Source organism: Gastrolobium bilobum, unplaced genomic scaffold (assembly GCF_033153095.1).
Source record: "Gastrolobium bilobum isolate Gb01-03AN ecotype WA unplaced genomic scaffold, APGP_CSIRO_Gbil_v1 utg81619, whole genome shotgun sequence".
NCBI lineage: Eukaryota > Viridiplantae > Streptophyta > Magnoliopsida > Fabales > Fabaceae > Gastrolobium > Gastrolobium bilobum.
Genome location: NW_026898886.1, coordinates 1,440 through 63,415, shown reverse-complemented (window position 1 = coordinate 63,415; position 61,976 = coordinate 1,440). Strand labels below are relative to the sequence as shown.

At 34.2% G+C, this 61,976-nt stretch overlaps 4 protein-coding genes across 4 annotated transcripts; 1 reads left to right on the top strand and 3 right to left on the bottom strand.

Moving 5' to 3' along the window:
* Positions 1–11,503: 11,503 nt before the first annotated feature.
* LOC133285089 (RING-H2 finger protein ATL29-like) lies at positions 11,504–12,370 on the bottom strand. Its single transcript, XM_061482249.1, has one exon. The coding sequence runs from the start codon at positions 12,368–12,370 to the stop codon at positions 11,504–11,506; it is 867 nt and encodes a 288-aa protein (XP_061338233.1).
* A 913-nt stretch (positions 12,371–13,283) lies between these two features.
* On the bottom strand, positions 13,284–16,734 carry LOC133285085 (zinc finger CCCH domain-containing protein 12-like). The gene is made up of 2 exons (XM_061482246.1): positions 15,478–16,734; positions 13,284–13,818 (listed from the first exon to the last, which is right to left on the bottom strand). The coding sequence occupies exons 1-2, from the start codon at positions 16,250–16,252 to the stop codon at positions 13,544–13,546; spliced, it is 1,050 nt and encodes a 349-aa protein (XP_061338230.1). The 5' UTR covers positions 16,253–16,734; the 3' UTR covers positions 13,284–13,543.
* Positions 16,735–24,371: 7,637 nt separating this feature from the next.
* Positions 24,372–27,258, bottom strand: LOC133285087 (cinnamoyl-CoA reductase-like SNL6). Its single transcript, XM_061482247.1, has 5 exons — positions 26,968–27,258; positions 26,727–26,884; positions 25,258–25,449; positions 24,724–25,061; positions 24,372–24,619 (listed from the first exon to the last, which is right to left on the bottom strand). The coding sequence occupies exons 1-5, from the start codon at positions 27,095–27,097 to the stop codon at positions 24,538–24,540; spliced, it is 900 nt and encodes a 299-aa protein (XP_061338231.1). The 5' UTR covers positions 27,098–27,258; the 3' UTR covers positions 24,372–24,537.
* Positions 27,259–56,132: 28,874 nt separating this feature from the next.
* On the top strand, positions 56,133–57,425 carry LOC133285088 (uncharacterized). Its single transcript, XM_061482248.1, has 3 exons — positions 56,133–56,631; positions 56,724–56,896; positions 56,988–57,425. The coding sequence occupies exons 1-3, from the start codon at positions 56,155–56,157 to the stop codon at positions 57,112–57,114; spliced, it is 777 nt and encodes a 258-aa protein (XP_061338232.1). The 5' UTR covers positions 56,133–56,154; the 3' UTR covers positions 57,115–57,425.
* The last annotated feature ends 4,551 nt before the right edge of the window (positions 57,426–61,976 follow it).

The window sequence follows — 61,976 nt, the reverse complement described above, 5'->3', positions numbered from 1 at the left end:
TATTCAGGCCACTCCGGCTCCTATTGTGGTTGAGGAACCATCTCTACCTCTCCCACCTCCAGTTGCCCGAGTATATGCAGTGACTCAGCAAGAGGCTGAGAGGTCAGCTAGTTTGGTGCGAGGTATGATTTCTATTCGTGATGAAATGCTTAGTGTTTTGTTTGATTCTGGTGCCACGCATTCTTTTATTGCTGATTATGTAGCTGAAGCATTTGGTCTGCATGTGAAAAAAATGAAATGTGAAATTCAAGTATGAAGGCAGGGAATATTCTGCCGACTTTATTGTCTTGCACCTTGCTTCTGTGAATTTAATTCTGGGGATGGATTGGTTGTCCAAGTACTGTGTGAAGATTGACTGCTGCAGTAAAACCATTTCTGTCTCATCTCATGATGAAGAAAGGGAGTCTCCTTATTTGTCTGTACTTCAGGTGGTAAAGGCCTTGAAGGAAGGAGATTCCGGGTATGTTTTATTGGGAGGTCTGGTTGGCGTCAACAAGGAGCCAATTTCTGTTATTCCGATTGTCTCTGAGTTTGAGGATGTCTTTCCGGATGAAATTCCGCACTTTCCTCCAGAGAGGGAAATTGAATTTGCAATTGACTTATTGCCTGGTGTGGGACCTATCTCTCTTGCCCCATACCGGATGTCACCTCTAGAATTATCTGAATTGAAGAAGCAGATTGAAGACTTGTCCAGTAAGAATTTTATCAGACCGAGTGTGTCTCCGTGGGGAGCACCGGTGATCTTTGTTAAGAAGAAGGATGGGTCTATGAGATTATGTACAGACTACCGGCAGTTGAACAAGGTTACTGTTAAGAATAAGTATCCTTTGCCGCGGATAGATGATTTGTTGGATCAGTTGCGGGGTGCGACTGTATTTTCTAAGATTGATCTCCGGTCCGGGTATCATCAGATCCGTGTAAAGCCGGATGACGTTCCGAAGACAGCTTTCAGGTCCCGATATGGACACTATGAGTATCTGGTTATTCCATTTGGGCTTACAAATGCACCAGCCGTTTTCATGAGTTATATGAATCGGATCTTTAAAGCCTATCTGGATCAGTTTGTGGTTGTCTTTATTGATGACATACTGATATATTCGAAGAGTAAAGAAGAGCATTCTGAGCATCTAAAGGTTGTTTTGCAGATTCTGAGAGAGCATCAGTTGTATGCTAAACCGTAAAAGTGTGAATTCTGGCTTTCTGAGATACAATTTCTGGGCCATGTCATCTCATCTGAAGGAGTGGCAGTGGACCCGAGTAAGATTGAAACAGTGTTAGAATGGGAACGTCCTAAAAATATTACAGAGATCAGGAGTTTTCTTGGTTTGGCTGGGTATTATAGGCGTTTTATTGAGGGATTCTCACGGATGGTGTTACCTTTGACACGGTTAACCCGTAAAGGGAACCCATTTGTGTGGACCCAAGAATGTGAAGTGAGCTTTCAAGAGTTGAAAAGGAAGTTGACTACAGCTCCGGTATTGATATTATCGGATCCTACCAGTAAATTTGTGGTGTATTGTGATGCTTCTAAGTTTGGGTTAGGCTGTGTTTTAATGCAATTCCGCCAGGTGGTTGCTTATGCTTCTTGGCAGTTAAAACCGCATGAGGAGAACTATCCGACACACGATCTTGAGTTGGCAGCCGTAGTGTTCGCATTGAAAATCTGGAGACACTTTCTATACGGGGCCGATTTCATTGTCTACAGTGACCACAAAAGTTTGAAATATCTGTTTGATCAGAAAGAGCTGAATATGAGGCAACGCCGATGGGTGAAATTCCTGAAGGATTATGATTTTGAATTGCAATATCACCCCGGTAAGGCCAATGTAGTAGCAGATGCTTTAAGCAGAAAGGCGTTTGGCATGGCCAATTTGATGATTTCTGAGTATAATTTGATTGAGAAATTCAGGGATCTCCACATTCCTGTGAATACAGAGGATGGTCCGCATTTATTGACTACTACGGTAGTCCTGAACTCATTAGTTGAGCGGATTAAAGAAGCTCAATTGCTTGATGAAGAGATTCAGTCTATGAAAGAGCAGGACTTTGTGTCCACAGATAGGTTCGATTTTAAGTTTTACAAAGATCGGATCATTGTTCCGAAGGGTCAAATGGTAGATGAGGTATTGGCTGAGGGCCATATGGGTAAGTACACTATCCATCCTGGTGCTACCAAGATGTACCAAGACTTGAAACGAAATTTCTGGTGGTCGGGAATGAAGAAAGACATTGCTCTGTTTGTGAGTAAGTGTTTGACATGTCAGAAGGTTAAGATTGAGCATCAGAGACCTTCTGGATTACTACAGCCCTTGGATATTCCGGAATGGAAATGGGTCAGTATTTATATGGATTTTGTGGTGGCATTACCGAGAACTCAGGCTGGTTTTGATTCTATCTGGGTAGTTGTTGACAGATTGACAAAGTCTGCACATTTCATACCAGTTAAAACGAGTTTCTCCACAGAGCAGTTGGCTCGGATATATGTAAGAGAGATTGTGAAACTTCATGGTGTTCCTGAAAGTATCATTAGTGATCGGGACCCTAAATTTACTTCTAGACTCTGGGATGCAGTGCAACAGGCCTTCGGTACACAGTTGAGGCTGAGCACGGCTTATCATCCCCAGACTGATGGTCAGACTGAGAGGACTATTCAGACCCTGGAGGACATGTTGAGGGCTTGTGCCTTAGAGCAGGGAAATGCATGGGATAAGTATCTTCCTCTGGTGGAATTTTCCTATAATAATAGTTATCATGCCAGTTTGGGCATGGCTCCCTATGAAGCTTTGTATGGCCGTAGGTGCAGGGCGCCTACGTGTTGGTCAGAAATTGGTGAGAGGCAGTTATTTGGGCCTGATATGGTCCAAGAGACTACCGATCAAATTATGATGATTAAGGATCGATTGAAGAAAGCACAGAGCCGCCAAAAGAGTTATTATGATGCAAAACACTGACCCCTTGAATTTTCTGAAGGGGATCATGTATTTATCCGTTTGTCTCCGACTACGGGTGTTGGGCGTGCTCTAGGAGTGAGGAAGTTGAGTCCTAGGTTCATTGGGCCCTACCAGATTATAAAGAGGGTCGGACCTGTGGCATACCAGCTTGCCTTACCTCCACATTTGTCAAATCTGCATAGTGTTTTTCACATCAGTCAGCTTCGCAAATATGTACCTGATGCATCCCACATTGTACAGCAGGACAATATCGAAGTAAGAAAGGACTTGAAATTTGTTGTGGGACCGTTTAAGGTTCTAGCACGTGATGAAAAAGTGTTGAGAAACAGGACTATTCCCATGATCAAGGTACAATGGGAAGGATTGACTCCTGAGGACGCCACTTGGGAGCGGGAGAATGAAATTCTCCAGCGATATCCTGAGTTTGATGTCAGGTATATGTATATTTGATATTTGATTTTGTGGGCAAAATCCTTAAAAGGTGGGGTGAATATAATGACCCTAACTGGTAAATCTTAGTTAGAGATTTAATTTAAGGATTTAAATGCCATAATTAGATTCAGTGAGCGATTTCGAGTATTTTGACTGTAATCATGACTATGTTATGAACAGTGCGTTCTGCCGGAGAATTTACAGTTTTGTGAATTAACCGGTAGAGCTTAAAATGAGCAAAATAATTTTAGGAACATAATTTGAAAATTCTGATGACAAATATGAGTTCAGAACGAAAAATTGTATAGTCTGGCACTTTCCGTGAAAATCTCGTGAATAGTGTTTCTACCGGGTATTTTGTACTGCTGTTTAAGCAACCGGTAGAGTCCAGAAATAAATAATTGATGAAATAAGAATAAGAAAGTCCAATATATGCCAAGCAAGTCAATATAGGCCCAAGAAAATGATAAGTTTATAAGTTTTAAGTTTCGTAAGTAAATGAAGTACAATTAGTGATGCACAGTGCATTTCGTCAAAAACGGTGCAAAAACCATACTGTGAATTATGAATATTGTTCCTTAGGAAATAAAAATTAATGTAAATGATTTTAGGAAATAAAAATATGTTTGTAGCTTTGAGTTAGTTCCGGGTCAGTCTAAGTGAAAATACGCGAAAGAAAAATATCTGTTAAAAAGTCACATGTGTTATAAAGCCTTGTCACTTTAAAGATCACTATTCACATAAGCTTTCCATTCTTCTCTTTCTTCCAAAACCGATCTGCACTTGGACAAGGGGGGGGCTTAGGGTTTGGTTTTCTTTCTTTGATTTCTACATCATCCATCCACCAAATCCAATGATCCACCACATGAAATTGATTGGAAACCACTCAATGAATCCATCCCACCCATTTATTTGAGCTATCATTGGTTGTGTGAGGAGATATTTTCTTCCCCAAATTCGTGCACTATTCATCAAGAGGGCAAAATGAAGTTTTTGATGGAGATTCTCTTGGTGTAGGTCTTCTAGGCTTTGGGTAGTTGATTTGAGGTAACAAACCTCTATTTACATGATGTTGTTTTGATAATTTAAGTTATAAAATTGTGTATATGCCTTGGGTGGGAAAGCATGATGTGTTAGAATATGCATTGATGAGGAATAATTGATATTTTGATGTATGAAATGAAAAGAAGCTTTGTAAGTATGTAAAAAAATTAGAGAAAAATCATGTATTTCCTCTCTATGTTCGGCCTTTGATAGAGTTAATAGGATTTATTGTGCCAATTTAGTTGATGCTTTAAGAGGGGTTTTATTTGTTCAAGTAAGTAGAATTTGGATGAATTAGTAAGAATATTACATTGGAAAGAAAATCCTTGGAAACATACCTTGATGTTTCGGCCTTGATGTGTTGTGAAGGACTTGGTGTCTAAACTCAAAATAGGAACCTAGTGGATGCATGCCTAGGTGTTTGCAAGTTGTAAGGAAGTAAAGAAAATGTATTGTAAAAGAGATGGATCTTTGGAAATCCCCCTTATAGGATTCGACCTATAGGGTATTTAGGGATATATTTGTACATTTTATTTTAAATAAAATGTGTAGTAATAAATTGTATAAAAGTGATGAGTTTTGAAGAAAAGTAGCATGATTTATGTTGAAAATTCCTAAGGGAATGGTTGATTAAATTAAAGAACACCAACGGTTATAAAGGGGTCTAGACTTGTGTATTGGCATAGGATTGGCAAAAATGCAAAGAAAGGAAAATAAGCGATAAAATGTATGCTTATGAAATAATTATGGTATTGCATCATTTTATTGATGCATTGTAAATTATTCTCTAGGTGTGCCTAGGGATTGAGAAGGATCGGAAATCTCTTGAAGTGATAAAAGTAACTTGTTCCACAAGTAAGCGTATTGGTAAAGCTTCAAGAGGTAAGCTCTATGTTTAAGGAGTCTTTTCCTGCTTGAGTGCTCCACCATGGTTAGTGAACTATGGTTGGACTGTATGACTGTGATTTAGATGCTTTGTATAGATGCATTCATATAGAGTTATTTGATAACATGATATGTTTGCTCTGATATGACTTCTGTAATATGATTTCTGTAACAATCTCTGGCCATTGATTGTATAGTACCCGGATGTCCGCTTTGGGGTCCTCCCTCGGGACTGATGGTGTACGCCTCTGATATGTCTGGTTCCGCTTTGGGGTCCTCCCTCGGGAACACGTGCGTTGATTTCCGCTTGGGGTCCTCCCTTGGGAATGACGGCGCACATCTCTGATATGATATGGATATATGCTCTGTTCTGTTATGATATCTGTTATATGTTGAATTTGTATACTCTGTATCTGACTTTCATGCAGGAGTGAGCCAGGGGTATGGAGAATTCTCTATAAACCTGGAGCTTATTGAGATTTGTAATCTCACCCCTCTTTGGGGACATATTTTCAGGTGCCCAGATTCCCGGTGAGTCCTCACTAGGCAGGGACACGACACGTGGCTGAGGCAGTTGACAGATTGGATTTTGAGTGGTTGTAGGCTACTACCTTTTTGGAGTGTTTGATGTATTTTAGTATTTTCGCATTTGATGGATCATGATATTGATCCTTTATTGTGTATATGGCCTGTATATGTTTTGTACATGTCTGTCGCTTTGATGCATGTACATTTGGGTATTCAGGCACGTTATATGATGAGGTAGTATTCAGATATGTTTACGTGTTGGATTGCATGCTGTTAGATATAGTGGCACTGAGCCAAGTTATGCATGCGCCCATGGATGGGCATTTGATTATATTGTATAAACTGTTTATCAGGAAATGCTTCTGTGAGGGATTGGAAAATCCCCAGTTGTCCGATTTATAGAGGAAACTCTGCCCGATTTTCGTTTACGACGAATGAGAATTTAAAAAGAAAAAGAAAAAGTTAGCTCGTATTTTCAGAAGTTAAGTCTTCCGCTGTTTCTGTTTATATCATGTGTATGTTAATTGAACCGGCTCGAGACGGGGATGTTACACAGAGCAAGCCCAGAACCTCATCCTAACCCATCTGCCACTTCTATTATGCAGAGCAATGGCTTCCAAATATAAAATCAATTCCCAATTGAACATCAAGATGTTACAAAGTCAGTATCCTGATAACTAAATAAAATTATTTGACTAAACTATAGAAATCAGAAGTAAAATGATTAGAAATAGTTTCTAGTGAAATTACAGCCTCAACAAGGTTGAACAATAAAGGGGATAATTCTTACCAAATTTGCTAAAAATTTGTTCCTTATTTTGATTGATGATATCCATTCCTCTTTGATTAAAAATCAGGTAACGATAAAGTCATGCATCAAGCAGAAGTGGTGCCACTGAAAACATGAAATTCAATTATACAGATTTCAGAAAACAAGAAACAAGGATAAGACTGAAAAAAAAGTATAACTACTAGGAAAGGCAAACAACACCAGAATATTGTGGGGGAGGGGGGATATTAATAAAGGAAGAAAGGATTGACACAAGCACACAGTAGCAAGTGGTAAGAAAAATTTCCAACCCATACCAGTAATACCACATTCAGTAATTCAACCACATGTACCTATAAAGGAAAATAATATTGGCTTCCATAAGAATGTCTTGAGCTAAGAAATAAGACAATTAAACCTCACAATTCCATAAATAGGCAAAAATCCATGGCAGTGATGATATTCATTAAAATAACCATAACTTCTTCCTTAGCAATTTTTTTTTCTCTTACTACTTCGGTTATTTGGAGCTGATTCGTTTAAATAACTCTATAAAAAGCTTATAAGCCTTCCAGTTTCCACCAATACCTAGAGGAGTTTTAAAGAAATGTTCAAACTTGCACAGAATAATCAAGATAAAATTTTGCTTAAATGCCAACCAAATAAATTTTTCACAAAATAAGCGTCTAACTCCATAATGCATTGTATCAGAAATTTAAGGCTTATACATATCATCGGGGTTGACATAAGATATACATTCATTAAAAGATTATTCTCTTAAGATAATAAGTAGCAGAATCTAAGTCACATTACTTTCAAGTTTCGACATTAATAGATGAGCACTGAGCAGCCTTGTGAAAACTTACTAGTTAATAAGATGTAGCGTTTGAAATGCATGTTGAGCATAACATCATTTCTGTTACCACAGAGTGATTTTCAAAGGATCCCAATGAAAATAACCCAACCTGGTGGTCAATGCAGTTATTCTGAAAAGACAAACAAACCCTTAAACAAACAGTGGACTAATTGACAGCAGTGAAGTCTTCCAATTTTTGAAGCAATAAATATGATATCATCATATGAATGCAAAATGCTGTATATCGAATTAGAAACCTGAAATATGTTTAGATTTAAGCTCCTTTAACAAAGAACTAAAATCTTCCTTCAAGCTACCTTGTGAAGAATTAGAAACCTGAAGAATCTGTTGTATTAAGTGCCGCCATTCCGAGAAGAGAGAGTTTTCTTTTTGATTCTTCATATTGCAAGTGGAGATTCCCCTTTCAATTTTCAAGTCGCTCCTTTGCTTGGGGGCAATTAAACCCAAATATTATTTTTGATTTAAAAAGTAATTAATTTCCCGAAGATATACTATTAGACCATATAACATTTAATTAATATTATTGAGCTGTAATTATTGTTGTCAAAGTTTTTATGTTTTTATTTACTGAAGTGATGCGTAAAAATTCTCCTTAATAAAAATTCCATGTAAAAGGAGTAAAATGGCAAGTTTATACGTTTTTACTTAAACAAAAAAACTTAACCAGTCTTATACCAAAAAAAAAAAACTGAATCCGGTCAATTTTTTAACTCAAGCCACAAGTTTTTTTTAAAAAAAATCTATTTCTATTTCCTCAAAATCAAAATGCATAGTATCTTTTTCTAGCTATCTTAAAAAAAAAAAAAAAAAAACCTAATGCGAGGTTGTTGTTGCAGAGAAACAAGAGGGTGAAGTCACTGGTGAAAAGTTTGAGTATCAAGTTGGGGTGAATTTTGAATCAATCTATTACGTTTTATTGTAAATGAACTTGATATAGGAGTAAGAGAAAAGGACATTGAGAACATACAAAATGATTTGTTTGATTTGAATCAATTGATATAATTTAGAAGTTATTAAACTTTATTCTTTTAATGTTTTGAAATTTGATTGTAGGAGTTGTTAAACTCTTTTTTATATTTTTGGATTTATGTCTTATATAGTTATATGATTTATATTTTTTTTTTTTGGTAAACATATGATTTATATCTTTTAAATATAAAGTTGTTCATTGAATTTTGAGTAATAATTTATATGATATTTTTATATATATATTATATGTATAATTTTATATCTTAATCATAAGTAATAGAAACTTTATATTTCATGTCATTTTTATGATTTATATTTTATCATCCCTTTTCGTTTTTACATAAAAACTCGATTTTGACACATAGCACGGAGAGACTGTAACATAGAGAGAAACACACACAAATAGTGAAGGCAACACTTTAACAAGGGTTTAAACTCATGTCTGTAAAAATATCCTCGTTAAATAAAGAAAGAAAAAAAACAACAGATTGCATATATTATGTATATGCGTGTGAATTAGAGGTTAAATAATAGGAGTGGGTGATCCAGTGATCCTAATATTATTTGATTTTTACTTTTATACGATAGAGAGTACCAAAATGCTCAACTAGTAAAGTATTTTTTGAAGAGTCGACAATAGTATAGTAGAAAATGATGTTGGCACACATTTCTCTTACACTACTTATCATATTTTTATTGGGGATTACTTTTTTTATGTAGCATACGAGAAGTTCTCTCAAAATAAAGTGGGTCCCATCAAATTTAAAAAAAAAAAAGCATATTTTTCGAAGTGAGAGTAACATGAGAGATCAATCTCATGCAACATAAGAGTATGATTTTCCATTTTTATAATGGGTAATGGAAAAATTATTTGTGCTTAAAAGAATATAAGTGATGTACTTTTAATTTGTTTACTCTATGTACTTCCGGTAATATATAGTTATAATATAAAAAGTTTTTTTTTCTCCTCAGTTACATCATCTCACATGAAAAGTGAAAAAAAAAATCATGTTATAACTATGTACTACTTGAAGTACATAGAGTAAAAAATTAAAAGAACACAACTTATATCCTTTAAAAAAATACACATTAAACTCATAATTTTATATACTGAAAGTGTTATATCATCTTTATCCTTTATATATATATATATATATATATATATATATATATATATATATAAAAGAGTGTATTAAAATGTATATTTTTTAGTTTGTTATTTAAAAAAAAAATATGCAAAAATAATATCACATAGCAGCTTAGCTTATTATGTGAGAAACTTGATCCTAAGATATGTGAGAAACATATCTTCACAGTAATGTTCAAAAGTTAGTTTATTGACACGTTTTAAAGTTCTTAGTTCATAATAATAAGTTATTTTCTACCATTTAATGTGTAAAAGTAGTATGATCCTAACATAATTGGGAGTAAAGGATATGACTCATGATTATCTTTGTTGCTTAACTTTGTGTTATTTTGAAGTTTTTAACAAGTGTGTGTGATTCTTAATTTCCATCACCGAGCTACAACTAATTAGTTTCAAATTATATGGATTATTCTAATTCATCCTTATATATTAAATTAGAGTATTTTCTTAGAATATTTAAATAACATAGTATATTCTCCCATAAAAAATAATCCATGTCCTTTTTTCATTCTCTTTTTTAATTTTTCAATTTAATTTCTTTTAAATTAATTATGTATATGTTTTATAATTTTAAATGTTTTTCTTATCTTATTCTCTTATTTATCATATTCTATATAAATATAAAATTGTTTATGTAATGGATGGGATATTTGCTAGTTGAACCTAATATCTTACAAATCAAATTATCGTTAGAATGATCTAATAATTCTTGTGAGTTATAATCAAATGGTAGTTTTTCTTGATTAAAAAAAGGGTTACATCATTATTCATATGGATTGCATTATATAAGCCCACTAATTTAAGTGATAATTTATGTATCCAAAAAAAAAAAATTAAGTGATCATTTTGTTTGTATTTGGATATATGAGACACTCATTAATGTGGATAATAGTATAATTATATGTCTAACCCATAAGCATATGATGAAAATTAACTAAATCCCCTCACATTCACACAACATATACATAATTAGCTCCATGATTTTCCCCATTGAAAATTGTGAAGAAAAAAAATATGAAGTGCATTGGAAGCCTGAGTAATCTTTCAAATCGAGTGGGATTTTCAGATAAGCACGACAATTTCTATCAGTATCAATCCAATATCATATCTTCGGAAAGTAAACCAATATCTTCATATAATTCTATAATATATATTTTTTCTACCAACTGCATGTCCCATTTTCTTGTCTCCATCTTTGTTCTTCAAATTAAAAATGACACTATCAAACAAAAAATTAGCAACTAAAAGAGAAAGTTTATCATTTAAAAAAAGAATTGCTAAAGTCTCATCTTTTAATTAGAGGAATGAGTTAGATAAAGGAAATAGGTAATTATTTGAATACAATGTATTACATTACTCTAAGCGTGGTATTAAAGCTTACTTGCTACTGTTTAGTTCTGAGGTGAGTAAACAAGAAATGTGACTCCATTGCTTCCTTCAAACCTTTTCTGATGATAAGCAAATAGAAAGCTATCATTTCAACTAATTTTATTTATCAGCTTATAAAAGAAAGAATAATCAGAAAGAGATGTCTAATTTTAAGAAACATCAGGTTCCTAACTTGGTGAAGAAGCAAGTTTCTAACTACATACCACAATTAAAAAGAACCAAGCCTTCTACCTATACACTACTTTTGGAAAGACAAGTGGTTGCAGGGGTGTAAAGACCTTAGAGTTCATGCAATAACGTTTAGGGAGTAACAATTACATACGAAGATTGCTGCTGATTTGGTTACTGAAATAACAAAAATTCTTGTATTTTGTTAAACATCCATTTATTTTTCAATTTATTTTTATTTTTTTTGAAGCATAGTTATTAAGTATTTATGTTATCAAGAAGCACAAGGGGAAATTTTAAACAGAAAAAGATAACTAGAATACAGAACGAAGAACGAAGTTAAATTAAATATTTTGTGTACCGCTACGTGAAGAGGAACCAATTACAGTTTGAACATAACCACAATTACTACAAGGTGCAACAGGCCTTGTCATCTCATTGTAACTTGAACAACTCTTGGTGTAGTTATGACCTCTTCTTACAATTTTCACCGCTACATGTTCCGGCAATCTCAACGTATATTTATCATCACTTTTTCCTCCATTATTATCTCCTCCTCTAATCATAACTATGGAATGCCCCGTTGAGTGTGCCCGTTGCAAGTTCATCATACTCATTGAAACATGCTCATCATCGTGTCTTTGATCATCTTCCCCTTCTTTTACATCAATACACACATCATTCCTTCTCTCTTCCTCTGCATGAAGATAGTCCTCGCCGAGTTCATGAGATTTTCGCGTTTCGTTGGTTGGTGAATCAAGATCCGTACGACAAACAGGGCATGTCTTGTGTGAACTAAGCCAGAGATCAATGCATTCTTGATGGAAGACATGGCAACAAACGGTCAACAACCGCATCATGCTATCTTCTTCGAACTCCAACAAGCAAATGGCGCATTCGAGGCTATACTTCTCTTTGCGAAGATCCTTAACGGAGGCATAGAGAAAGGTTGGGAAGGCTTGTAGCAGAGAAGGATCGAGGCCTCTATAAGGAGATACATTGGGAGAAATATTAACAAGGGTGCCTGAGGTTGATCGTTGAAATGCCCAATTTTGAAAAATGCCAACAAAACAACACCTGCAGAAATATACAATGGTGAAACATATAAAGCAAACAACAACCACAGCGAGTGTAAAGGCTATAAGGGCTGGTGGGGTGCTGTATGTTATAGGTGGTGGGGTTTCAGGAGTATCTGGTTCTGGTGAAGACATGAATGCAAAAGATGATTGCTTCACTAGGTTTGTGGCCAGAGAAGGACTTATTCTGTAATTTTCATCATTGGTTTTTTGCGTGTGGATGAGAGAAGTTTAAGCACAAACTATGTGGGGGCAAATGCAGCAAAGGAAACGATGAGGTAAAGCGGTGAGGATTTTTTTATTTTTATTTTTTTTCCTTTCTTTTTTTCGGTTTTTTGAAGGTGGGATTCGTAGGCATGAGATATGGACAGTCAAGGATTTATGGGTCAATGTGTTCGGCGAGCACTAGATGACAGCACTAGATGTTCCCTTGGTTGCGGGGAGGCATTGGTATTGAGCGAGTCCTTATGAGAAGAACAAGGGCTTATGTCCGAACACTATCTAGGATAAATCTGAATCAATGAAGTGTAGAATATTGTGCGTATATTAAGCTCTTAAATTGTGTATTAATATGTGATTAAAAAAAGATTGTTGTAAGATTTGTGTAAGTCAAAAAGCGTGTGGGAATGGATAGACTCCACTATTTATTACCCCTTTTAGTTTCTTGTTACGCACCCGAGCCGGAGAAAAGGATATGCTTCTTGGAACTTCCCAAGTTCCCATTTTGTTAATTTAAAGTGATCAAAATTTGATCAAGTCCGACCTAGAAAAATCTTTTGGCGTGAGATTAATTTGGAAATCTTTAAGGTATCACAGGGATTTTTCTTGTATAAACACTTCTTAAGATAGGCAGTGCCTTTGAAATTGCTGCACTACAATGAGACTCACTGGAAGTAAGGGGAACAAAAACATAATCTGTCGCAAAACAAGGAATTCAGCAGCTTAAAAGGAACAAAATTTTGTTATTTATGTATCATTATTGTACATTAGAATGTGTTTATCATGTATTAGAATGTAAGAATGGCACAATGCAGAGGAAGAGGCATTTATCTCTAAACCAAACAAAGTGCAACCTTAAAGATCATCAGATAGTTAGCTTTTTCGAGGAAAGAAAAAAGGAGAATGGAATCCTTAAATTAAAAAATAAAAAAAATATCGGCTCTTCTCTTTCTCTTCCAGTAAGAAACATAGATACATTACATTACAACATCCCACCCAAAGATTACATATTAAGTTCCATGGTAATACATGGGAGAATAAAAAGTCCTAATCAGTTATTTCCCCCTTACCAACGCAGGGATTGCAACTCTATTCGATGTCATCAATCCAATCACCATATATCCTACTGATTTTATCTGGACCTTTCCACTTCTGATGAGTTCTCTGTCCTGGCCTCTGAATCACAATGGAAGGCCTTTGTAAAGGAACTCCAATATGATAAACATCAGAATGAGCAACTGGCGTAACTGATGCAACCACATTATCAGCAGGAGTTTTTGAAGGCATTCCTCCCTGTATCGTGTCAGCAGCGGCAGTGTCTCTATTTTCTCCCTCCATTAGCCCACCTCCATATCGGTGCAATTCTGTGGTCATGATATCAGTGCCAAATTTTTTAAGAAAACGGCTTACTAGGTACTATTTTGACAGATAAGCAGAATAAGCCAAAAAATTATTGGTATGGGCCAACAACAGAGAAAATGTTCTCAAATGTAAAACAAGGGGACAAACACCGACACATAGAAAGTGTGAAATAGCATTACAATCACTAATCATGCAGACATTCAAATGATGTAAATGAGCATTTAGAAGTAACAATAAGTATTGCATTCATTGGTTGAATTGTGCATAAAAGACAAAAGTAACATTCAGAAACCCTGGCCTCAACTGACAGTATCTATAACACAACTATGCTGGGTGACAAAAATACCTTAATGAGCTTGACACAGCCTTAGGGAAAGACTTAGAATAATAGAAAAATAGAAAGGGGCAAAAAAGAGCAAATATTCCGACTACTCACACAGATTTTCATTTTCCATGAAACTTTCCTAATTACTTTTAGCATAATCTTGGCTTTTGATTGAGATTGTTACTGTCAGGTTATTTTTTGTTGATTTAAAATAAGAAAGCAACAAAATCAAAATCTTTTGTGCCATGGATTGATGTACCTTGTGAAAGTGACCCCTTTCCAGCATCATGTAAAACCTCTATTACTTTAGTTTTGGGAGTTAATGATAAATTTTTATACAAAATTTTGTTGTTCGGTATCCTTATATTGTTGTTAAGTAAGGTCGAAAATAGGTTGCTAAAAAGAGTTGATTATCAATTGTCATCATTTCTTGTTCCTCAACTAGGTTGTTGATATGCATCGTGAAAGATGCAATTGTTTTAGTTGGAGAGAACCTAATGCTTTAAGGTTTAATCAGCTTCTTATTATATAGGTCTGGCTTTATTTGCAAGTACCTTAAAGAACATATTGTCAGCAGGTGTACGTTCTAACGAAGTTTCATTTCCTTCAATGTTGCTTCTACTGTGTGTAAGCAGTTGCCAAAAAGCACATCAGTGTAAGCTTTGATTAATTCCCTCTAATGATATCTATCTGAGAGCTATAAGGATGTGAGATACCCTCTTTTCATTCCAAGCCCTCTACTTAGGAAGCTAAGCATTTTCTCCTCTCTTTCTCAGACTTGAAGCTGGAGTTTTTCTAAGAAGCAACGAATCAGATAAGGGAACCTAGGATATTGAAGAATACAAGGCATAGGAAAAGTAACATTAAATTCAAAGAAAGAAACAATATGTCAATTTAGGAATACTTAGAAAAGAATGAAATAAGAATTTCCCCTAATTAGACCTTAAAAAGCTTCTCTGCCATATCTATGTTTCATTGGTATGATCTAATGAAACATTGCAAGGATTGCTTAACTGGTCAAGTTGCGATTAGAAAATGAGAAAACAACACGCTTAACGAAACACATACATATCATATGATTATGCCTCTTAGTATCAGACACAGCCCACAACAAACAGACATTTCTAGTGGAGCCCTAATGTTTAAAAACACAAATTCTGGAAATCATAGCTGTAGTAATGAACATAGAAAACAAGAAACCCGATGGATATGCATTACATAAACCAAAGCAATCTATCAGAAATGGTAAGAAAAAAATCTACTGAGAAGTGACTGGCACAACACAAAGTCATTATTATTATACAAGATACAATAACAAACCCCTTCATTATCATACCTGCAGCACCATGAGCAAAATGACACTTGCTCCCGAATGGACAATACCCTGTCATCTCCCACTTATTGCAAATCCTCGTCTTCCAATTCGAAGGCTTGGAATTGGGTCCACTCCCAACAGCAGAACCACCACTACCACCTCCAACTGCACCACCACCACCACCACCTCCTCCATACCCACCAGGGCCTAAGCTTATAGCGACGCTCTCTCGATTCTTGGATTGTTCATCATGAAGAAACGTGCAACTATCCCCATAGGGGCACCCTTCCTCAGTGTAAAACTTCTTGCAATGTCGACCCTTATACGACCTCTGCGTCTCCGCGGAAAACCCCACAGACGGAATCTGAAATTCCTCCATGGGCGGTGGCTGTTCCTCCTCGTTCGCCGCCACGATTTCCTGCCAATTGGGTGGCGGCCGCCGCAGCTCGTCGATGCTATGGGCGAAGTTGCAGTTGGTGACGTAAGGGCACGTGCCCGCACGGAACTTGCAACATAGCTTCGTCTTGAAGAACATCTTCCCAATAGTCTTCGACTTGTTGTTGGACGAAGAAGACAACGTCGTTGCGTCCTGCGAGGTCCTCGATTTCTTCGATTGCCTCTGATCGTAGCTGTTGTTTGAGTTCGAGGGAGCGCCGTCGCCGTCGCCGCCGTTGTTGTTCCAGAATCTGTAATCGTCTTCCGTCGCCCAGACCAATTGGTCGCCGGCGCCGGAAGATGACCAGTTCTCGCCGGCGATTATCTGAACAACGTTTCCGTCTCGGCTATAATCCATCATCGCCCCGAATGCACACAAAATTATGGGGTTGAATGGAATATTGGAAAACCCTAACGACTTCGCACCGAAAGTGAAGATCTTTGGAAAATCTGACAAGTGGGTGGTTTAGTTAGCTGAGAGAGAGAGGGAGAGAGAGAGAGAGAGAGAGAGAGAGAGACACCCACATAGGAGTATCCGAACGCAGAGAGACAAAATCATAAGACGAACAAGAGAGTGAAGAATAAAATAAACAAAACCGAACTTTGAAACAAGGATAAAATTCTAACAGTGCTGGCAGTTTATGCTAGGTAAGTGAAAGTGTGAATGAGGAGCAAGATCTATAACGTATGCTACAGTTTTTTGAGGATCAGACAACGGAATTGGCAAGTGAGTGTGGTTTTAAATTCTAAGGAAGAAGATATCTGAAATCTGATTTGCTTCCATCAAAGGGTACCACAATTATTGCCATTTTAAAATGAGTTCCGAGATTCTCATTCAGCGGATAGATTTTCCCGTGGATGGAATTACTATCTCGAGGGGACACGGACACGACATAATATCCCACATTAATTTTAAAATATATTAGATTTTAACATGTTAAAATATGTTTTGATATTATATAATATTTTAAATTTATGTTGTATATATTATATTTAATATTCAATAATATAACAAAAAAATAAAGCTAAATTTATAATATCCATTAATTTTGCAAAAAATCATAAAATATCCTAAATATTTATAGGGAAAAGTGTTTATCCTTTTAAATGACACAACTTATATCCTTTCACTTTCACAAAGAGGTGAGACCTACACATTTATTTATTTTTTGTCAACTCTCTCCTCATTTATCTATCTCTTTCTCTCTCTTAAAATGACTCAACTTTACGTCCTTTAAAATGATACACACTTTACCCATATTTATATTAAACTCAATAAAATGGTAATCGTAATCCAACGAATATAATAGTTGAAACTCAAAATGCAACGCAATATAATATTTAAATCTTTTTTGAGTCTTTGTAACGAGTATTAGAGTGTTGGGCAGTGTCAGAGTGTCGGTGAGTGTCCGGAAGTGTCGGACACGACACGTCAAAGTTTTTGAAGTGTCGGTGCTTCATAAGATAAGTAACTTCACTCTTTACATTAACCTGTCAATTTGGTAACTAATAATTTAGGGGGACAGTGTATGTAAACTTAAATAAGATATAAAATTGTGTTATTTTAAGTGAGAGAAAGAAATAGATAATGAGAAAGATAGAACAGACAAAAATAAAATAAAAGTATAAGTCTCACCTCTTTATGAGAATAAAATAACACAATTTGAATTATTTAAAAGGACAATTTTTTTCCATAATTTAGTTTAAGGGAATTATGAATATGACTGTTGGGACTTGGGAACTAGGGTTGGCAAAACGGGTCAACCCGGCTCCATCCGGCCCAACCCGCATGCAACCCGAAAAAAACGAGTCGAGTTAGGGTTGACTCGAAAAAAAAACGAGGCAGAAAACCCAACCTAACCCGACCCGAGTCGGGTTAGGGTTGCCTAAAAAATATGGCTAGTGGGTTGACTTGAAAAAATAGCTCCCAAGTTGGCTCGAAAATTGGCTCCCGGGTTGGCTCGAAAATTGCTCACGGGTTGGCTCTTTTTCAGCCTATTTAAATGAACTTGTAGTATAAATGCATTAGCTATGTGTAGGGGTGTTAACGGGTCGAGCCGAACCGAGCTTTGATCTTAACGGGCCAAGCCCGTATTTAAACGTGTCTGACTGGCCTTAGCCTGTTACCTGTTACGAATATAATATTGGCCTGTGGCCTGGTTTATTTACAAAAATAAAAGTCTGTGTGAAGCCTGTCTTAGCCTGTTAGCATGTTAAAGAATAAAAATAAGAGAACAGAATTCCACAAAAAATCAATTTCCAGAAAGAAACCTTAGCTTCCAATTTGCAGCAATAATTTACAAAGTCTACAATAAATAAAAAAAATTAAAGTGAGGGAAGGTAGATAACAGGTTATATTATCTTAGCCCATTATAAAAAAAGTGCCACAAAAATAAAAATAAAATAAAAAATAAATTGACACAAACGAGCAGTGCACAATGGAACGAATGAGTTTTTGTGGGTTTGTTTGTGTGAAGGAAGATGAAGGATAATATAGAACAGCACTAGTAATTTCATAAATATACATAAATTCAATATATATCCAAATAGCATAATATAGAACAAAATCATTCAAAAAGTCTGTTAAACCAATAAAATGGGGTGAAATAAATTGATGAGAGAGAGTTATTACAAGTAGTATAAAAAGTATAAATAAATATTTATATACTAGGCTAGCCTGGGAGGCTCTAAGGCCGAGCTTCTGAATTAGAGCCTGAGGCCTTTTTATTAAACGAGCTTTTATACAAGTCCAAGCCTGGTTCCAACACGAGCTTTTATTAAACGAGCTCAGGCCTTTACGAGCCAAGCCAAAGGCCCCTGGCTCGTTTACCACCCCCAGCTATGTGGCTTCCATCAGCTTAAACAAAGGGTTACAAAATGAGAAATAAAAGCAAAATATTTTAGTTTCGAATTTTCTTCACAACAAATTTGCACCAACATCAAGAAACAATCAGAACCACTTGCTACCAAGTGGGTAAGATATTTGAACCAAACAGAGACAACACAGCCTAATAATATAAAAATGGCAGGGATGTGAGAAGATTAGGGACTTAGGTTTAGAAAAGGAAGAAAAACAATGACAGCATGTGTTGATTTTGTCCATTTTTATATATTATATTTTGTATTTTTTATAAATAAATAAAAAAACTCAACCCGCGAGCTGGCTCATTTTTTTTCGAGCTGGCTCGGGTCTGGTTGGTTCGGGTTGGCAGTTCAATTTTGCCAACCCAACCCGACTTATTTTTTACGGGTTACGAGCTAACCCGACGGGTTGGCTCGTTTTTGCCACCCCTATTGGGAACATATAGGGGCATCATGCAACACATTTTTCAAAAGTTAGATATTTTTTAAAAGGGAAAAGTATTTGTTATTTTAAATAACATAATTTTGTGTTATTTTTAGTAAAATTATATTATTTTGATGTTTTTTATTTTTATATTTTCTCTTTTTATAAATTTAGGAAAAAAATATAATGGAGAAAATAAAATGTAAAAACATACCAAAATAACATAATTTCATTTAAATATTATAAAAACACACAAAATTATATCATTTAAAATGCCAAACATTTTTCTCTTTTTCAAAATTTGTTAACATAGATTTAGCCCGCTTAAAAACAACTACATGATTGATCATGATATATTATATGATGAATTATGCAAGGAATGAAATCCTCTTAATATATGTGTAAGCTATATAAAATGTAAATAAATCAAACATGAAAAAAATCTCAATTTCTTAAAATGATACATATCGATATTTGTAGAATTTTTTATGTAAATGTTTTCAATAAAAAAAAAATTATCATTTTTATTAATGATTATTCAAGTTATGATTGTACGCATTATGATTATGTATGTTTGCTAAAGAGATAGAGAGGCAAACTACACAAAAATGGAAATTATGATGAAAATGGGTAATATCTTAAATTCCATGAAAAGCATGACATATGTTTTCAATACACCATGTCATGCATGTCACAATAAAATGGTGTATTGGAAAGGCATAATAAAATATTGGAGAGATTTAAAATGAAAAGTGTTCATTATTTCATGCTTAAAATCATAAAAGAGACAAATTTAGAATCATATAAGAATTATTTGGAAGAAAAATTTGGTACATATATATTTATTGTTGAGGGTCTAATGTATATTCAAACTTGTTCTCAACCACGTATTAATTATGAAAATGGAATACGGAAGATACAAGATTAATCATAATTTAGATAATTAGAAATTACATTAATTTAGTACAATTCGTCGACAACTAAGGGTAATGTTATTAAAACCGGCCCGGTCATTGACCCGGTCGATGTATTGCGTCAGTGAATCATTGATTCAACCAGTGAGTCACTGATTCAACCGCAAGACCTGATAATTATATGCAATTTTATAATTTATATTAAAAAATTATAATATACTCAAATATCTAAAAAAATAATAAATATTTCAAATATTTTAATATAAAAAAAAATCACATACTATTATCCAATAAAGGATCAAATAAAAATACAATGATCGTGATACAAGGCTTTAAATTCAAAAAATGACATCTCTAACTATAAATCAAATCAAAATTTTCTGCATAATGCACACTTAAAATAATATTAGTGTTGTAGGTACATAACTTATGTAAGTCAATAAGCAAAAAAATATTCAAATATGCCCATTATGTTTTTTTTTTTTGAAAAACAAATTTGGAATTTTTTTTTAGGACCGAGCCAGGTCATTGGTTAACCAATCGGGTCACCGGTTTTCATGAAAACCGGCCGAGTCGGACCAGGTCACACCGGTTCTGATGCATGGTCGGTCTGTTGCTTCAACCGGACCGGTTATATGACCGATTTATCTATTTCCGGATCGACGCGACCGGGTCGGTCCGATTTTAATAACTATGATTAAGGGCGTTTATTAGATGGATAAATTATTTTGGGAAAACATTTTCTCCTTTTAAATGAGAAATTTTTTCCCCTTTAAAATAAGAAAATATTTTCTCATTTTAGAATCTCATAAAAGATAAAACTCACATTGGGAACTGTGGTTAGGATTTCAAAAACATTTATGAAAAAATAAGATTTCCAAGAATTGAATTTGTTAAGGACAATCTCATCCAAGAATACCATTAAGCTTGATAGGTTAGTAAATGAAACACGGTTTTTATGACATAATTAACCGTCCAGATTTTTATGACATAATTCACATGATTTTAGCACAACAATCGATCAAGATTTTGCTAAGGTTTTTGGGATGTATTGAATTGAGATTTTTGGTTATCCGGGTTAAAATTTTTACAGGGAATACATCACAGCCATCAAACCCTGTAAGAGATGGCATTTTTCAAATTGACGTGGCATTTCAAATTCAAGTCAATTCTATAAAATAGTATTGAGCATAATTTTTATAACAATTTTTTTTCAAATTTTTTATATTATAGTATATTATATTATATGTTTATAACTGTTTTTATTTACAATATTATTTTATATTCAAACTTGATTATATAATTTTTTATTTAATGAATTTTTTTAAAATAAATATAATTTAACACATAATCACAAAAATTTCCTGACTAATTATTTTGTGGGATCAAAAATCAAACAACAAGAAGAAGCTGCACCAGTCAAAGTTAATCGTGGCATTGGAATTATAAGGTGGCGCTTTCCTCTGTATTCAATCTCACTATATGTTGTGGGCCTAGGCCTTTTCGGCTAATGTAACCATGCTCTTTGCTCGGTCTTCTATGGACATCGGATTTGGCTAATTTTCTTCAATATTCAAACGCACACGAGCGTATGCTTTTGTACCAAGACAGACGAGTTTCCTGCTTTTCCATATTATTCAGCTTAGATACGTTAAATGTCTACGGTCCATATTGCTTTATTTCTACGGCCCAGAGTTCTATCTACGGACAAGTGTCATTCCAACAAAGAGCCGTGTAAAGTTTCAACATATTAATTACATGTTTGAATTAATTTGTTTTTTTTAAAAATAATTTTATAACATTATTAAAGAATATATATATAAAAAAATCCCCATTGTTTAAATGTTTCCGAACAAGTACAACCATTGATTCATTGTTACAAATTTGAAGTGAGCACAAGAAGGATCGCGATTCATCAGTTTTCAGAGCTTTTAGTCTCTTTCTTGTAAAATATTAGTTGCACTTCCTTATCTCTCACATCTTTTACATTTGGAAGTGCGTGATAGAATTAGAATGTATGTACACAACAAGATAGAATCAACTAACCAGACAATAAAAACTATAGAAATATAATATAAGTGTGTATGATTAACATTATTCTTCCTATTAGGAGCATAATAACAATACACCCTTCTTCTTCTTTCAATTTTAGGATAGAGGCATCCTAATCATAGCATGCTCGGATCAGTTTAATTAAAAAAAAAAAAAAATACTTTTTTCTAATAAAAAGATTTTGATCATCAACTATTTTGTACATAAAATACTTTTTTACCTCAATCTATTTTAACAATTCTATTTTTTTAGGTTGAGCTTCCGATCAAAATATTCATGCTTCCCTCATTCTAATATCCACAATAAACATGTTTATGTTTGTATTATTTTCCTTGAGTTAATAATCAATCAATATTTAACAATTCGTTTTGAGTATATTACGGTACGATATAACAACTCTCGAGTGGAATATCGTATTTTATGGGTACGATACTTTTGAAAACTCTTCGCATCCAAAGAAATTGCTCCAAAAAGTACTTGGTTTCTTATTCTCATTCTTTATGTTTTCCTGATCTAGTCATTTTGGTATGATTCTATTCCAAATATAATTGTATGAAATCAAATTGGAAATGCACAAATCATTCAAAGCACTTGATGATAGACTAGCATTGTTGATAGGTTAAAGGGGGGAAGAACCGAAAGATAAAATAGTTAGAGAATCATTCGAAACGTGGGCTTTCTTTAAAGATAAGTGAAGTGTCAAGTCTGATTTCTTTTCAAAACACGACTGAAAAAGAAAATTAAGCTCATTCATTTGTATTCTGTACGTTCCCCCCACAAAATCAAGATCACAATCTTACATGTTTTCTGTTAATTCTCCATAACCAAGTAAAGAATAATGATTCAAATCAGAAGTATTAGGATTTAACAAGATGTGCTGGGGGGAAATTACAATCCACAATATTATCGTCAAGGAATATGCATCATATAGGCCGATTGATGATAAGTATAACTACTAATTGATTTGTACACTAAAGGAATGACCGAAAGCAGCAACGTTAGACCTATTCAATCATGAAGAGCCATCACAGCCATAGTTCAATTGAGCTTTTTTCTTATATTCTAACATTAATTTTAAAGAAGAGAAAGCATATTATTCAACATTGAACAAATCAGGTTAAAAAGAAACGTCCACTGTTTCAAGAAAATACTTGTTAAATTAATTTTATTTTATTTTTGTAAATAAAAGTTTAAGTGGGGTAGACACCGGTATCCCATTAGGGTCAGGGAAGACCCCCCAACTTCTTTGAGGATTTCTGGGAGGGATTACATATCACCCACCAACAAAGTCCTCACATCGGCCAGCGGGGTTTGAACCCACGCCCTTGAGGGATATGGACCAAACCCTTTGCCAACTGTGCCCACCTTTGTTGGCTGTTAAATTAATTTTGAATGGTTGAAGTTGGCATCAAATTCTAATAGAATAAATGGTATGGGCAGCCTATCAACATCGAGAGCGGTTGAGGCCGACCATAATTCAATGAGAGGACAAATGGCACTTGCACAACTCAGTGTGTAGAAGTACTATACCGCTATTTTTCTTAATCAATGGGTCCTTTAATAAAGCCATTTCTTTATCATGCTCAAAACCGAAAAATAGTTGCAAGTCTTAAGGCATGTCATTCAATAAAGGTGAAGACTTGCTAGTTTTTATTGCCTCTTTATTACATTACATTTATGCAATAATGTAACCACAGGCTTAGCTTTCATAATTGATTCGTATCTTTAAACTATTAAACTCGTTTCGCTATCGCCACTCCTCCCCCTACCTCTGCCCACCGACCTGAATTTATAATCCAGCCAAGCTACTTTTGTTGGTCCACTCCATAGTCTCCAGTTAGCAGTTACTTTCAGTCTATCCATTTTGGGTCCTTCACACATGCTCATGCACATTTGCACTATCAAGAGTTTCCGGATGCAATGCCATCAATTATTTTTGTATATGTTACCCGTAAATAAAAATAAATGTTGTTATTGATTTATTTTGCAAAAAAATAATAACAAAATAAGCATCCTGTGTGCACCACCACCATTCATCATATTCTTTTCGTTGACAAAAGATGGGGAAAAGGGGGGGCTAATTCTTTTAGTCGCGAATACAAACTAGTAAAGCTACCTGCACTTTTTTTTTTGGTTTAGCTACTTAAACTTTATTCCATTTATGAAAAAAAAATAAAAATAAAAATTTAAAAGATGGATAGTTATTTCGTATTGTCTAATTTGGAAATAAATAAAGAAATGATTATTTCATTTAAAATAAATACATTAATTTGTTATATATAATATAGGGGCATACATACAAATTTTTCTTTCATTGAACGCACAAATACTTTCCGGCGAAAGAACAATTAAGGTGATTGCTCTAATCACCGTCCAAAAATATCACCATTTAAGTCAAGCCTCAAAGTCCACCATCAATTTGTTCAACTTCTTGTTGCTTATTCTCTGTTCGATAAAACTTTTACCATGGTCACCGCTGCAGAGGATAGAAAGAATTTCAGTTGAACATTTCAAAAGTCAAGACTATATAATTAAAAGAAAAAACAAAAGTCAAATGACCAAAAACACCCTTCCGCTGACCTTTGAGGCAAGGAAGAAGAAGCAGCAGGCGTCAACTTGCGGGCGAGCTGAACGGCGTCGTCGTGGGTATTGATAATGTGATTGAAGCACAAATAACGACCGTAGGATGAGACATCCTCGTAGACACAGATGTGGGCATCCACCAAGAAACCCAAATCAACGGTCACGAACACCCCGTCCTCGTACATCTCAGCAGCTCCTCTCAAGTAAGGGTTCTGGATGGAGAGATCATGACCCATCAACAAGCCTGCGTTGATTGAAATCATATTCACTCCTCTGTCCATTGCCAAGGCCCACGCTGTCTTTTCTGCCATTGCTTTTGACATCCCATGCCATAACTGTTTATACAGTGCAACAATTATTCACTCTGGACTTTTTGTGTGCCATCATAATTGCACTTTTGTTTGATTCCAAAGTAGTCAATTACTAACCATCTATGTAGTTTAATTTATTATTTATCAATTTTTGATAAAACCCCAGATGTAAAAAATGAAAATTTGATAGATAATGGTGTATATTGTATGTGTTATATACCTTGAATTTACGACATAAATTAACATCACTCCAATGTCTCTCATCTAAACCCAATTCCATGGTCTTGCGATCCTCCCTCCAAACCACTGCGGTTGCTGAGGATGTGAAAACCACTTTATCTAATGTTTCTGTCTGAGCACAAGCTTCGAGCACGTTGTGTGCAGCTCTCACCTCCACGTCATCCATGTATTCCTGTATGGTACAAAGACAAGTGATCAGTTTTAAACACAAATTTTCGACCACTTGTTTTCAGTACTGAAAATTACTTCGAATGTATCTTTGGTGAAAAATAAACCGTACTATAACTTTTCCACCAAACTTTTGCTTTTGGTCGGAAAGTCTGTTCAAGGTTCAAGAATGCTTGGTATGAATTAAATATAAGGTTATCTTTATCTCATTTTAGATGAGATAAATAATTCTCTTACACACGCAAAAAGAGATTGGATTCTATTACTTTTTTTCTCTGTTCTCTTACATGTATGTCCCATTTATACTTTTATTTTTACACCATAAAATAATTTTTTTCTTACAACATAAGAAAAATATATTCCTTAAATACATGGAACAAACAACTTGGAACTGAAAATTCAAGTTTAGAACAGAGAAAACGAAAATCCTACAAAAAATATATACGTACCTTCTACTTATATAACTACATACAGAAAAGATTCTGATTGGTAAATAATATATTCTTTAGAAAATAATCAGATAAAAAAAAAATCTCTGCATAAATATTTTGCATATTTTGATTACCATTTACTAAATTAATAATAAAGCTGCCATAAGTGACATAAAATTATATTTATACTATCATATTGTTGTAGTAAAGTTTGAATTGTTGCATGTGTTCCCCATTGCGTATAAATCCCTCAAAATTTTCATAATGATTGCTAATATTATAGTGACAAAATATTGATATGATCGTACACTAATTACTAAAATCTGAAATAAGCAGATAAGCACATGGGTGGGAAATTAACCAGCTCAAATGACTATGACATAATACAACTGTATCATTTGCTTCGTTGTCAAGATCATCGCAGATGTGAAGGGTGTTGAGCCCACACAGAAGTTGGGAAATTGGAGTGATCAAGGTAAAAGTAAGTGAGAAACTCAGGCAAATTGTGCCTACCCCCATATACCAATAAATTCAATTACTTTAAAGACTAAAAGCAAACAAACTCAGCTATATTTCACCCAACAACCATCCCCAACAAAAAGCTCACAAATCAAATCTTCAATTTTTATTTTATTTTATTTTTATTGCCAGGCAGGTGTCCAAGAAGAAGAATATTTTCAAATCAGGTTCCATATGCTTTGTTTAAATTATTTTTTTAATGTTGATTTTATAAATTTTTTATCATAGGTGAACCATGTTTAAGATAATAATATAAAAATGACTTCCCTGAAATTCCAAAACCTAGTATGAGAAATAGAAAGCAAGAAAGAAAAGAAGAAAGGGTGCTTACATCATAATTGGGTTGGTCAAGGGGAGGCTCAAATGTGTAAAACAAGCCAGAGCAGCCTCTGAGTGCATCAATAATGCTATGGTAATCAAATGGGTCTGATCGAAAAACCTTAAGCTTATCGGTCTCAGCAGAAATCCCATTGAATAAATCTTCTTCACCTGAGAAAGCCAAAAAATTTCAAGGAAAGGAACAAAGAGTATAGCAGAAAGAGGCAACAAATAATCTTAGTTAGTAATTTTACCATATTTTTGAACGGAGGCGTGGACGGTGTAGCCCCTTTGGAGGAGTCTCTGTACCAAGTTAAAGCCCAATTGGCCCGAAGCGTCCATGACACATACCGTGTGAGTACTTATGTCGAATGAAGGTGCCATGTTCCTGGTTATGTTGTGTGTTTCGAGATATGAAAATTGTTGAGAGTCTTTTGATTGTGTGTTCCTGGTTATGTTGTGTGTTGTAATGGTTAGACGTAGAGAAAGAAAGAAAGAAAGACAAAATGTGAATGGTTATTTCAGTTAAATTTATATAAAAAAAAAAAAAAGAAGAAGGGCGGCTAGCATTCAAAGAGCGTGGGGGGTAGATAGGTAGGAAGGAGGTAGTTGACAACTACGAGCTGTCGTTTGATAGATGGACACGCGCAAACGCCCGATACAAAGAGAAACATATAGAAAAAGTCAATAGTCTCAACATGAAAATTGGGCCATTTAAATAAATAAATAAAAGGAAATTTTTTAATGCATCAATTGCTCTCTTCTTGATGAAGTACTTATTATATTTTTTTTATTAAGTCTTATGCTTTAATTTCAACTTTCAGCTATGATAAATATAGTTTGGTGGGAATGTGCGTGCCTGGGCACGAATCTAGCTACCCTTTCCATGACTCAAATACGGAATAATATAGGGGATTTAAATTGTACCCACAATGTTGGATCTGGATCCTCTAATGTGAAAAATCACATGACCATGTCATGTGGGAGATCATAACCATACAAAGGTAGATCAATGGTAATAAAGGAGGAGAGAGAAAATATATTAAAATAGGTAGTTACAAAATCATAACTTTTGATTTACCTTTGTATGGTTGTGATCCTCTCACATGACCATGTCATGTTTTTTTCCACATTAGAGGATCCATTTCCCACAATGTTATCATTTCCAAGACTGAAAAACAATTTTGTACACAAACACTAGATTATCGATTTATCGTTAGCCTCCCTATCATTAATTAGTAAATAATGGATTTGTCAATGAAGATAACTGACCTAAAATGATACGATTTTGAGTTTGGAAAAAATATATTTTTGTAAGTTTAATTTATTCTGAGATTATATTAATTTTTATTATAATAATTTTTTTAACCGTAAAATAATATTGTTATTTTAAGAGTAACAGAAAATAACTTTATTTTCAATTAACAGAGAAATATTGAACATTAAACAACTGATACAAATATGCTTTCAAACAGTTGATTTTTTCACCGCTACAGTGCTTTTCTAGGATCACTGAACCTTTTTTTTTTAAAAAAAATTTGACAATTATTAAATACTTCAGCGTCAAAGCTCGAGTATTTGATAGAATATCCCTGGCGGATATTTGTTAGAGGATAATTTTTTTTTGTTTAAAAATTATGTTTTTTATGAATATAGTGAAAAAGTGAATTTTTCAGAAATACTATCAAAAAATTATTTAATAGAAAAAATATTATCCAGATAATTTGCTCAAATTTACTAAGTTTATATTTGATTGATTGTTAAATATTACTTGAAATATGAGGTAATTTTATAAAAATAACTCCACCTTCACTCTTTTCTTCAAACACCATTTGTGTTCGTTGGGTTTTCTTCAAACAAGCTTGTGTTTTCAAAATTAAAATTCAAACTAGTTACAAAAAGAAAAGTGGTCCCATTCCAAATTAGTGATCAGATCAGACATGAATATAATCACTCGTTGATTGCACATAACCATATAGTAACAGAATCCATCGTTTTCTTTTCGTAATAAATAATAAAACTATTTTCTTTCTTTCGTTGTTCTTCTTCTTCCTCACTAGGAAATGTCAATTATTATGTTAATATTAAGCATTATCTTCACACTCTCTTCAACAGTCACCTCTCACTACTCCTCTTATACTTCTCAACCTCCATTTTCTTCTTCTTCATCCTCCCTCTTCGAATGACAATATGCACACACCACTTACTACGTCGTGGCGGATCCTCGTGACTCGGTGGGCGACGCGTGCAGCTACAGCGACGTATTGAAGGCGAGTTAAAGGATGCTTTGAGAGTTTGATAACATGCTATCGTATTAAGGAAGTGAGGTGAATCTAAGAACTCGTACCGCTAATTAAGGAAGTTAATTAATTAATTATGAGAAATTAGAAAATAATTTTATAATTGACCCTAATAATTATGAGAAGGCTTAAATAATTATGGTAGGTGATTAATAATGCTGAAAGTTGTTTTTCTAACGAAAAGTGCAGATACCGGTTCTGCTACTCGGTATAAATGCGTACTGATGAAGTATCCCGGAAAATTATGAAAAGTGTGTATATGCCACTAGAATATTATATAGGACTTGTAAAACAAGTTTCAAGTTAAAATAATGAGAACTGGTGCCAGAACTGATACTGGCTATGTAAAAGTGCGTACCAGAAAGGTGCTGCGAAAAATATAATAAAAATATGATAAATCTTGTAAAATTAAGTAGGTTCAGAATTCTAAGTTTGGGATTAAAATGCTAAGCGTAGCATTTAGTGCTAATACAGTGCGATTAAGACTTAAGTGACTATATATACCTAGTGGCACATGATCCTAGGTCTATTTTGTGCCTCCATCGTTGGAATTTATGAAGCCTTGTGACCAGCCACCTTGTCACTCTCTTCATTCTTCATTTTCTCACCAAAGACACCACCTTTGATCATTGTTCTTTCTCTTGATCAACATATCTTGGTATGAGCTACCTTGTGTGAGTGAGAGGACCTTGTAATGAGTTTGTGCCACTCTTGGGAAGAGTTTGAGGGCTGAGTTTCTTTGTGTGAGTGTTGAGAGCCTTTTCCTTGGATGTGGGAGCTTCAAGGTGTGATCTTTGAAGAGAAAGGTTCTTGCTTGGGTGTCATTTTTGTGCACCCCTAAAGTCAGTACCTTGGAGCTGACTTGTGAGCTTCAAGAGCACCTTTGGTCTGCTGTTTTGAGCCTTGGGTAAGTTCACCTAACTTGATCATGAGTTTTCTTGGTTCAAAGGTTGAGTCTTGACATGTTAATGAGTTAAACAAGTAACCAACTTGTATATGAACTTAAAAAGGATTAAAAATGCATGCTTGGACGTTTTAATGAAGTAAAAACCGAACCTTTGGAGTGATATCTCGTGAAATGCAGAAACTGCATTCTGTCGCGAAATATCCGGATATGGTATCCGGATATTGATATCCGGATATTGATATTCAGATATGGGGTTCTGTGATATCCGAATATGGATATCCGGATATGCCCCGACAAATATCTGGATATTCTGGGTTTTCGAGAACAGTAACGGTATTGTTCATACAGAACTAAGTTATGGGTTTGTGGACCCTAGATTGATGAAGTTGGACTTCTGCAATGACTTGTTAAGTCAGAATCTAAGTGATTAAGGGCTTGTGGCTTTGTGAGAAGCCTTAAGACATGAAAAGTAAGGAAAGGCGTTGTGTTTATGTCGTATAATTGTTAAGGATGATTATTGATATGATGATTAGTCCAAAACAGATTGTGATTCTGCTGTGTTTGGACTTTGAACTTGTGTGGACTCTTGGCTTGGATAGCTAGCTTGCAAGGTAAGTTTTCGTGTCCTCGGTTTAGCCATTGTATGTTCCACCATGTCCCATGGGGGGCTGGTTATATGCATGATGTGTTTTCATGTACTGTTTTATTGAAATGCTATGGAGCTGTTAAGTGCAAAATGCTTATTATATGTATGTGGTGTTTCGCCTAGCCAGGAAGCCATGGGGTGGTCCTGGGGGCGGGTACAGCATGGGCTGGTACTATGTGGGTAATAGACGTATTCCTGCACTTCTCTCATCAGTAGAATAGTTATAACACACATGACATGATTATCTGCTGTATTGCACTGAATTTAGAACTGATATTGAATTACTGCTTTTGGAACTTATATTGCACATGTAAGTGAGCTTGGGGTGGAAGATCCTTGAGGACCCCTTGTCTTACTGAGATTTCTGTTTAGAGATCTCACCTCACGTTTGGGGCACATATTTCAGGTTCAGGTAATGCGGGGGTTGAGACCTCTAGCGCCAAGAGGCCGGAGCTTAGCTGATTGCATGTTATTATGATGATTTGCTGGATGCTGACTTTGCTTTATCTTTGCTGTTATGTTATTTGATTGAGACTGTTGTTGGGCGTTGTTGCCTTATTTGGTGAGCGTGAGAGTTGTCCATGCCACATTGACTTGACCTTATGTTTTTAGATGTTTCAAGTTGCATAATTGTATCAGGATTATGTCCGGACTAGGTGTTGTAGATACGTGACTTAGATACTCACTTGTTTATTTATGAAATATTTCAGTTAGTTGTCTATTTGCAATTTACATATAGACAATGTTTTAGAAATGAATTAAGTAATTATCCTTAGTAACGATAATAACGTCATAATTGAATAGAAAAAGATATTCCGCAAATTTTAATTAAGTGTGGCTTAATACGATGACATGTTAATAAACCGGGTTAACACGGGGTGTTACATTTTAGTGAATATTAAGTGAGACACTGTTCGAGCGGGGCCAGATCTATTTTCACAAAGCAAAGCTAAGGCTGTTTTTGTAAAAAAAAAAATAGTGAATATTTTTTCAACGTGTGAGATTTTCAGAAGGGATGATATTCTTGGACGATATTTTCAATCACAATTTACTCACAAAAAGAAATTCTGAAAAAAAATTCTCCAATGTGCTACGATGCTACCAAACTTGAGATTTTTGGAAACCCACTCTTACTTTTCCAGACATTTGAGAAAAGTCCTCTTATCAAATACCCCTTAAATAATATATATAATATCATGTTCATGTTCATATTTTATTAAGTCTGAAAATGTGACTCACGAATTAAATATTAAGTATTTTTTTAATATTTTGAAGGTATTAAATAACTTTTTACTTCATACTTTATCTTTTAAGTATTTTATTGTCTTTTTTTATCTTTCGGTTAAGATAAAGCACCATAATTAAAAAATAAATGATCTTGATTATAAATAAATAAAATATATTAAATTGAGATAGCCAAAATGATTTTAATTCAACTTGTATCAATCCAACACATTGATTTAGTATCATATTTTGATTTTATTTTTTAAAATTTGAGTCAAATCTTGATCCCTGTATCATATATGTCTTTTTTCTTTTTCTGAATTTCGTGGAATTTTTTAAGGAAAAAACAAGTTATAAACCTAATCACTCAGTCATAATCAAATTGGGTGAGTTTGAATTTATGGAAAAATTCTCTCAATCTAGTCAAGTTTAAAGTTATTAAATTGAATTTATATTTTAATGACTCGACCTTTTTCATAATCACTTTAAAAAAACTAATATTTAATGGCAGTTAAAAAGTTAATTGGTGATGGTTAAGAACTCTCACTAATGTAATATTTTTTACGATCACACTAATCCCTGGCACAACACATTTTATAACACATTTTTATAACCATATCATGACTGCTATCTGTCATCACGAGCCGTCACTGAAATGGAAAGGTTGTATTAAAATATGGGTTTTATTAATCTCATGTTAAAGGAGATAAGTTATCTCATGTCATATAGACAAACTTGTGGGCTTTATCACCTGCAAAATAAAAATAAAAGAAAAAGGTGGCACAATTATCGAAGGTGTGTAGGAAGAAAAACTTATCTCATGTAGCATGAGAATAGTTTTTTCCTTAAAATATTTAAGGGTTATACTTATATTATGTTGGGTTTTATTAATCTCATGTTAAAGGAGATAAGTTATCTCATGGCATAGAGACAAACTTGTGAGCTCCATCACCTGAAAAAAAAAAAGTGGTACAGTTATCGAAGAGTGAGTAGGAGGAAAGACTTATCTCATGTAACATGAGAGTAATTTTTCCCTATTATGTTATAGGAAAAATAATGTTTGATCCTACAAAGACATAAAAGAAAAGAGAAAGAATGAGTTGAGGAATGAAAAAGGAAAAAACTGTGGACCCCGCATTTTTTTTGTACGTAGGAAAACAAGTTTTCTTCGTGGTACATAATAGATATTTTTTTGTCTTAGAGACAAGGATATATAATGCAACAGACTAGTATGTTGCTATTGGATCTAAGTGCCTCTCCAGTGTATCTATGGATGAGATACCATTGAGTCTAGCAGATCATTGTGCACAGAAGAACTATAAACGGCTTCGCCAAAGGAGGGGTGTGTGCGCACAGTGACAGCATAACAGTAAGAAAGAGAGCGTAACGTACCTGTAAGTTTTACCTCTTATTTATAGAGTTTACCTGTAGGTAGTGGATTCTAGACCTTTAGTGCCTCTGATGACGACTCAAGCCCATATGTCATGTTGTCTGTAACACCCCGTATATATCCGGTAATGTTATTATATCATCGTATTAAGCTGTGCTTAGTTAAGAATGCAGAATATCTTTTTCTTTTCAATTATGACGTCATTAATAATTACCAACTTGCTTACTTAATCAATTAATAAAACATTGCCTGTATGTAAATTGCAAAAGACAGCTAACTGAAATACCTCATTAATTAAACAACATAAATATGTCTCTAGTCGCGGAACTACAACACGTAGACCGGACAAACTAACAGTTTATACAACTCAACCCAAAAGTACTAACAGCAAGTGGCATGGACAAACCTCATGTTCACACAAATAAGGCAACAAGCCCAACATAGTCTCAACAACAGCATCATAATAAAATAAAGCTAAAAGCATAACATCAGTAGAGAGATCCAGCATCCAACATGTCAACATATAAACAGCAATATCTAACTCAGCTCTGGCCTCCTGCCACTAGAGGTCTCAACCCCTGGGTTACCTGAGCCTGAAATAAGCGTCCCCAAACGTGGGGTGAGATCTCTAAACGAGAAATCTCAGTAAGACAATGGGTCCTCAAGGATCTTCCACCCCAAGCTCACTTACATGTGCAATATAAGTTCAAAAGCAATAATTCCAATATATGTTCCAAAACTATGCAGTGCAACAGATATTCATGCCATGTGTGTCAATACTATTCTACTGGCTAGAGAAATGCAGGAATACGTCTATTACCTGCAGTTAGTACAGGGAACATCGCTTGCACCTCACCCACAACCACACCCTATTGTATGTACCACATACTCAGGCTTACCGTATAGGTGGAACACCACATGTATATCATAAAGGCACTGGCATATAACAGCTCAACAGCATTTCACAAATCAATATATCATGAAAACAACATCATGCATATAACCATACCCCCAAGGGACATAGTGGAACCAACAATGGCTAAACCGAGGACACAAAAGCTTACCTCTCAAGCTAATTATCCAAGCCAAGAGTCCGCACAAACTCAAAGTCCAAACACAACAGAATCACAATTTGTTTTAGACCAACAATTATATCAATATTCATATTCTAATATTTAAAATGTTAAACTAGACATCTTGAGGTTTCCAACGATATACTTTATGTCTCAATCGGAGTTGTATAACTCCGGTTATGTTTTACGCAAGGTGACTGCTCCAAACGGAATTTCCAGCAACCAAAACGCTACTTAAAATTGACACTGCGATCAAACCACTGACCCAATGGCTACTAAATTTTACAGAGTTGTATCCCTATGTGTTAGCTTCACATAGGTCCAAAACTCACTCAATTTGAAGCTCTGTAGCTCGAGATATCACAATTTTACTAAACTAGGTCGTTGCTGTCACATTTGCACTAGGTAATCGATTACCATACAGGGGGTAATCAATTACCCTTCATGGGAATCGATTACCACTCAAAGGTACTCGATTGCCACCTGTGCAGAAACGCAAAAATGCAGATTTTTTTGCATAATTCGAGACCCCAAAGCTTCCCCAAGCTCCCAAGTCCGATTTTTCCTCAAAACAGATATTCCAAAGTATTAAACATGCATAGATTAACCATTTTCGACTTGATTAATCAAAGTTCCCTCTTTTAGTGACTTAAACAAGCTATTTTCATGAAATTTCAAAGGGAATGTTCAAGGTATACCTATGGAGGTTCAAACTCAGCAGAAAAGTAGGCTCTTGGAGCTCTCCAAACTGACCCAAAACTCAGGTTCAACAAAGCCACGAAAATGTATCACAAGGTTGGACCTTTCTCCATTAAAATGGCATCATGAAGCTCAAAAGTGCCAAGAAGATGATCCCTCACACCACACTCAGAAATAAAACCCTAAAACCACACCAAGACAGAACCAAAACTCAGCAAACAGGGACCTTTCACTCACACAAGTCTTGCTCTCACTCACCTAAACCATTTTCATGAAGGAACTATGAACAAAGGTGGTCCCTTTGGTGGAGTTTGTGAAGAAGAAGGCTATGGAATGGGAGGAAAAGGGTGGCAGCTGATGAGTGATCAGTTTTCTTCACGTAGGCAGCCAAAATTATGGCCTAGGGTTTAGTGCTAAGCCTATTTATAGGCTCACTTAAGCTTAATCGCACAGTATTAGCATTAATAGCTACGCTTATCGTTTTAATCTCAAACTTCATATTCTGAACCTAGCCATTTTTATAGGATTTGTCATATTTTTATTTTTATTTTTTGCAACACTTTTCCGGTACGCGTTTTGACACTGACAATATTAGTTCAGGCATCAATTCTCATTATTTTGACCTGAAACTTGTTTTACAAGTCCTATATAATATTCTATAAATATTCATGCACTTATTATAATTTTTCGGGATACTTCTTCGGTACGCATTTATACCGAGTAGCACAATCGGTATCTGAACTTTTCGTCAGAAAAGCGACTTTCAGCATTATTAATCACTTACCATAATTATTTAAGCCTCATAATAATTATTAGGGTCAATTATGGAATTATTTCCTAATTTCACATAATTAATTAATTAATTTCCTTAATTAACGGTGCGGGTTCTTACACTGCCGTATTAGGATTGATATCTTTGATGAATATCCTTTCATAGTTATATCTGATTAATATCTTGGATTTCTCCTTGTTGGGCTTATCAATTAATGAGCCTCATACATGGGTCCATAACAAATACATTTCCCAATATTTAAACATCAATCTTCGATATTTGATATAATTCTTTATTAAAATTTTCATTCATGGTGTTAAATTGAAATGAATAAATAGACTAAATTATTAAGAATTTTGAACTCTGAAGAATTAAAATAAAAACAAACGTATCTTTTAATAATTTAAATGATTAAACTATGGGATAGGATATTGTAACAACCAATGTTACTACCAACCAATCTCACAGTTAGATTGGTAATAGCGATCCGACGGTCCTCGTTTAATCCGTAAATAGCCCCATGTCTTCATTTCTCTCTCTCTTCCCTTTTCTCTCTCTCACTATACACTCTGCCGCCGCCGCCCATAGCCTCTGTCCCGACCGCGCTGCTGCCTCCGTCGCGCCGCCACCGCTGCATCTTGCGGAGAGCTTCACCGAGCTTCGCCTATACACTCTGTCGTCGTCGCCGCCTCCCATAGCCAGCGTCGCGATGGCGCCGCTACCATATCCTTCTTCTCGTTGCTGCCGCTGCACTTTACTGCCGCTGCCATTTATCCCTTATCCGGTCCCAATTGTCTTTCTCCTCTCTTATAGATGGTGGTGTTTTACCAAGGATACGAATCCAACGGTGTACTTGCGTATGTGTTTGTATCTTCTTTATCAAATTCGAATTTTTGATTCGATATTTTGTCATCTATCTTCGCATCTAATCTTAGATGATATGAATTTCACTTAGAAAGTAAAAACTTGTGTGGCTATGTTAATTGTATTCATTTTATTGATCTTCTTAGTACCATGGTTTTTTTATCCTTGAAATTTTGGTGGTTAATGTTGAAATATAATTCTGGCTAATATGAGTGGGTAATGGGTGTAGCATATTGATGTTTAGAATATTTCTGACTCGCATGTTCTCAGCTCCCATTCTAACAATTACTGTGATTCTTCCAGGCTTGTTTTTAGGGTTCAGAATATCTAGCAGCTTAACAAGTTCACCCGGGTCCATCTTGTCACTCACCTATAAACCAAGTAGCCTCTTAGTAGCTGCAAATTCTTTGTCAGCAATGCATTATTTATTGCCAACAAGACTAAGGCCCTTCAGAAAAAGATAATTATGACTAATTAACTGAGTCGAGCATATGCATAAGTAATTTTGGCAATCAAAGCAAAAGTAAATTCATACATAACAAATAAATAATATCAAATCTTGATGGTGCTCACGTTGAATTCTTGAGAGGAGTTGGTAATCAAATTATAATAAAGCCAAGTATCTACTACTGGTGAGCTGAGCAATCATAAAAAGATAAATAATAACAAATAAACAATTTTATGCTTTATTATGAATTTTGACCAAGTATCTACTACATGCCTTTATCTACTACTCGGCCTTATCTAGATACTTGGTGAAATGAGCATGGAAGGATAGTAGTTGTACTTGAAGAAGCTTTGTCTTCCGTGCCACTTAATATAGTTGGTCATGGTGATAAATGATAATAGTAGTTAACATCCTCTGTAGTGAAAATCCTCTTCCAAGGGGTTGCTGACAGTGGCTCAGTTTCATGTGTATGTGATTTGGTGTGCATAAACTTTACATGCTTATATAAAATATGGTTGTTTCAAATACTAGATTGCTTCAGAAGGACTCATAATTTTTTTCTCTAAGTTCTAAGATGTAGTTTTTGTTACTTGTATCACTAGCCATGTATATAAATGACTCTACTAGTTTGTCTTCCCAACTGTAACAGTAAGATTATTTTTTTCCCACCTCCTGGATGCTGCATGTATATAAATGATCGAATGGATATCTATAGAGATGAATTGGTTGTTTTATTTGATATTGTAGTGATTTCTTGTTGTTTGGTTTATATTGTCATGACATAAAGCATAAAGTTGTTTTTATCTTTCATTCATGTAGTTGTTGCGAATCAATTTGAGGTATCTTATGCTCTCAAAGCAAACAAAATCTGCTTATCATCCTGAAGAGTCATCTATGATGAGATTGAATGATCCCAACATTTCACAAACAAAAGGTCGAAAAAGGAAGTCACACAATATCTCACAGGGACATAGAATTCATAGTGGAATTGAAGAAGCATCAAAGAATACTAATATTTATAGAAATTGCAAGAAACGAGGACATAATAAGCGTACATGTAGAGAGAAAAAAATACATTGACTATATTTTTTTTTGTTATTTTGGGTTATATTCCATTTGTTACATGGTTATGATTTAATTTATTATTTCTTTTAGTTGGTATAAGACATATTGTATTATTGTATGTAATTAGAAGTCCTATATAAACTAGTTCACGAGCATCAACGAGTTAAAGTGCTTATAAAGTAAGTTTGATGCATGGTACAATTGTTAATAAATGGACAATCAACTTTCATTGCATATTTGTCATATGCCATAAGGTGAAAGGTGCTAATCTACATAATGTCTTAGACCAGTGCATTTCATAAAGTGTTGTTATGTAATAGTTGTTAAAATTTTGAGTACGCTAATCCATGTAATTTTTTATAATACACCACGTGAATTAATACTTTGTATAATGACATAGCATATGGATAATTTATCCCATATTGATAATTTATATCAACATGATCAATGAATGAAAATTTGAAGATTTTTTTGTTTTTTTCAAGTATGTCTAATAAGGAAAATGGTAGCTGTCTTGATGCTGCTAAATATTGTCCATGTTCTCGCCAATTATTCACTTTTGACACATAAATAGCCATTCTTCTCCCCATACCATTAAACAAAGTCCCTCTTAGCAACAACATCGTTAGATGGCATCATGTGAATGACTTTCAGCCAAACATCATGCAGAAGGAATTCCCCATTAAAAATCTAATGGTCACTTGTGTCATCAATGTTCTATTACATTAGCTTCCATACAAGACACAAATTCAAAGTTCTGATCTCTCCAACTTGTTAAAGGAGATATTTAGATTCAAAACCTGTCCAACGAAAAACATCTTACATATATACAAAAAGAAGTTACTAATACATTGTAGGGTAACTAAAAAAATACATGTGATTTCAGAATTCTATTAACTTCGGCTTTGAAGAGACTTGCTTGCTTCTGAGGCTAAGACCATTGCCTTGGCTCTTGTGCTCATCAACATTAAATCTTGCACTGCACGACGCTGATGTTTCCTAACCTTTTCCAGTGAGCAAGCATAACTGCAGCGACTTGGAGGAACAACTCGGTAAACACCAGTGCTTGCAAGGATATAAATATCTTTCTGGTTGTTTTCACCAAATGAAAAGATATAGCCTAAAGCTGGAAGGGAGCTTCCAGGTATGGTGTGACATTTTACAGGAGAATCATTTGCACAACTGAAGGGAATTCTGTTAGTGCTAAAATTCCCATTATTTTCTTGTTCTTCAGTGGCTGTCCATATTGCACCCGCAAATAGATCTCCATACAAATTCCTGAAATCCAGTGATTAAGAATAAGTAACATAACAGCTGATACTATATTGCATAGATAGAGGTCATTATTTGTTCTTATAGAGTCAAAAGTATGCACATCATGATGAGGATGTTTAGTGAAAAATTTTAAATAAAATATTTTGTTCCATTCTTAATCAAACTGTAAAAAGCTTGTTTACTTTCCATATGTGCAAGGTAAACAAAAAGAAAATTATGTTAGAACGATTCAGCAACATTATAAAATCTATAGATACATATCTATAATTGGATAACATACATTGATGCTTAAAAAAAAAATACATGCACACTCACCAAAAGCATCCAAATCCAAATTTCATATAGTAAATATCAATTTCAACACTTCCAAGTGCAAGCTAGTTCATCCAGAATTCATGAACCACCTTAAGAAAAAGGAGAACAATATCTTTGTTGTAAGCTAGTTCATCCAGAATTATGTCCATCGAAGGCGTTCTGTACCAAATGCACCAAAATATAATATTGCATCCATTCAATCAGAAGAATGACATATAAAGAAACAAAATAATCAAGTGAAGAACAACACTGTAATGAAACAAAAATTTGACAAACTACCTTGACCATCTGCTCTTGAAGTATGACCATCAATATCTGCTTTCTTCCTTGACATATCAAGGTCCATAATCTAAAATCATCCATAATGCAAGCAGACACAGAAGAGTTGTTTGAAGTTTACATATATACAACAAATAAAATTATTCAGGAATATATACTACCTATAGTGCTGCTAGTGCGGCAGCTGAAGAATGAGATTGTTTGAATCTATCTATGTATATCAATCAATCTATATTCTGACGGAAAGAGAATTAACCCATTTGTACATAAAGAAGAGACAGAAACATATGCAAGTGCTCGAAAGTTGTCGCAGATTTCACCGTGGATATGCACTCATTTGCAAGTTGGTTGCCGCCGATTATGTTTCCCCCTACAAAACCCCGGTGAGAATTGATCTTCCGGCAGAAACCCTAGCTCGTGTATTCGGTGAAGCTCTCCGCGGGATGCAGCGGCGCGACGGAGGCAGGCGGCGCGGTCGGTAAAGAGGCTATGGGCAGCGGCGGCGGTGGCAGAGTGTATAGTGAGAGAGAGAAAAAGGAAGTGAGAGAGAAGGGGAGAGAGAGAAGCGAAGGCAGGGGCTATTTAGGGATTAAACGAGGACCGTCGGATTGCTACTACCAATCTAACGGTGAGATTGGTTGGTAGTAACATTGGTTGTAACATTACTTGGTTGTTACAATATCTTATCCCTTAAACTATTTAAAACTATCACATCATTAAGGTTGGATTAATTGATATATATATATATATATATATATATATATATATATATATATATGGAAAAATATTTTTTCGACAACTTGAGATAAGTTTATCTCCGGCCACTCTAAAACTACGTCGTTTTGTTTATTTATTTTCTTATATTAATTGATTCTCCCCTGAATGGTTATGATTCAATTTTTTCTCTCTCTTCCTTTATCACCATTGATCCATCTTTGTACGGTTATGATTTAGTAGCCGGAGATAAGATTATCTCAAGCAGCTTGAGAAATGATAAGTCCATATAGGGCTTATCGTTTCTCAAGCTGCTTGAGATAATTTTATCTCCGGTTACTAAATCATAACCGTACAAAGATGGATCTATGGTGATAAAAGAATAGAGAGAGAAAAGGGAATCATAACCATTCAAAGGTGAATCAATTGATATAAATAAATAAATAAATAAAATGATGTAATTTTGGGGTAGCCGGAGATAAAATAATCTCAAGCTGCTTGAGAAATGTTTTTCCTATATATATATATATATATATATATATATATATATATCTTACACCGGTGTAAGAATAATAAATCTTACACCAAATCTTAACCATTGATTTCCGTGCATCTAACGGTTGAGATTTATTGAGAATTAAAAATTAATTAATGAGTGAGACCTAATAAATCTTAACCGTTAGATGCAAAAAATCAATGGTTAAGATCTAGTGTAAGACTTATTATTCTTACGCCATTGTAAGATGATCCTGTCTCTATATGTGTATATATATATATATATATATATATATATATATATATATATATATATATGGGGCAGATTATATTTACAAATATTTTTGTTTACAAACTACACTAAGTACGACCGGTATATTTACAAATATTTTTGTTTACAAACTACACTAAGTACAACCGGTCATACTTTAATCATGCAGTGTACGACCGGTCGTACTTAGTGTAATTTGAAAAAAAGTTTGTAAACGGATCTTATCCCTATATATATGTATATATATATATATATATATATATATATATATATATATATATATATATAAGTAAGGAATGAACATATAACCTAATACAAACTACCTAAGTCCCTCACCACTAGATCAAAATTAATTGCTTGATTAGTTGATATTTAAGGCTTAAGATTGATTATCAATAATTATGATAAATTATTGTTGAGATATGTGTCATGCTAGATTAATGTGATCATAGTTAAGGGAGTAAATGAGCTAGGTCGGCCTATAGGGGCCTATGGCCTAGCCTATATTGAGTCAGACTTTGCCTATTACAAGTAGTAAAATAGAACAGGCCTAGGCTTTTAAAAAAATTTATTTAGAAAATAGCCATAGGCTTTTTTGTGCATGTCAAGCCTATAAGCCTAGAGGGTGACCTATATAATATTATTTATTTTAAATAAAATTATTATTTTAATAATTTTGAATAGTAAAGTAGTATTATTTTAATTATTCTTTTAATTATTGAATATTTAATAGGTTTAAACAGGCTAACAAGCCTAGGTCAAAGCTTTTATTTTTTAAATATATGTCAGGTCAGACTTGTAATTTGGGGCCTACACAGGCTAGAAGGCCAGGTCAAACATAATGTTTGTTACACAGGCCTGAACTATTTAAGTCAAAGCCTAACCTAGCCTATTTACACCCCTAATCATAGTCTCTGATCCCTTTAACTTTTTTTTAAGTTAAAATTTTAACTTCTAAAAAAAATATAAGTCAAAAGTCAAATATTTTTTTTAAAATTTAAATAACTTTAATTTTTGTAAAAAATACTTCTAAAATAAATAAGACATAAAATTTTTTTTTACAAGTCCATCCAAACTGGTGTTACAGTCAATCACCATACATTATTGTTTATTTCTAAAAGAGAATATTCTTTCACGTCAGAACAAATTTCTTTGTGAAGTATGATAACTCCTTCAAAATTTGAATATGCCCTTTGTGTACACTGTTGGTAATTAAGAAACTGTATCTAAAGATAGTCACGTTACTTTAATTACATGTTTCAAAATCTAATAATAAAAACATCATTTGAAAAAAAAAAAAAAAAAAAAGGCCGAGCATTATTTTCTAACATGTGACCTGATTGAAAATTTTATAATTTTATAGAGATTGATCCTTGTACATATAATAATATTAAGCAAGTAGGATTAAATCAAAACTAATTAACTTAAATACTCAAATTTGTATACATTAATGCAATAATTATTGTGTAAAAATAAAAGGAAACACTCAAATTCAAATTAAACTAGATATTACGTAGCTATTTATTTTTCAATATTTGACAGATCATAACTCTTACAAAATAAGTTTACTGATGAGACAATGTCACCACTAACCAATATTTTTAGAAATGAAGTTGAAAATTAAATTGACGCGACCTTTATATTACAAGTTAATAGTTAAAAATCACTGTAACCAAAAAAAAAAGTTAAAAAACAAAATTAAAGTTATAATGTCAGACAATGGACCCTCGTAAAAACTTAAGTAGTTAGGAGGAGGTATATAAATAATTTTATTATATTTCTTAAAACTTAATTTTTGGGTTCAAAATATGAATAATGTACAGGTCTATTTTTTATTTTCGGTTACCTTGCTCATAAATTTAACTTTTTTAACTGAAAAGGCAATGATTAGTTACTAAAAAACAAAAAAAAAAGGCAATGCTTGAACTCTAAATCACTTTACGCAACTAGTTCTTTCAAAAATTTAAAAATTAGAAAAACACATATAATAATTTTATTATATTCCTTAAGACATAAAAAAATATTCGAACAAAATATTGCCACGTACACAAGAAGTTTTGGAAAATGCTGAAAGAGCGAACAAGAGATTGTTAAAATGGACGTTGGAGTAGAACCGCCGCACACGCAATAATAAATACCAAACGTCGTGTTATGGGTAAAACAAAGGAAACAGCGCAACATCGTGTGAGTTAGTGTTTTCTTCTTTGGAAAAATTGTAACTTCGATTCTTAAACGAACACATGTCCAGTTTTTAGTTTTCTTCAATACTTATGATTGTGTCTAAACAAACTATTCATTATAAATTTTAGGACACTTGTCTTGACTCTTGTTCTAGTTCAATTTCTCATCTTGTTTAGTACCAGATACATCACCCCACCTACAACAACGGAAATTAACCCCGTTCATCCGAGAAAAGGATATTTGTATATTCAAATATGGTGTTCTATGAAAAGTAATTTCAGTGTTAGGTAGCGACTAATATATAGACTAATAGTTTACAAAGTAAAATACATAAAATACTAGGTCATCAGTAACTGCATAAAATATCATATTTTTGCGGCTCATGCAAATATTAACTATATTATTTATTTATTTTTGGATAGACCACATATACTCTACGAAAGTCAATTTTAGTTCGAGACAGATCCAGGATTAAGACTTTAAATCATTTTCAAAGATGATTTCGAAAAAAATCGAACACATGCTCTTAACTCCACTTACTTATATATTATTGAATGAAGTTAGATACACATGAGTCAATAGCAATAGTAAACATTTTTTTGAGAGGGAAAGCAATCTTGGCTTGGAAAAAATAATAAATATTGAATAAAGTCTTTGTCCGTTAGTTGGCCACCATGGAGATTTTCATTTTTTATGTAATCGTCATTTAAAGCTTAATAAAAATGAGCTAAGTAATGTATTAAAAAAATTGAGCTAAGTAAATATCCGGTCCACACCGGACTCAATCCTAAGATTCGTCTTTCAATTGTGATGGCTTTGCATTTAAATACGGCAAATTACAACTACCACTTGGCTAGTCGCAAGCCTCTTTTTCAAGTCTTCTCACTCCATTGTGCTAGTTTTTTTTTTTTTCCTTCCAAAATTAGTAGTGATAAAAGAAAGTTAAAATATCATGTGGTGCTAAATTGATGCTTTTTACGTTAATTTTTTTAAAATAGATTTGTTTTTCAACAATTTATAATTGTCATTTAACTCTACTAATAGTTTTTAGTATTTTAATAAATATTATGGAGTTTATTAGTACATATATGCAGGGTCAGATATTATCCACGTTTTAAGTTCAATGGACTCTTGTGTGAGGGGATGTATTAGTTAAATATAATACAAAATTACGGAGAGATCTTCATATCCAATCCTAATTCATTTTAAACTTTTGAATTGAATTGATTCTTGTATAAAGGAGTGTATTAAAGACATAATATAAAAATCATTAATGAACCTTCGCTTAATAGTTTAAACTTTTAAATTGAATTGATTATTTTTTATTGAATATTATACTTCTCCCCATCTCAAAATATTTACTAACAAAATAAGCAAAATTCTAACAATTGTATTATGGGGCATCTTGACATTTTCAAGGACGACAACTACCCCTTCACCGATAACCCAATAGGAAAACCTTACATGGCCGACCCCAATTATTTTTAAAAGTCCATATACAAATTTGCTTGCCCGAGCCCAACTGCATCACCAACATCAAGCACGCGACTTTTTGACCAATTACCATATTTTTGAAAAATAATTACGCAACTGTTGTACATGCTTTAATGTTTCTAAACTAAATGCAGATAAGTTATCTACATTCGTTCCTAAAACGATGTCGTTTTGGGTTAAAAAATTATAATGAAAAAGACTATTATAACCTTGAAATAAATTATAATTACAAAAATATCTTAATTTCCGCTTCAAAACGATGTCGTTTTGGGCTCACTGTAGATAAGTTATCTACATCGATCGTAGAAAAAGTGAACCTATATATATATATATAAATATTAAATGACATAAGAGTTAATGTTATGCCGAAAAGTGGCAAGTAGTATTACCAAAATAAGTGAGGCTACATGAATTTGCATCACTTAATTTAATGTGGCACACGCACACCTTTAACATTTCTACTTTTATTTTTATTTCTATTTCAATTTCAATACCAGAACTCTGGTCCAGAAGTAACACTAGTGGACTTGTACCACTTAATGCGGTGCTGGTGTTGCTTTGTCACAAATCTATTTTGTCATCTTTAATTATAAATGTTTGATTGATGTAAAACTTGGGCTTTTATGACAGGCCCAAATGTTGTTTTTGTTTTTGTTAATGCAACATATTTTTTTATTATTGAATAAAAAGAGATAATACAAGATTTATATGGAAAATTAATTATAAGAACCATCAAGAATAATAATTTAATTTTAAAGGTTAAAAATAAAATTATTAAAAAAGACTGTATAAGGTTTAGTTGAAGAGAATAATAATAGATAGACAATAATGCACTTGATAAATTTTTATTTTTATTTTTTGTTTATTTATCTGTCTTTTGCTGTAATATATTTTTTATGTAACTTTCTCGCTTCGCTTTTATATTTTCGTTGCTTTTATACATCTGAGACTTTAATTTCCTTATTCTTTCCCTTGTTCAATCATAAACAATTTTACATATTTTGGTAAGTTACTGAATTTAATTTTTCTTTTCTTTACTTTAATTGATCAATAACAATTATTAAGGATTGCAACTGAAATGTAAATGAATATAATTCTAATTTGAACAGTTAAAACGAGTTATAAAAGTAGTTATCAATATATGTTTGAACAATTGCTTCGGTCATTTATTATCTGTGTGTGAGCAGCCAATAACAAAAGAAATCATTAGAAATATTATTTCTCATTAATCGAAATTGAATGATCATTCTATCTAAATAAGTTTTTAATAGCTATTTTCAATAACTTCTATTGTTTTCTTAAAATTGAATTTTTTAATATGGTATTTACCAGTATTCTTTCCAATTATATATATATATATATATATATATATATATATATATATATATATAGGGACAGGATCATCTTACACCAGATCTTAACCATTGATTTTCTGCATCTAACGGTTAAGATTTATTAGGTCTCACTCATTAATTAATTTTTAATTCTCAATAAATCTCAACCGTTTGATACACGGAAATCAACGGTTAAGATTTGGTGTAAGATTTATTATTCTTACACCGGTGTAAGTTGATCATATCCCATATATATATATATATATATATATATATATATATGATAATTGTTGTGGTTAGCGTGACCTTTTTTCAAAATTAAAATAAGTTTAAACTTGTAGAAAATACTATTTAACAAATAGGTCGTACGTCAATTATGAAAAGTCTGGCCTACAAGCTTGCAGGCTGGCCTATTAATTTTTTAAAATAAAATAATATATTTATCTTAACTATTATTTATTTATCCTAAGTCCCAACTCACAACCCTAATTCCTTCTCTTATACGCCGCTTCTCGGTTCTCACCCTAATTCCTTCCCTGGAGCACTAACTCGTTAGCTGGAAATTTTAGTTAGAAAGAAGAGAATTTTAGGCTATGTTCTCAACCTAATTTATTGATTTCATATTGTTCTTATAAATGTCATAATTTGTAGGCCTATAAGGCTTGTAGGCCATGTAAGATTTTTTATTTTTTAAAAATAGACCAGGTCAGGCCTATAAACCAAACCTTTAATAGACTAATAGGTCAGATAGGCTCAACATATTTTTATGTAAGCCTAGGCCATGAAGGCCAAAGCCTGGCTTAGCCTGACTCATTTACACTCCTATTAACAACTTATCTTTGCGAAAGCAAAGTAAATGTGTAGCAAGATAGGATAATAAAGAAGTTGAAGAAAAACACACAGAGAACACAAAATAATTTTAACGTGGAAAACTTTCTCAATGTGAGGAGTAAAAAGTACGAGACCACTAGGTCCAAGAAAGCTTCCACTATGAAAGTAGGATTACAAATATAATCTCTCTAGTACAAGACTAGATGTTTGCTCATAAATACCTCACCCACAAAGGATGGTTTACAACAGTTTTTATCTCTCACTTGGAGGATTTTTTTTTCTCACCTATGTGGTGGAACTCTCTCATACACACCATTATTCGATCACTCTCCATTTTTCCGTTTTGGAATAATGCAATACAAATGGATTTCCAACCCTTATATATAGCAGCGAAACCAAAATGTGAAACAGTGCAAATATCCACCAGATTTGCGGCTTGGCTGATATATGGATTTGTTGCTGCCTAATAAGTTAGTTGCTTGACATTTTGACTTAAATAATTATTACAGCTATACATGTCAAAAATTGTGGCTGCACATGTTGAATTAAGGAGGAAAATATCCTCCAATAAATCTCCCCATTTTCGACTTAATTAGATGGGGTTATCATATCGGCACCTTTGCAACAATCTTTGAACTTCCATGTAGGAATCGTCTTGGTCATCATGTCCGACTAGTTCAGGTCGGTATGCACCTTGTCGAGCTGCAAAAATTTCTCTTCTATCATATCTCTAATCCAGTGGTAATGCACATCAATGTGGTTTGATCGTGCATGGAAAGTTGAGTTCTTCTCTAAGTGTATATCACTTTGGTTATCATACTTTATACATACTTTTCTTGACTATAGTCGAGCTCTCATAGGAAACTCTTCATCCACACTAGCTCCTTGCAAGCTTCAGTTTCAGCTATATATTCGGCCTCGGTAGTAGACAGAGCAACACATTTATGGAGCTTAGACTGCCAAGAAATAGCTCCCCCTGCAAAAATAGTTAGGTAACCTATGGTTGACTTCTTCGAGTCGTCATCTCCATCCAATTCAGCATCCGAGTAGGCTTCTAACTCGGTGTCCCAAACTACAAACATTTATTTACCGTACCTTTGAGATATTTGAATATCCATCTGACGATATCCCAATTCTTCCTTCTCGTGTTCGACAGAAATCAGCTTACAACCCCAACTACGTAAGCAAGATTGGGCCTTGTACATATCGTGGCACACATAAGGCTGCTTACAGCTGACTGATATGGTACATTTGATATCTCGTCTTTTTCTTCATCACTGTTTGAACCTTGCTTCTGTCTCAACTTGAAGTGTCCAACCATAGGAGTACTAATCGTTTTGGATTGGTCCATGTTGAACCTTTTGAGGATTTTCTTTATGTACTTCTTCTGAGATAACCACAACAGCTTCTTTGAGCGATCTCAGACAATCTTTATCCCGAGTGACTGTCTTACTAAACCGAGATCTTTCATAGCAAACGACTTACTCAAAGCTCTCATAAGGGTATTAATCTTCCCCATATCTTTCCCCATTATTAGCATATTATCTACATAAAGAAAGAGGATGATAAAATCAACATGGTCATACCACTTGATGAACACACAATGGTCTTCTTGAGTTTTTTTGAAGTCACGCTAAGTCATAAATGATTCAAACTTTTTGTACCATTGCCGAGGTGCTTGCTTCAAGCCATATAAACTCTTCTTAAGTCGGCATGCTAGATGTTCTTTACCTGGAACTTCGAAACCTTCGAGCTGCTTCGTGTATAATTCTTCTTCCAAGTCTCCATAAAGAAAGGTTGTCTTCTCATCAAGTTGTTTGACCTCAAAGTCTTGAGTGGCCGCTATGCCTAGAACAGTTCGGATTGACGTCATCTTCACCACTCGTGAGAATATCTCCTTAAAGTCTATGTCTTTCTTCTGATTGCACCATTTCACCATAATCCGGACTTTATACCTCAGCTTTAGGTTATTCTCCTCCACCTTGAGTTTGTATACCCATTTGTTCTTCAAAGCTCGTATGCCTTTTGGTAACTCGATCAGATCAAATGTGTGATTCTCGTGCAAGGATTTCATTTTGTCTTGCATGTCTTTCTCTCACTCTTCTTTTTCAGTGCTAGTTACTGCCTCTTCAAAGCACTGAGGTTCTCTTTCTTCTACAACAATTTTGTACTCTTCAGCAAGATATTTTGTGGAATGGCGTCTAACCCGGACAGATTATCGAGTTTGTGGTTGCACCTCAAAATTTGGTACTTCTTTATAACCTCAGACTTCATAATGTTCTGATCCTGTCTCACCTTTAATTGGTGGCTTTTCCTATTGTCTGCCCTCCTTAGTGTTTTGTTGATTGGGTTCTCCCCTTGCTTCAGCTCATATAGGGGAGACAAGGTCTTCTTGACGAACTATAGCTCAGATATTGGGCTTTTGGATGTCATTAATAGTATGATCTTCCAAGAATACTACATATCGGCTTCTCAAAAACTTCTTACTGATGGGGTCCCAAAGACGATAACTGAACTCGTCCTTTGGTGAGCCGAGATAAACATATTTCCTGGTCTTTGCATCCAACTTTGTTTGTTTATCCTTAGGAATATGCACAAAAGACCAACACCAGAATACTTTTAGATGCTCGTACCTTGCCTTTCTTCCTATCCAGACTTCTTCTGGGATCCCTCCTTCCAGAGGACTTGAAGGTGACAGATTTATCAGGACAACTCCAGTTTTGATGGCTTATCCCCAGAACAACTTGGGAAGCTTGGCATGTGGCAGCATACTTCAGGCTCGCTCTTCAATGGTCTGGTGCATCCTTTCGGCTACACCATTCTACTGAGGTGTCTTCTCCAGCTTTATACCTGTCTCCCTACAATACGTCTAGAATGGACCTCAGTATTCTTTGTCATTGTCAGCTTAGACGACCTTTAGCTTCTTGTCGATCTCCCTTTCAACCTTTGCATGGAACTCCTTTAATGCTTGGAGTACTTGGTTTTTTGTATTTAGCAAGGACTCCCTCACTTTTCTAGTGTAGTAATCAATGAACGTGATGAAGTAATATGCACCACCTAGAGATTTCTCTAACATAGAACACACGTCAGTATGGATAAGATCAAGAACATACCTCCTTTTTCTAGGCTGGTCCAGTCTCCTTTAAGAAACTCGACATTGCTTGCCAGCTAAATAGTGTGTGTATGTTTTCAGGAGTTGACCTTTCAAATTTGGCAACAGTTCCTTCTTGGTAACAGTTTCAAATTTGGCAACAGTTCCTTTCAAACTCGACATTGCAGACCCTTCTCACTTATGTGTCTGAGTCTATTGTGTTAGAGCTCCAGACTCGATTCATACTGAATAGTATTGATCTCTGCATTGCTGACCTTCCCTTGCATGACATAGAGAGATTCTTCGTTCTTACCGCGGGCTACCACCAAGTTACCTTTGTCGAGTTTCCATATTCCTCTACTGATATAAGGTTGAGTTGCTTATCAGGAACATGCTATCTCCTTCATAACCATTCTACAGACCATGTCAATCATCACCGTAACTTCCCCAACTCCTGCTATCTTGCTAACATAGTTACCTTATCTTCACGATACCAAAGTTGCCATCTTGATACGATGAGAAAAACTCCTGGTGGGATGAGACATGGAAGGATGATCCTGAATTGCAATGCATGAGCAATCATCATATACAACATTAAGATAATTATCCTCACCGATTAGGAAGTCATCAACCTCGGCCTTAGCTGCTATAGCTATAGTGTTTTGCTCTTATTTCTTCTTCGGATCGACTTCACGGTGCCATTCTTCTGATCTCTTTCGAGCGTTCAACATTCGAACTTCCTGTGACATGGCTTCTCGCAAGAGTAACATGTTAAGTCGGATCTCATCTTTGACCGTCCTCGAGACTTGTCTCGACCTTGACTTTTACTCCTTCCTCGATTCTCCGACATCCCATGGTTCTCAAAGACACTGCCCTCGTACTGGCTAGTCATCCCTCGTTCTTTCCTTCTAGCCTCTTCATTTAACAAGTTGTCTACACCTGAGTCCATGGTCAACTTTTCTTTTGGAATTGAGTTGCTGATCATCCCCATCAAAGTATCCCAGCTCTCAAGCAATGAGCTGCGTAGCAAAAGTGCTTGCAACTCATCATCAATCTTCATGTCAATCTTCATTAATTAACTTACAAGCCCTTTGTATGTGTTTAAGTGCTCGATCATGCTTTGTCTGTCCCTATAGACCAACTTCACAAGTCGGTGCACCAGGGATGCTTTGTTGCGCGACATCTTCTTCTAAATCAGAGATTCCAGCTTCTTCCATAGCTTATAGCGTTGGTGTAGGTTGATACATACTCAAACAAGCTCTTGTCAAATATAATTGTGGATCATAGCAACCACATTCCGGTTAAGGAGATCCCACTCTTTATCGCTCATCCATTCTGTCTTGTGTGTGCACAGAATGAGCTCATATAAATCTTTGCAATAAAGATGATCCTCCATCACGGGTTTTCAGTATGAGTAGTTCTTTGCGGTGAGTTTGAACATATCACTATCATATGCTATGGCCCCTCCATCTCTGACCTCACAGAGTCCTTAATCTAAGAGCACTAATACTACTGTTACGTTAGTAACAACTTCTATTTGCGGAAGCGAAGAAAATCTGTAGCAAGATGGGAAAATGAAGAAGTAAAAGAAAAACGCACAAAGAACACAAAGCAATTTTAACGTGAAAATTTTCCTCAATGCGAGGAGTAAAAATCACGAGATCGCTAGGTCCAATAAAGCTTCCATTATAAAAGTAGGGATTACAAACATGATCTCTCTAGTACAAGACTAGAGATTTGCTCACGCCGATTGGCTTGTTGGTTTGAAGAGTTTATCTTCAATCCTCAAGTGTTCGGTTCGAACCCAACATTCAAAGAGATTTGCTCACAAATATTTTACCCACTAAGAATGATTTACAACAACTTTTATTTTTCACTTGGAGAATTTTTTTCTCACATATATGATGGAACTCTCTAGTACGAGAAATTCTGTCCCTCACAATTCTTTTTCCGTTTTGGAATGATGCAATACAAATGAATTTCCAATCAAATTGTGAAACGGTGCAAATATCCACCAGATTTGCGACTTGGTTGATATATGAATTTGTTGCTGCCTAATACGTTAGGATGCCTAATAAGTTAGTTGCTTGACATTTCGGCTCCAACAATTGTTGTAGCTATACAGTTTAAAAATTGCGGCTGCACATGTTGAATTAAGGAGGAAAATATCCTCCAACAATAACTACATGCGTAGGGAGTACATTGCCATAAAACGGTTCCCCCTCCCTTTTAAAAAAAATAAAAAAATATACACTAACGAAAATGATACTCTTATATATCGTGTGAAAAATTATTCATAAATCAACCGTCATTAATTAAAATGCCTATAAAAACCTTGTGGGCGATGCTTCCATTATTTATTAATTTAAGAATGTGTGACATCCTGTTCATTTCAAATTTAAAATTTCTTAGATAAATATAATTTTTTTAATAATGATTATCACCAGTATTTGATTATCTCTTTCATAGAGACGAAACAAAAGAATATGTAATAAAAGAAGTGAGGGTCTCTGTGTCTGTTGGATTGTAATTTAGTTTTTTATTTTTAAAACTGTTTTATAGAATAGTTAATAAAATAAGTATTTTTATATATATTTTTTGTTTTGAAAGTTAATAAATCAAAACACAAAATAAAAATAACTCAAGATATATTCTCTAAATTTGATTCTAAAAAAATAATAATTATATTTTAAATTTTGTTTACAAAATAAGCATTGTCAAACATATATTTTTGTTCTGAAAATCAAAAAATTATTTTTCAAAAGAGATTTTAAACAAGTTCGAACTTGGTCACAATCACAAACATTAATGCACATGAAGTTTTAAACATAACATCTAGTTAGCCACGATTTTAAGTTATTCTTTGTCACGTGATTTATAAGCTATTTATCGAAATTTAATATATTTATTTGAACCCTTTATTCGAAAAGTTCAGTAACAAAAAAAAAGTTTAGAAAAATAATTTTATAAAACAATAAATCGTAAGGCCAAATGTAGTTACCCTTTACATTTTTTTAAAATAAGGTCAGTAGGTCACCGTCATAACAATCTAGTGATTAAAGGGTCATGGATTGGAGTTAACTTGGCGCATGAAAACCTAACGGGGCGGAGGAGAAAAATTCTGGAGCATCTTTTTTTTTTTCACAAAAAAGAAAATAAACTTTCTTTTTTTATCTATATTTTTTTTATATTTTTTTTTAATCTTAAAAAAATTCTAAAAAAAAGAGCACTGTGCACCAAAGTTTTTTTTTTTTTGAGGCGGAGGGTGTCTTATTGGATATTGACAAAAATGTTACTATTCACCAACTTTTTTACCTAAATGCCACGCGAACAGTGTTATTTCCCAATCTGTCACTGGGGCAAGTTCGCTTCTGACACAAGCGACCTCAGTTTGCTTACGTATCACATTTTTAGTGGATAACAACTATTAAATTTAAAAAAAAAATTCAAAAAAAATGAAGTTCGCCTACCATGTAGGCGAACTTGGTTAAAATATTGTTGGAACCAAGGTCGTCTGTGTCAGAAGCGAATTTTGACATCACTAGGAAGCTCATCAGCAAACCGAGGTCGCTTGTGTCAGAAGCGAACTTGCGCCGTAGCAGATTAAAAAAATAATACTGTTCGCATGACATTTAGGTAAAAAAGTTAATGAACAGTGATACAATGGTAACTGTTCCCCTTATATTCGAGTGGCACTTGATGGGTCTACTCCTAATAGAATGCTATCACGTGAGATCACATGGGCCAGGGGTACACGTGTTGCTCAAATGGAGAGATCTCACGTGGGCTAGGGTGCACTTTCCAAAGTAAACTTGTGCACTGCACTGCATGACCATGGCAAAATGGGTCTCTGTATCTTGATCATTGAAAAAGGGGAAAAAAAAGGTCCCTATATGTAGGTAATTAATAAGCACCTTCGAATTTTATTTATAAGTGTTATTATAAATTTTCATTGAGGCTTATTGAAATAGGATAATTTTTTCTCTCTCTAAGCTGGTAAGAATTCAAATAAAAAATGAGTGGAATTATTTATATTATAGTCATGTTATGTTATCTTGGCTCATAAAGAAAAGTGGCAAAGGCAAAGTGTAAGAAAAGGGGATGAATCTTTTATGCCGGTGGTTTACTGTGCGAAAAGCAACGTCCCAGCCTCCTTTCAAAATTGACTTTTTCAAATCAATTTGTCTGTGTTCCCCCACAAAACCATTTTCGCTAGAAAACCATTTGAGAACGTAGGAAAGCACGGGGACCATACCCTTACTGCGTGCGGTTCCTGTCTGTGACACTTATTTAAAATAAATATTAATAATAAAGAAAACAAAATATCTTTCCTAAAAAAAATACATCAGTCACACGATGAATCTCGCACTTTTCTATCATTCTTTTTTCTATTACAAGTATGTGCACTATGCATTTCATCCATACAAATTATTTAAGAGAAGGACTAGAATATTTTTAATGATTACTCTGTTGATTATATGTATATATATAGAGAGAAATGACATATATCAAAAACTTTTTTGCATCTATTAAAAATTATTTTTTGTGTATATTATCTATTTATTATATGCATTCTATTCTCAAATATGATGTGGTAGCAAAGTGCATTTACGCGTAATTTTATGTTGTTTTTTTAAGTTTAAAGGAAAATATTGTGGAGTGACTGCTATTATAATGTCTGAAACCCCCCTGGTTAGAATCAGGGAGAAGAAATCAATACTTCATATCTGCGATTAAACATTTGAAAAAACAATGCACAAACACATATATAAACAAAAAAAAATTGTTTTATGTTAAAATTACACCGACAATTCTACGCTGCCTGCCCCTATTCGCACGACTCAAAAAGTGAATAAAGCTTGTAGCATGCATTTTGCGAATCGTAATGTGCTAGTATCACTTGATCACGCGACTCTCTCTCTCTCTCTCTCTCTCTCTCTCTCTCTTTGTTACATAAACGGGGCTAAAGCCCCACGCGATTCTCTATCCATGTGGCGTAATTTCAACACTCAATCGTCGTACATGCACTTAATCATCGTTCATGCACCTCCCGTGAGTTCATTTTGTAGCGCCTCCCCCTCACAGAAAAGTCTCTTGTGCCTGAAGCCTTAGAAGTCTCTATAGACTATAATGTGTATTTTTTTTTTTTTGTTGTAAATTATAATGTGTATTTTAACCCTATCATTAATTACTACATCAATTTCAAAATATCAATATTTTTTAATAAAATTTAAGAAAATTATTAAATTCTATCGTTTTATTCATGTTATGTTTTATTGTACTTAATTTAGGTATTAAAAGATAAAGAAAAATTTTAAAAATAATAATTTATGCATCTTATTTTTTCAAAATAACAAAAAAAAAATTAAACTATTGATATTTTAGAATGACAGAGCATTATGTTTTCTTCATTATTTCTTGAAAAATATGATATAACAAATTAAAACATGTTTTCTTCATATGAATACTTTATACAAAAAAAGCACTCTTAATACATTCATAATTTATTTATTTTCTTATACTAATGTAAAAGAAATATTAGTGATGAATAGCATTGCTCTACACTTCCTGGTCCACGTGCATTCCCAATACGTGTCGTTAATCTAGCACCCTCATAGGTCAACTCTTTCAGCGCATCTGACGGTCCAGATCCATCTATAATTTACATGCGCATACTCAGCGCCACCCCATAAATAAAAGGGTCCTTTGAACTCTTTTAAGAAGTGATCGGTCTTCGGTCTTTACGCACTCAAACTTCTCAGTGATAAAAGGTATGAAAATGAGAGCTTCTCTCATCAGAACCGGTTCCGTCCCGGTCCAGAAACCCGTCCTTCCCGGTTCACCGCGAGTCTCTCTCTCGCGCCAACCCTCCCTCGCCGGCAACAAGAACCACGTTCAATCGCCCAGGCTTTCGCTGCATTTCCACTCCAACGGCCGCAAGGACACGCCGGCGAACGGGATCAACAGAGCGTTATCGGAAGCCGCAGCGATACGGTCCGCGAGCGAGAATTTCGGCGTTCGCCGGAATCTGAATCGAACCGGAGCGCGCTCTTTTACGGAGAGCGGGATTCCGGTGGAGGAACTCGGATTCGGCTGCGGAGCAGGCGACGGCGGTGATCACGGGACGGCGACGGTCACCGGCTGGAACGGTGGTGAGCGAATTAAAATCGGCGCGTACTATGAGGAGATGTTGAAGTCGAACCCAACGGATGCGCTTCTGCTGAGAAACTACGGGAAATTTCTTCACGAGGTGCGTCAAATTGTTCGACAATCATTGAATGAATCTTTCAAAATATAAAATAAAATAAAAAGAATCAGTGATTTGAATTTCAATGGATGCAGGTGGAGAAAGACACGGTGAGAGCAGAGGAATATTACGGAAGAGCGATTCTAGCGAACCCTGGAGATGGCGATCTGCTTTCTCTGTACGGTAAGCTGATATGGGAAACAGAGAGAGATGAAGAAAGAGCCAAATCTTACTTTGATCAGGCAATTCATGCTGCTCCTGATGATTGGTATATATCTATCTATCTCACAATTTCTCAAGAACCAAACAGGGAAATATAATAATAATTATTAATTAATTTATTTATTTATTATATGCAGCACGGTGCTGGGATCCTATGCACACTTTATGTGGGACGCGGAGGAGGAGGAGGAAGAGGAAGTTAACGGTGGAGGAATAATGGGGAAAGCGGAGGAATCGGCTGCGGAACTGATCGCTGCTTTTTAATAGCTAGCAATTTAGAGGGTTTGAGGATGCCGTTTGTGTTATATTTCTAACTGGCATTGGATGTGAAGGTTACACGATAACAATAAATGGTCTTGTTAGTTTGACTTGATGTGTCTAACTGAAAGGTCCAACCCTTGAAGACGACGAGACGAGAGACTGAAGGGGAAACCTTTGTGTGTCTTTTTCTTTTTCTTTTCTTGTTCCTTCTTTTTGTCCTACCATGTAAAATCAACTCTTCTTAGTATTTCGGTGACATATATGATATAAAGGGTATAGAGTTGTAAATTTTTGTTAATGCAGTACTAATTTTCTTCGCCTCTGTTAGTGTCATGTTCATGTTGCTCTGGATTTTTATAAACCAGCTAAATCGCATCGTAACCCCAAACCCAGCTTTACTTTCTTTGTAGTTTTCGATTACTAATGCTTTCATCGTTTTTCATTAGCCAAATCCATCGTTTCAAGGTTAATTTTGTCCGAACTCTCGGAACTACTTTCTTGATTCTTGTGAAACTGTTTCTGTAATGTGTTGAAATAACTATTTTTAGTTAGACCCAGAGAAATAAGTCTTGGCTAATAATCACCAACCAATTGTGAGGTGACTTTCTCGAGCAAAATCATCTCTGGATTCCTTCGGCTCGGAAAAGGTCTTATATCTGTTCCCCAAACGGCTATGCGATTTAGAGGAAAGCATGGTTTTTACCTTAAACAGTAAGTTGCCATAGTTAATTCCTTTTGCTTACGCGCGCTCATGTTACTACTCATTTTGTCAATGCCTATCGGTTTCAGCATAATTGACACGAGTAATTACGATTCTTTCATTGGATTAGGCATTTAAGCTTTAAGCAGCTTATCTTATCTTACAGATAGCGACAACAACATGCTTATTAAAATATCAATTACTTGCGGACTACCTTTTCTATAATTGAATTGGAAATATCTTATCACAACTAGAGTTGATTAAGTAATCATAGATCATGCTTACCTTTAAGAAAAATATCTTTAGTTTTAGTAGTTAAGCTCTCCTTTCATTATACAAACAAAAATTAAGCGCAGCAACAGCGAAAATTACTGTAGTTGTTCAATCTTTTAATTTGTCGCATGTCATTTTGTGTGGGGAAGGGGAATGTCATGTACCCGATGTAATGGATGACAGCACACAGAGTGGTTTATTTCCTTTGTATCTTCCACTCTGATGAAATTTGATAATAAAGTGTATACTTTAAGACTTTTATAAGAGTTATGTTGTAGGAAAAGTGATTATGTAATGTTATAGAGATTCGTTTTGCGTGCCTTAATTTTTTATTTATTTTTTTGTTTTAAAAAGTGTGAGCCCCACAAAATGTTGTGAGAGTAAAAAAGTTTGTTGTGTTATGTTAAAAGATAAAATGAAAACTCATAGTTTAAACAAATAATTGAAGGAGAATACCACATAATCCAATGAGATAATATCTGCTTCCATGGATTACCTCAAACAATGAATGACGCTTACGGTTTTGTCGGTTGCTGTTGATGAAAAGTAATATCAATTTTGATATAATGTATTCATTTAGTCATTAAGGGTATGTTTGGTGTTACGTATAAGACCTAATAGTATAAGCTTATACTATACGTTATGACATTTTCAGTTGTTTGGTATGACTATCGTATAGTATAAGCTTATACAGCAGGATCCCTTTATACATCAAAATGATGTATAACTTAATCAAGCATAAAGGGTAGGATTAGGCCTGATAAGGAGTTGATGTATTAATGTTGCTTAAAAGTACAATTCTCAAGAACTAATATATCATTTCAATATTAATATATTAAAATAATTTTTTTAATATATTAATTTTTAAAATATTGGAGGATATTATCTTATACAATATCATACCAAACACAGGATAGTATTAAAATTTAATCAAGTTTTATACTATCAGGCCTTATCCTATACTATGTACCAAACATACCCTAATATCAGACTCTGGGATGAAACCCTTCTTTTAGATGGTATTTTGAAAGCACTATCTAATATCTACCGCGAAATAATTTTTCTAATATGGAACATTTATGTGACTACTAATTACAAGTGTGCAAAAAAACTGATTCATTTGCCCTGCCTTGATCTAATCTTGACCTGACTCATAAATACCTATTTTTTTGAACTAGTTTTAAATACTGATTCACTTTTATTTGGGTCAGTTTTAAACCTGACTTATTTTAATAATTGACTCATTGACCCAAAACTTACTCATACCATTATGTGAAAAAAAAGAACAAAAAATCACAACTGCAATTTTCGCTTTTAGGGTTATCACTTCTCTCTGTAGACATTTTTCCACTGCACCGAAGAGGATCAACCACCGCAATTATAATAGCAGTTCAATGTATGCTTCTCGACTTTTCTTGTGCTCAATCACGAGCTGATTGATTGATTTAAACTCATATGAGATGATATGCCTGAATACGTTACTGCTGCCATGTTTTGCTATAATGGTCTTTGTTATTGGCTTTAGATCTAACTCTATGATCCTCCCAACATCGCCTCCTTCATTTTCGTAACAATCAGTAGATTTTCTTTCTCTTTATTTCTTCATTTTTTATTTTATTTTAATGATTTTTACATCGTAGCTTTTTTTTTCCTCTTGAATTTTGTTGTTCATCTTCTCTCCGATGCAACTGATGCAACTTGTTGCATTTGGATTTTAAAATTAAATAACTTTTTTTGTTAAAAAAATTAAATTCCTTTATTTATTAAATAAATATCAAATTTGTTATATAATTTATATATTTTAAAACAAATGAATAATTAAATTATATGAGTTTAAAAATTAAATCAATAAATATACAAAAAAATTAAATTAAAAACATGTTTTGAAATCAAGTCAAAAACGGGTCAAGTCGGATTTGACTCGATTTTGAAATCAAGACAGACCCACTTCAGAAACTAAGTCAGGTAAGATCCGACCCGGTTCTGAACTAGTTCAAAAAATTTCAAATTAGGTCAGACCTAACTTGGATCAAATTAAACCGGGTTGGGTCAAAATACCTGACCTATAAAAATCAAGAGTAAATACCCTTTTGGGTCCCTAACAAAAACACGGTCCCCACTTTAGTCCCTTACAAAAATAAATTAGTCAGTTAGTCCCTAACAAATTCAAAGTGGACCCATTTTAGTCCTTTTGAGGGACTAATATAATTTGTGACCGGGGTCAACTTTGAATTTGTTAGGGACTAACTGAATAATTTATTTTTGTAAGGGACTAAAGTGAGGACCGTGTTTTTTGTTAGGGACCAAAAAAAGTATTTATTCAAAAATCAAATTGGGTCGGGTCGACACAAAAAACTGACCCGACCTAATCCATGCACACCCCTAATTACAACTTTATAGGCGAGTCATACACCATATTTTCAAAACTTTAAGTCGACTTCGTGTCGAGACTTAGTTACAATTAAAGTTCTTATTTTCTCTTAAAATATGTATTTGATAGAATCGAACTCAGGTTCTCTACTCACCTACTTAGTCTGTGTTACCAACTGAGTTACGCTCGTTAAGTTCAATTATTATTTTTTGCATAAAATATATATCCACTCTCTATTAAATCCCCACGGTGGGATGATGCAATCACCTTTCAGTAATAAAAAAACATTTTTTTTGAACGGTTGAGGCTCACCCTCTTATTTTTTGCATTGAATATATTTTAAATAAATTATAAAAAATATTTTTGAAAGAATAAGTTTTAGCAGGTTTATAAAATGTTTTTGTTCAGAATGTCGGAAACCAAATCCAAATTCATTTTAAATGAGTTATCCAAATATCAGCTTGAAGCAAAAATGAAGATGCACAGTGCAAAATGACATATCCCTGAGCACACCAAACCTACACCTTGTCACTGAACCCAAATGACCCTGCTTAATATGTTCCCTTTTCAGATAGAAGAATGTGTTCGCATGGCATGTATAGTGTAAACATAATCAACTTAATAAGGCAAAAGTATGAGGTAAAACAGATTGAATACAGAAAAGTATCATGTGAACTGTGAAAAGAAAAAGATGAAGAGTCCTCACCCATAGTCTGTTACGTTCAATATAGCTTTTCCCGTCTTCGTTTTCTCCATGGAGATTTACACTCTGGCCTTACTGTATCACATTTTCATTTATGAAGTGGACCAGAAAATTCCCTATGTTGTAATTTGATTCCTCTTAATCTCAGTAATGACTTGTTTATTGGACCAGAAAATTGATGCTGATGGGGGAGTCAATGAGAAGAGAATTGGCTGCAACAAGGAAAGGAAATCGAATCTATAAGTAACTGGTAAAAGAAAATAAAGAAAAAAAAACGTCCAATTCCATTTTTTGACATTTTTAAATGAGTTCAGCTTTTCTACGGTCAATCTAGATAACTTATCTACATTTAGTCCAAAACGACGTCGTTATGAGGCGGAAATCAAGGAATTTTTGTAATTATAATTCATTTCAGGATTATAATAGTCTTTTTCATTATATTTTTTTAATTTTTCAACTCAAAACGACGTCGTTTTAGCAACAAATGTAGATAACTTATCTACATTCACTTTAGAAACATTAAAGCCTTTTTAAATACTATTTAGGATTTTATTTTGTTTTTATTTAAATAAAATATTAAAAACCAAACAATTATATAACCATCCACATCTTAATTTGTTTGATTTGATTTATTTATATTTGAAAAATCCAATAATCACAATATTTTACTTTCGAGATAGAATTTGGACAGGTCAAATATCAAAGTTAAATTTTTAGATTTACCGTTGTCATATATTTTTGAGATTAATGTTTGTACTTTTAAAAAATATAAAATTGTGTTATTTTAATCTGTTAAAACTAATGTGTTTTATATTGAG

Coding starts and splice junctions, on each gene's coding strand:
- LOC133285089 (XM_061482249.1), bottom strand. CDS start 12,370: ATGTCTTCACCAGAACCAGATACTCCTGAAACCCCACCACCTATAACA.
- LOC133285085 (XM_061482246.1), bottom strand. CDS start 16,252: ATGATGGATTATAGCCGAGACGGAAACGTTGTTCAGATAATCGCCGGC. Junction 13,819..15,477: donor TTTTGCTCATGGTGCTGCAG/GTATGATAATGA, acceptor TCATGACCACAG/AATTGCACCGATATGGAGGT.
- LOC133285087 (XM_061482247.1), bottom strand. CDS start 27,097: ATGGCACCTTCATTCGACATAAGTACTCACACGGTATGTGTCATGGAC. Junction 25,450..26,726: donor TTGACCAACCCAATTATGAT/GTAAGCACCCTT, acceptor TGTACCATACAG/GAATACATGGATGACGTGGA. Junction 24,620..24,723: donor TCTTCTTCCTTGCCTCAAAG/GTCAGCGGAAGG, acceptor TATCCTCTGCAG/CGGTGACCATGGTAAAAGTT.
- LOC133285088 (XM_061482248.1), top strand. CDS start 56,155: ATGAAAATGAGAGCTTCTCTCATCAGAACCGGTTCCGTCCCGGTCCAG. Junction 56,632..56,723: donor ACGGGAAATTTCTTCACGAG/GTGCGTCAAATT, acceptor CAATGGATGCAG/GTGGAGAAAGACACGGTGAG. Junction 56,897..56,987: donor CATGCTGCTCCTGATGATTG/GTATATATCTAT, acceptor TATTATATGCAG/CACGGTGCTGGGATCCTATG.